The sequence below is a fragment of the Mustela lutreola genome, chromosome X, assembly GCF_030435805.1.
Source record: "Mustela lutreola isolate mMusLut2 chromosome X, mMusLut2.pri, whole genome shotgun sequence".
NCBI classification, from domain to species: Eukaryota; Metazoa; Chordata; class Mammalia; order Carnivora; family Mustelidae; genus Mustela; species Mustela lutreola.
In genome coordinates, this window is record NC_081308.1 from 87,092,556 (window position 1) to 87,147,567 (window position 55,012).

The following is a 55,012-nucleotide window of genomic DNA, read 5'->3' on the forward strand; positions in this document are numbered from 1 at the left end:
ATAGAACTGCCCTATGACCCAGCAATTGCACTATTGGGTATTTACCCTAAAGATACAAACGTAGTGATCCAAGGGGGCACGTGCACCCGAATGTTGATAGCAACAATGTCCACAATAGCCAAACTATGGAAAGAACCTAGATGTCCATCAACAGATGAATGGATCCAGAAGATGTGGTATATATACATAATGGAATACTATGCAGCCATCAAAAGAAATGAAATCTTGCCATTTGCGACAACATGGATGGAACTAGAGCGTATCATGCTTAGCGAAATAAGTCAAGCAGAGAAAGACAACTATCATATGATCTCCCTGATATGAGGAAGTGGTGATGCAACATGGGGGCTTAAGTGGGTAGGAGAAGAATCAATGAAACAAGATGGGATTGGGAGGGAGACAAACCATAAGTGACTCTTGATCTCACAAAACAAACTGAGGTTTGCTGGGGGGAGGGGGTTTGGGAGAAGGGGGTGGGATTATGGACATTGAGGAGGGTATGTGCTTTGGTGAGTGCTGTGAAGTGTGTAAACCTGGTGATTCACAGACCTGTACCCCTGGGGATAAAAATATATGTTTATAAAAAATAAAAAATTAATAATTCAAAAAAAATAAAATAAAAGTTGTCCTATTAAGTAGTGGTGGTTGTTCTCTTGTCTTTTTTTATTTTCTTTCGTGGTTGGTTTTCTGGGGGAGGGGCCTGCCACGTGGGTTTTCAATCAATGATGTTCCCTGAGTTAAGTCCTCCAGCCCCCCTCAAGGGGTGGACGCTGGGGAAACCAGTCTTTTCAGGCTTTTGTTCTCTGGAGGTTTTTATGTTCACTTTTTTTTTTCTTTTCTTTTTTTCTTTTCCTTGCCTTGACCACTTTTTATGGTTTTTGTAGGTTTAGAGGAAAGCAAACTGCACACTGACCTGCCTCTGAGAGAGAAGCCTCAGTCTGGCTGCAGATCCCAAATAAATCCCCCCTTGGCTGCTGGCAGGACAGGTTCTGAGTCACGGTCCCTGGTGATGCAGGATATTCTGTTTGTACCCAAAACTACGGCAGTGGCAGCTGTCTGAGCAGCTCCAGACTGCAGAGAGCTTCCAAGCAGCGATTGCACACTGAGATTTTCCCGCTGGCCCAGGCTGGGAGTGCCTGGTCTTTCTGGGTCTAAGAGCGCCAGGCTTGCACATACCTCTCTCAGGGGAGTGTGGGGGGTGCTCCCATTTCAGGCTCTGGTGGAATGGTGAGGGTCTAAGAGCCCGGTGGGAGGGGGAGTGTCTCAGCTCTGTAGCACTTGCCCTCTGGCTCTGGAACATCTGTCTTCTGGCGAGGCTCCCTGTCCCTCACAGGAGCCGGACCGCATCCAATCTTGGGCGTGCTGGCAGCTGAGGACCAAGACCTGATTTCTCTGCTGCACTCTCTCTAGCTCAGTGCCAGGGGAAGCTGTCCTGGGTCCGGGGACTTAAGCCCCTGTCCCTAGTTGCCCCGATTCCCGCAATTTCTCCTCGAAATCCTTTGCTCTCATTGAGTGCTTTCAACCAGACTCCAAGTTAATGCTGGTCCCCAGATGCAGGGCACTCTGGGATTGGGGTATTACTTTCCAATTGGTTGCCTCTGGTGGCTCCCTCCCCCTTTTGTTTATCTTCCGAAATCAGTTTGAATTTCCCACTCCGCTGTACCTGCCCACTGGCATCTTCTGCCTCTGTAGAGATCCAGACCTGTATAATTCTGATCTCAAGCTGTTTACATGGGTGATTGGAATTCTTTGGTAGGTAATCAGCTCACTTTAGGTTACAGGTTGAAAAGGTACCTCCTCCTACTTCCCCGCCATCTTGTCTCTGTATCTCTATTTTTAATTTCTTGAGTAATCTCCACACTGTTCTCCAAAGAGGCTGCACCAACTTGCATTCCCACCAACAGTGTAACAGGGCTCCCCTTTCTCCACATCCCCTCCAACACATGTTGTTTCCTGTCTTGCTAATTTTGGCCATTCTAACTGGTGAAAGGTGATATCTCAATGTGGTTTTAATTTGAATCTCCCTGGTGATTAGTGATGATGAACATTTTTTCATGTCTCTGATAGCCATTTGTATGTCTTCATTGGTGAAGTGTCTATTCATATCTTCTGTCCATTTTTTGATATGATTATCTGTTTTGTGTGTGTTGAGTTTGAGGAGTTCTTTATAGATCCTGGATAACAACCTTTTGTCTATACTGTAACTTGCAAATATCTTCTCCCATTGCGTGGGTTGTCTCTTTGTTTTCTTGACTGTTTCCTTTGCTGTGCAGAAGCTTTTGATTTTGATGAAGTCCCAAAAGTTTATTTTTGCTTTTGTTTCCTTTGCCTTTGGAGACATAACTTGAAAGAAGTTGCTGTGGCTAATATCAAAGAGATTACTTCCTATGTTCTCCTCTGGGATTCTGATGGATTCCTGTCTCACGTTGAGGTCTTTTATCCATTTTGAGTTTATCTTTGTGTACAGTGTAAGAGAATGGTCGAATTTCATTCTTCTACATATAGTTGTCCAGTTTTCCCAGCACCATTTATTGAAGAGACTGTCCTTTTTCCACTGTATATTTTTCCTGTTTTGTTGAAGATTATCTGACCATAGAGTTGAGGGTCCATATCCGGGCTCTCTACTCTGTTCCATTGGTCTATGTGTCTGTTTATATGCCAGTACCATGCTGTCTTGGTGATCAAGATAAAGAGTCATATTGATATGAATACATTAATAGTAGGAGATCTTAACACACCTCTCTCAGAAATAGACAGATCATCGAAGCAGAAAATCAATAAAGAAACAAGGGCATTGAATGACACATTGGAACAGATGGACCTCATAGATATATACAGAACATTCCACCCTAAAACAACAGAATACTCATTCTTCTCAAGTGCACATGGAACCTTCTCAAGAATAGACCACATACTGGGTCACAAATCAGGACTCAACTGATACCAAAAGACAGATTATTCCCTGCATATTACCAGATCACAATGCTTTGAAACTGAAGCTTAATCAAAAGGAAAAGTTCAGAAGGAACTCAAACACCTGGAAGCTAAAGGCCACCTTGCTTAAGTATGCTTGGATCAACCAGGAGACCAAAGAAGAACTGAAACAATTCATGGAAACCAATGAGAATGAAGACACTTCAGTCCAAAACCTATGGGATACAGTAAAGGCAGTCCTAAGGGGGAAATACATAGCCATCCAAGCATCCCTCAAAAAAAATTGAACAATCCAGAACACACTAGCTGTCTCTACACCTTAAAGAACTGGAGAATCAACAACAAATCAAACCAACTCCACACATAAGAAGGGAAATCAAGATTAGAGCTGAGATCAATGAGGTAGAAACCAGAGATACAGTAGAACGTACCAATGAAACTAGAAACAGGGTTTTTGAAAGAATCAATAAGATTGATAAACCATTGGCCACACTAATCCAAAAGAAAAGAGAGAAAGCTCAAATTCATAAAATTATGAATGAAAAGGGAGAGATCACAACGAACACCAAGGAAATAGAAACAATCATCAGAAGTTATTATTAACAGTTATATGCCAATAAGCTAAGCAACCTAGATGAAATGGATGCATTCCTGGAAAACTATAAACTCCCAAAATTGAACCGGGAAGAAATTGACAACCTGAATAGACCGATATCTAGTAACGAGATTGAAGCAGTGATCAAAAACCTCCCAAAAAACAAGAGCCCAGGACCTGACGGATTCCCTGGGGAATTCTACCAAACTTTCAAAGAAGACATAACACCTATTCTCCTGAAGCTGCTTCAAAAAATTGAATCAGAAGGAAAACTTCCAGACTCTTTCTATGAAGCCAGCATTACCCTGATCCCCAAATCAGGCAAAGTCCCTACCAAAAAGGAGAATTTCAGACCAATATCATTGACCAATATGGATGCTAAGATTCTCAACAAGACCTAGCAAACAGGACCCAATAGCACATTAAAATGATTATCCACCATGACCAGGTGGGATTCATCCCTGGGCTACAAGGATGGTTCAACATTCGCAAATGAATCAATGTGATAGAACAAATTAATATGAGAAGAGAGAAGAACCACATGGTCCTCTCAATTGATGCAGAAAAAGCATTTGACAAAATCCAGCACCCGTTCCTGATTAAAAGTTTTTTTTTTCTTTTAAAAGCCCACTTATTCATAATTTGTGTCATGAATTCAGGAGTGACTTAGAGGATGATTTTGGCTCAGTGTTTCTCACAGGTTATACTCAATATGTAAGCCAAACCAGCATGTTATCTAAAGACTTACTTGGAGCCTTGGGATCTGTTCCCAAGATAGCTCATTCACATGGCCGTTAAGTGGAGCCTTCAATTCCTTGCCACATAAGACCTCTCTACAAACTGAGTATCCTTACAGCATGACAGCCAGCTTTCTTTAGGGCAGTGATCTGAGGTGCAAGGAAGACAGAGATAGAGAAAACAAAGAAAGGACAAGATAAGGAAGCCACAGTGACTTTTATGATCCAGTCTCTGAAGTCAATTCTAGTCACTTTTCCAGAATTATCCCCACTTTCTAATACCACAAAATCCAGAGCAAATTCCCACTTCTTTGAATCTTCCACAAAATCACTTAACAGAAGCCCAAATCCTTATTTATTTATTTATTTATTTATTTGAAAAAATTAAATTAATTTATTTATTTTCAGAAAAACAGTATTCATTATTTTTTCACCACACTCAGTGCTCCATGCAATCTGTGCCCTCTATAATACCCACCACCTGGTACCCCAACCTCCCACCCCCCCGTCACTTGAAACCCTTCAGTTGTTTTTCAGAGTCCATAGTCTCTCATGATTCACCTCCCCTTCTAATTTACCCCAACTCCCTTCTCCTCTCTAAGACCCCTTGTCCTCCATGATATTTGTTATGCTCCACAAATAAGTGAAACCATATGATAGATGACTCTCTCTGCTTGACTTATTTCACTCAGCATAATCTCTTCCAGTCCCATCCATGTTGCTACAAAAGTTGGATATTCATCCTTTCTGATGGAGGCATAATTCTCCATAGTGTATACAAAAGCCCAAATTCTATGTCATCACTAATATTCACTTATTGAAACACCCCTCATTGAGTCTCCAATGTGTGCATTCTGCCTCACTGCAATAAGTAAAAAGACCAACTTTGCTTGATTACAGATGTGATTCCAGTGTTCTTTAGGCTAGAGAATGATGATAGCATGATGGTACTCAACTGGTTGGCCACACCAGGGTGACAATACAGTTTCCAAAACCCTCTCACTCCTTGTTTATACATATCTGGTCTCCATACTGATCAAGTCTGTGAGGGACAGAGTCCACTGCAGATGCCTATATCAAGGAATAGTTAGATTGCGTGTGATATGGTAGAACTGATTAGGACAGAAAGCAGCAAATGAAAGCCCTGGCCAGAAGGCTCCAGCAGCAGTTCTTGTGTTCATTTCCCTGATCCCTGACACACTCTCTTTTAGGGATAGGTTGGCACAGAGGCTGGGGCTGTGGAATTCATGTGGGATAAGCTCTGAAAAGAGGGATAGGTTGGCACAGAGGCTGGGGTTGTGGAATTCATGTGGGATAAGCTCTGAAAAGAGGCTTTATTTCCATATGTTCTTCTCTTTTATCTGATCATCAGGCACAAAGGTATCAAGCATTTGGACACCTCCAATGAGGTGCACTTCTTGCATGGGTTGCGGGTGATGGACCCTTCCCTGTCCCCCATCAGGGCCCAAGAACCATTGTGGGGAAGGTGCCCCGGAAATAGCTGTAGGTCTCTAGGAAAGTGGCTTTGGTTATGTCCTTTTCCATTCTTCATCTCCAATTAAATTGTATCTTTCCTAAGAATACCTCTTGTGCCTGTGTGTTACTCTCAGTTTGTAATACTTTGTCCCAGAAATTGTCTCTGAATTGACACCCTTATTCCTGGAATCCCTGACTGTAGTCCCCATCTCCAGCTCTAGTGCATAACTGTGGACTCTACTGATCCACTTGGTTTCTTATAATACTTTGGTCACGCTCTTGATGATCACAGAATTCCCCTCCAGGAACTGACTCTTGTAACCCCACCATTCTGAAACTTCTGTGCTCAAGAAAGCAAATGTTTGGATGTAAATACTTCATCTTCTCCATAGCCATATCCAAAGGCAGAAAAAAACAAACCGAGAAAAAGCAAGATTTTACACTATCCTCCATCCCACCAAAATAAAAAACAGCAACGTGAAGGAGTGTCTGGAAGTTCTTAACACCTTAACCTTCATAGTGATGAAGAAAGGTGATGTAATGGTAGGAAGGAATGCTTTCTGGAAGCTGAGTAAGGCAGTCATAAAGGCATGACCTAAGGTAGAATAATAGCCATGGAATCTCAGGACCCTGCTCATGCACCAGCAGGATGTTATTTTAGACCATAAAATCCACAGAATTGCCTTATCACCAGTGCTCTGTCTGGTATCTGCTCAGCATTTTTAAAAATTTTATTATATTACTTTTAAATTTAATTTTATTTTCTCAGTGTTCCAAGATTCATTGTTTATGCACCACACCCAGTTCTCCATGCAATGCCTGGCCTCCTTTTTACCCACCACCAGGCTCACCCATCACCCCACCCACTCCCCTCCAAAACCCTAGTTTGTTTCTCAGAGTCAACAGTCTCTCATGGTTCGTCTTCCCCTCCAATTTCCCCCAACTCACTTCTCCTCTTCTCCCAACGTCCTCAGTGCTATTCCTTATGCTCCACAAGTAAGCAAAACCATATGATAATTGACTCTCTCTGCTGGACTTATTTCACTCAGCATGATCTCCTCCAGTCCCATCCATGTTGATACAATGGTTGGGTATTCATCCTTTCTTATAGAGGCATAATATTCCTTTGTATATATGGATCATATCTTCTTTATCCATTCGTCTGTTGAAGGGCATCTTGGTTCTTGACAGAGTTTGGAGACTGTAGCCATTGCTGCTATGAACATTGGTGTATAGATTTCCCTTCTTTTTACTGCATCTGTATCTTTGGGGCAAATACCCAGTAGTGCAATTGTGGGGCCATAAGGTAGCTCTATTTTTGATTTCTTAATGAATCTCCACACTGCTTTCCAAACTGGCTACACCAACTTGCATCCCCACCAACAGTGTAAGAGGGTTCCTCTTTCCCCACATCCTCTCCAACACTTTCTTGGAGGTTGGAGTTGTTTGCTGTCTTGTTAATTTTGGCCACTCTAACTGGTGTAAGTTGGTATCTCAATGTGGTTTTAATTTGCATCTCCCTGATGGCTAATGATGATGAAAATTTTTTCATGTGTCTGTTAGCATTTATATGTCTTCTTTGGAGAAGTGTCTGTTCACGTCTTCTGCTGATTTTTTGGATATGATTATCTGTTTTTTTGAGTGTTGAGTTTGAGAAGTTCTTTATAGATCTGGATATTAGCCCTTTTCTGTAGTATCATTGTGAATATCTTCTCCCATTCCATGGGTTGCCTCTTTGTTTTGTTGAATGTTTCCTTTACTGGACAGAAACTTTTGATTTTAATGAAGTCCCAAAAGTTCATTTTTGCTTTTGTTTCCTTAGCCCTTGGAGACATGTCTTGAAGAAGGTGCTGTGGCTGATATTGGTTACTGCCTATGTTCTCCTCTAGGATTTTGATGGATTCCTGCCTCACGTTGAGGTCCTCTATCCATTTCAAGTTTATCTTTGTGTATGGTGTAAGAGAATGGTCACGTTTCATTCTTCTATACATAGCTGTCCAATTTTCCCAGCACCATACATTGAAGAGAGTGTCTTTTGCCCACTGTATATTTTTTCCTGCTTTGTCAAAGATTATTTGACCATAAAGTTGAGGGTCCTTATCCAGGCTCTCTACTCTGTTCCACTGGTCTATGTGTCTGTTTTTGTGCCAGTACCATGCTGTCTTGGTGAGCACAGCTATGTAGTAAAGATTGAAATCAGGTAACGTGATGTCCCCAGTTTTGTTTTTCCTTTTCAACATTTCCTTAGCAAATCAGGGTCTCTTCTGGTTCCATACAAATTTTAGGATTGTTTGTTTCAGCACTTTGAATTTTGTGTTCCATCACAGTGGAATTTTGATCAGGATGGCATTGAAAGTATAGATTGCTCTAGGCAGTACAGACATCTTAGCATTTATTCTTCCAATCCATGAGCATGGAATGCTTTTCCATCTTTTTCTGTCTTCTTCTATATCTTTCATGAGTGTTCCATAGTTCCTTGAGTACAGATCCTTTACCTCTTTGGCTAGGTTTATTCCCAAGTATCATATGGTTCTTGGTGTTACAGTAAATGGAATTGATTCTCTAATTTCCCTTTCTATATTTTCTTTGTCAGTGCATGAGAAAGCAACTGATTCTGTACATTGATTTTGTATCCTGCCACATTACTGAATTGCTGTATGAGTTCTAGTAGTTTGGGGGTAGTCTTTTGGGTCTTCCATATCAAGTATCATGTCATCTGCGAAGAGAGAGTTTGACTTCTTCATTGCCAATTTGAGTACCTTTTATTTCTCTTTGTTGTCTGACTGCCTGTTGTTAGGACTTTTAATACTATGTTGAACAGTGGTGAGGGTGGGCATCCTTGTTGTGTTCCTGATCTCAAAGGGAAAGCTGCCATCTTTTTCCCATTGAGGATGATATTTGCTGTGGTTTTTCATAGATAGATTTTATGAAGTGGAGAAATGTTCCCTCTATCCCTGTACTTTGAAGCATTTTAATCAGGAAGGGATGCTGTATCTTGTCAAATGCTTGTCAATTGAGAGGACCATGTGGTTCTTCTCTCTTCTTGTATTGATTTGTTCTATCACATTGGTTGATTTACGAATGTTGAACCACCCTTGCATCGCAGGGATAAATCCCACCTGGTCATGGTGGATAATCTTTTTAATGTGCTGTTGGATCCTATTAGCTAGGACCTTGTTGAGAATCTTGGCATCCAGATTCATCAGGGCTGTTGGTCTGAAATTCTCCTTTTTGATGTGCTCTTGGCCTGGTTTGGGGATCAGGGTAATGCTGGCTTCATAAAAAGAGCCTGGAAGTTTTCCTTCTGATTCAGTTTTTTTTAAACAGTTTCAGGAGAATAGGTGTTATTTCTTCTTTGAAAGTTTGGCACAGACTGCATGGAGCACTGTTTGTGGTGCAAAAACAATGAATACTGTTACACTGAAAAGAAATTAAAAAAAAAAAAGTTTGGTAGAATTCCCCAGGGAATCCATCAGGTCCCAGGCTCTTGTTTTTTGGGAGGTTTTTGATCACTGCTTCAATCCGTTACTAGATATTGGTCTCTTCAGGTTGTCAGTTTCTCCTTGTTTCAGTCTTGGAAGTTTATAGGTTTCCAGGAATGCATCAGTTTCTTCTAGGTTGCTTAATTTACTGGCGTATAACTGTTGATAATAATTTATGATTGTTTCTTTTTCCTTGGTGTTAGTTGTGATCTCTTCCCTTTCATTCATAATCTTATAAATTTGGGTCTTCTATTCTTTTGGGTTATTTTGGTGAGTGGTTTTTCGACCTTATTGTTTCAAAGAACCAGCTTCTAGTTCTGTTGATATGTTCTACTGTATCTCTAGTTTGTAACTCATTGATCTCTGCCCTAATCTTGAATATTTCACTTGTTTTTCATGGGATTGTCTTAATTTGTTGTTGATTATCCAGTTCTTTAATGTGTAAAGAGAGCTAGTGTAATCTTGATTTTTCAATTTTTTTTCTTTTTGAGTGAGGCTTGGATGTCTATGTATTTCTCCTTTAGGACCACCTTTGCCATATCCCATAGGTTGTGGACTGATATGTCTTCATTCTCATTGGTTTCCATGATTTTTTTAAGTTCTTCTTTGATTTCCTGATTGATCCAAACATTCCTTTTTTTTTTATCCAAAATTCTTAAGCAGGGTGGTCTTTAGCTTCCAAGTGTTTGAATTCCTTCCAAACTTCTTCTTGTGGTTGAGTTCCAGTTTCAAAGCATTGTGTTCTGAGAATATGCAGGGAATTATCTCACTCTTTTGGTATTTGTTGAACACTGATTTGTGACCCAGTATGTGGTCTATTCTGGAGAAAGTTTCATTAGTGCTCAAGAAGAATGAGCATTCTGTTGTTTTAGGGTGGAATGCTCTATATATATTTGTGAGGTCCATCTGGTCCAATGTGTAATTCAAAGCTCTTGTTTCTTTATTGATTTTCTGCTTGGATGATCTATTACTGAGAGTGGCATGTTAAGGTCCCCTACTATTAATGTATTCATATCAATATTACTCTTTATTTTGATTAACAGTTGGCTTATGTAGTTGGCTGCTCCCATATTGGGGGCATAAATATTTACAGTTGTTAGATATTCTTGATGGATAGACCCTTTAAGAATGATATAGTGTCCTTCTGTATCTCTTACTGCAGTCTTTAGTTTATAATCTATCTGATATGAGAATTGCTACCCCAGCTTTCTTTTGAGGCCCGTTGGCACGAAAGATGTCTCCAAAGGCAAAAGAAACAAAAGCAAAAATGAACTTTTGGGACTTCATCAAGATCAAAAGCTTCTGCATAACAAAGGAAGTGGTAAACAAAACAAAGAGGTGACCCACGGAATGGGAGAAGATATTCACAAATGACACTACAGACCAAGGGCTGATATCCAAGATGTATAAAGAACTCCTCAGGGCACCTGGGTGGCTCAGTGGGTTAAACCTCTGCTTTTAGCTCAAGTCATGATCTCACGGTCCCGGGATCAAGCCCCACATTGGACTCTGCTCAGCGGGGACCCTGCTTCCCCCATTCTCTCTGCCTGCCTCTCTGCCTACTTGTGATTTCTCTGTGTCAAATAGATAAATAAAATCTTAAAAAGAGAACTCCTCAAAATCAACACTCAAAAAACAGATAATCACGTCCAAAAAATGGACAGAAGATGTGAAAAGATACTTCTCCAAAGATGACATACAGATGGCTAACAGACATATGAAAAAATGTTCATCATCATTAGCTGTCAGGAAGATGCAAATCAAAACCACATTGAGATACCACCTTACACCAGTTAGAGTGGCCAAAATTAACAAGACAGTAAACAACATGTGTTGGAGAGGATGTGGAGAAAGGGGATCCCTCTTATATTGTTGGTAGGAATGCAAGTTGGTGCAGCCATATTGGAAAGCAGTGTGGAGATTCCTTAAGAAATCAAAAATGGAGCTACCTTATGACCCCACAATTGCACTCCTGGGTATTTGCCCCAAAGATACAGATGCAGTAAAAAGAAGGGTCATCTGTACCCCAATGTTCATAGCAGCAATGGCCACAGTCGCCAAATTCTGGAAAGAGCCAAGATGTCCTTCATCAGACAAATGAACAAAGAATGTGTGGTCCATATATACAATGGAATATTATGCCTCCAACAGAAAGTATGAATATCCAACTTTTGTGTCGATATGGACGGTACTGGAGGAGATCATACTGAGTGAAATAAGTCAAGCAGAAAGAGTCAATTATCATAAGATTTCACTTGCTTGTGGAGCATAAAGAATAACACGGAGGACGTTGGGAGAAGGAGAGGAGAAGTGATTTGGGGGAAATTGGAGGGGAAGATGAACCATGAGAGACTGTTGACTCTGAGAAACAAACAGGGTTTTGGAGGGGAGTGGGTGGGGTGATGGGTCAGCCTTGTGGTGGGTAATAAGGAGGCCAGGTATTGCATGGAGAACTGGGTGTGGTGCATAAACAATGAATCTTGGAACACTGAGAAAATAAAATTCAATTAAAAAATAAAGCAAACAAAAGAAGACAGGCCCTTAAATACAGAGAATAAACAGATGATTGACAGAGGTGATGTGGGAGGGGGACTGAATAAGGAAGAAATTGACAGCCTGGTAAGCATTTAGTAATTGCTCAATGCATGAATGAGCCTTAGCTATCATCCAATCCATTTCCTCTCTATTTGGTGCTAGATTATTTTGCCAGATCCGTCATAACAGAATGCCACAAACTAGGTGACTAAAATACAGAAATTTATTTTTTCATAGTTCTGCAGGCCAGAAGTCCAAGATCAGTGTCAGCAGATTTAGTTTCTTCTGAGACCTCTCTCCTTGACTTGCAGATGGATGCCCTTTGTTGCCTCTTCACATGGTCATCCTTCTTTGCTTATACTTATACATCCCTGGTGTCTCCTCTTTATGTCCTAATCTCCTCTTCATTTAAGGATACCAGTCAAAATGGATTAAGGCACATCCTTAAAGCTTGAGCATATAAATTTGAGGAGAACACAATCCAGTTCATAAAAAGTGCTGCCACTTTTTAGTATAGAGGGTGGAAGGAACTCCTAATGTTCTAGTGGCAGAAGGTTTTCCAGCTTCTAGAAAAGTATCTCCTAGGTCTTTCAAGGCCTTCATCTTTCCCAGACTTCCTCTTTATCAATATGTTGCCCCTATTTACCAAACTTCCCATCTGATAGTTTTTCTGAAATGCCCTTCCATTTTCCTCTTGAAGTCACCTATGCCTTTCCTGGCAATAGGTTTTCTGTCCTCAAACTTCTCCTTCAGCTTATTTGTGGATGCCACTGACCTCTCTGAAGAGAGAGTACATGCTCATACAACTTAGAAAATTGGAAGAGAAATAATGACAAAGCCCACAAACAAGAATGTCTTCTATTTAGTGTTGAATTGTGTCCCTCTCAAAATTTACATGTTGAAGTCTTAACCCCCAGTTCCTCAGAATGTGACCTTATTTGGAAATATAACTATTGCATGTATAGTTAGTTAAGATGAAGTCATAGAGGGAGTAAGATGGATACCTGTCAAATATGATTAGTGTCCTTATAAAAGGGATAAATTTATACAGATATGCATACAGCGAAGATGGCATGAAGAGACAAAAGGAGAGGAGAGCCATCTATAAGCCAAAAAACAAAACAAAACAAAAACAGAGGTCTGGAAAAGATTCTTCCCTCAAAGCCCCCAGAAGGAATGAACTCTGCCAACACCTTGATTTCAGATACCTCACCTCCAGAAATATGAGACAATAAATTTTTTATGTGCATGTCCCAAACCTCCCAAACCTTTCCTCTTGTCTTGTGTTAGTTAGGTTAGGAGTACAGGCTTTGGTAACAGAATGCCTCTGATTCTGGGTTCCTTCACTCACTAGTCATATGATCTTATGCAATTTAACTTCACTCTGTGCCTAAATCCCCATCTGTAAAAAGGGATGTAATATTACCAATCTTGTGGTGTTATTTTAAAGATTAAATGAGGTAATTTAGTTATAGATCATGTAATTGTAGCTCATGTTGTCAGTGTAATTTCTCATCTAGATGATGCTTGTGCTTGCACTCTTTGTAGGATAATGGGTTCAGGATAGACACTGAGAAAGATAAGTAGCTTCTAAATTCCAGATTTTGGGTTGTTATGCTTTCCTCCATATCCAACTTGTGAGGTCATCCTGACTTTAAGACAGGCATTTAAGATGGTCTATCAGCTATCCCTGAAGTTCCCAGAAGTCCAAGGCAATGGTCATCTCTTCAACTGGGAAGTCAAAACAAAATCTCTCAAACCAGTGCTGAAGATTCAAATTCACATGAAGAAATTGGCAATAGGTAGACCGAGTTACCAAGACCTTCTATTACCTCTTTGTCTCTGATTTTTGGGTTTTGAGGTGAGGTTGTATGTGAAGAGAGTCTTCTCACACTTTCAGACAGCATGTTTCTCAGAGAAATTGCCCTCCTACCTACTTATTCTACTGCTGAGGTACTCACCTTGGGAAGATAGCCATCACTCCAGCATAAAGTAGATAGTTGCCAACCATAGTGCTTTGGTCCATTCCCCTGCCTAGACCATCTCAGGGCTAAGCCACCATAAGGCCATAAGGAACATGGTTTACCAAGGAGCAACTGGAAATGTAGATTAGTTACTAGGAATGGGGGCAATAGGAAATTGGGACTGGCTTGTAGTTACAAGCCATTTCTTTTTAAGATGATGGAAGTATTCTTGAATTAAATTGTGGTGATGATTATACAACATAAAAACTAAAAACCTATGAATTTTAAAACAGGGAGTTTTGTGTTATATGAAGTATATCTTAGTAAAAAATATAGCAGAAGGGAGTGACTTGCACAGCAGTGAAAGACTACATCATTTTAGAGAATAGTTAAATTATCATAAATTTTTGGTAGAAATAAAAATATCAAAGGGCACTGTTGATAAGAGTTCAGAAAGCAATAGAGAACATGTTTTTGAAAACTGGAGAAAAGGGTAATCTTGTAAATTGGCAGATAGCTCAACTTATTGTGTCTTACATTTGGGTAGAAAGCAGAACTTGTAAGGGAAGAACTTGATGATCTGAGGAGAATTCCAAGTAAAATGTTAAAAGCGTAGCCTGTTTTCTTCTTGCTGCTTATAGTAAAAAAGAAGGAAGACAGAAATTGAAGAATGTTAAATATAAAAACCCTAGTATTAATGATTTGGGAAATTCTCAGCCTATTCAAATTGTAAATGATGTCAAAACTAAGATATTCATGGGTGCCTGAGTGGGTCAGCTGGTTAAGCATCTGCCTTTGGCTCAAGTCCTGATCTCAGTGTCCTGGGACCGAGCTCTGCATTGAACCCCACATTAATCTCCAAAATGAGCCCCACATTGAGCCTTCTATTGGGCTCCCTTCTCAGTGGAAAGCATGCTTCTCCCTCTCCTTCTGCCCCTCCCCCACCCAGCTTATGCACTCTCTCAAATAAATAAATAAATAAATAAATAAAATCTTTTAAACATTAATAATATAGTAAAATAAGACTAAGAGGTTCACTATGAGGAAAGCATGCTGTAAAGTCAAAGCCATGGGTATAGCTGGACAACCTTTTGCTAGAGCTTTTAAAGGATGAAAATACCAGAATATTTATTCATACAGAGGTCTCTTTAAGGATATTAAACAAGTGACTCATGGAACCAATTAACCATTTCAGCAGAATCCTGTCAGAAACAAGTTTATCCAGGAAAGATTTGTGAAAGATTCTCTGGTCAAATGCAATGAATCCCTGACTTATACAAAGTAAATTCATAGCTTGATCTGAGTGGGATAGAAAAAAAGATCAAATGAAGGAAGTCTGTTGGACTTCCAAATTCTGCAAGCAGGATAGAGACTGATAAAAATACTCAGCTTCAAACATGAACTCTCCTTCAAGAAAAATGGAAGAATGACCTTAAGGACAGAGCTTTGGATATAAAGGGGAAAGAAGCCAGAGCCTTCAGCCACAGAGTTATTCCTAGGCCTTCAAGCCTAATGGAGTTTGCCTGGTTGGATATCAAAATTGCTTGTAGGGAATGCCTCTGTTCATTTTCTCCCATTTGGAATGGGAATGTCTATTAATTATTATCTTATTCCTATTCTACCACTTTAATTCACCAATGCACTGATAGAAATTTTTCCCCAGGGAGGCTCATACCCAGTTTCTCACATCCCTGATTAAATGATTTACATTTGAGATTTTGGACTTTTATCGAAATGTAATGTGTTGGGACTTTGGGGGATATTGGGGTGAGCTGAATGTACTTTGCATGTAGGATAGATATAAATTTTATATCTATAAATGTCAGAAGACAGACTATCATAAGTTGAATAATAGTCTCTAAGGATATCCATGTCTCAGTCCCTGGAACTTGTAAATGTCTTACATAGCAAAGGGACTTTGCAGATGTAAATAAGTTAAGGATATTCAGATGCAGAGATTATTCTGGTGGGATCTAAATGTAATAACAAGTGTCTGTATTAACAGAAAAGGAGAGGGAGATTTGATGCAGAAGGAAAAAAAAAAACAGTGTGATGACTGAAGCAAGATGCTATGTGCCTGATTTTGATGATGGAAAGATGGGTCATAGTTCAAGGACTCCAAGAATGCAGCTCTAGGAGGAAGCCAAGATTGTGGAGGAGTAGGGGAACCCATTTCAACTGGTCCCCTGAATTTAGCTGGGTATCTATCAAGCCATTTTGAACATCCATGAAATCAGCCTGAGATGTAAGAATATATATCTGGATCTCTACAACCAGAAAAGCAACTGCTTTTTGGAAGGTAGGACATGTGGAGTCATGAATCTGTGGGGAGATGTCAGAAGATAAACAAAAGGAGGGAGCCTCCATAAGCTGGCTCTTGGAAAATAATATAACACTGGAGCACAAAATCGGAATCCTTAGAAATCTACTCTAGCAACAGACATCCCTCTCTGAAAGGGGTTCTGGAAATGAAAAGGCAGAATTCTAGGTATGGCATTGTGGTATTGGGAACTGAGGAGTCACAGATCAAACAGGAGTACCTGAACCAGTACAGTTCCTGAGCAGTGGAGCCTGGGAGCAGGTTATGGTAAGCAAGCCCAGGAGGGGACTCTCAGCTCAGGTTGCCATAAACCATGAGCCAGGCTAGTCGGTAATTCCTCTTTTTTTGAGCAGCTTGAAAAAAACTAGAACCTGTTCCCACAAATGGGCAAAAGCTTGCAGAGCAGTAGTGGCCTAGAAAGGATATTAGGACAGCACCCACACATGATCCATGAGCTTTGGGTGCATGCAGGAGCCCAGGACCACTCACAGTTTTAGAATCACAAAGGACAGTGGCACTCATGGGCCCCTGGGACTACCTCTGAGAGGGTTGCAGTGGGTGTGTACCATGGGAGGATGCAGTTAGCAGCATATATAGAAGTGGAGACTATTTGTCCTGAAGGTTTATTTAACAAGGGAAGACTGTAATCTTTCTGCTCTGGGCCAGAGGTTTGGGTGCTGCCATTTTTTCTCTGATCCTCTGAAGAGGTGCAGAAAGTGTCCAGGAAACAAAAGCCACACAGAGGACCAGTTTTCACTGAGACCATCCCTCTGACAGGGGGTGGGACAACTCCACTCAGGCAGGGATACTTGAGAAGCAGCATTGCATACCCCTCCCACAGAAGACAGTCTGGAAGAACAGATACATGACAACCTATGGACCCCATAAGACTATACAATTCCGGGCGCCTGGGTGGCTCAGTGGGTTAAGCCGCTGCCTTCGGCTCAGGTCATGATCTCAGGGTCCTGGGATCGAGTCCCGCATCGGGCTCTCTGCTCAGTGGGGAGCCTGCTTCCTCCTCTCTCTCTCTCTGCCTGCCTCTCTGCCTACTTGTGATCTCCCTCTATCAAATAAATAAATAAAATCTTTAAAAAAAAAAAAAAAAAACCATGGTTCACTTAGAGCTTTAAAAAAAAAAAAAAAAAAAAAAAAACTATACAATTCCAAAGTCAGGGGAAAATAATATATTGAGCTCCAGATGTTGCCTCACAACCATTTGTTTTTCTGATAAAATTCTCCTTTTTTTTCTTTTTCCTACACTTTTTCTCTTTTTTTTCTATTTACCATTTTCTCCTTTCAACTAGATGATTAATATACTAACGTATTTCACTTTTTAAGTTGTATTTTTTCATATCTGCATTTTTATATATATATATGTGTTGTTTTAGTCTTTTTTTCACTCTATTAATTTTATCTATCTATCTATCTATCTATGCATCTATCCAGTTTTCTTGCAATTTTGAGATGTAGAGTATTATAAAACAGAGACCCAAATTCACTGAGGAACAAGTGGAACACCCTGCTTTGTCCACACTGCAAGATTACAGTCCTTCTTCCCCTCCCCCCTTTCTAAAATTTTCTTCTTGTGTATCATTTTGGCTTTGTTTTTCTGTGATGGCTTCTGACCACTCCAGATTTTGCTAAGGTGCATTTTGCTTGGGTTGTGGTTGATATTTTGGATTCTGTTCATTCTCCCACCATTGTTCTTTGGGCAAAATGACAGTGAGGAACTCACACAAAAACAAACAAAAGAAAGTGTTCTCTGCCACAGAGCTAATTGATACAGATAAAAGTAAAATGTTAGAGATAGAATTCAGGATAGCAATCGTAAAGTTAATGGCTAGATTTCAAGAAAGCATAAGTGACAATATAGAATCTCAAAGAGCAGAAATAAGATCTAAGCAGGCCAAATGTAAAAATGCTATGAATGAGATCTGGCCTCAATGGGATACTCTAATAGCTAGGCAATGAGTCAGAAGAGAGAATAAGTGATCTAGAAAATAAGCTGATAGAAAGGATGGAACTTGAGAAAAACAGAGACAGGCAGCTAGTAACCCATGATAAAAGGCTTGGAGAGCTTAATGATGCCATGAAATGTTCCAATGTTAGAATTATTTTGAACCCTGATGGGGATGGAAAGAGAAAAGAGGTTTGAAGATATATTTGAGCAAATTATAGCTGAGACCTTCCAGAAACTTGGGAAGGAAACAAGCATTCATGTCCTAGAGGCAGAGAAGCCCTCCCAAAATCAATAAAAATAAATCAACACCCCAACATATAATAGTGAAGCTTGAAAACCTTATATCCAAAGAAATTATCCTGAGAGTTGGAAGGGAAAGGAGGTTCTTTACATATAGAGGAAAGTACATCAAAAGAACATCAGACACATCCACAGAAACCTGGCGAGCCAGAAAGGCTGGCAAGCCATATTCAGGATACTAAATGAGAAGAACATGCAGCCAATAATTCTTTATCCAGGTAGGCTTTCATTAAGAATGGATGGAAAGATAAAGATCTTCCAGCACAGACAGAAACTAAAGGAATATATGACCACCAAGCCAGCCCTGCCAGAAATATTAAGGGGGATACTGTAAGTGAGGAGAAACCCCAAGAGTAATATAGACCAGAAAGTAACAGAGACAGTATAGGTAATACAATGGTACTAAATTCATTTCTTTCAATAGTTACTCTGAAAGTAAGTGGGTTGAATGCTCCCATCAAAAGACATAGGGTTTCAGATTGGATAAAAAAGCAGGACCAAACAACATGCTGGCTACAAGAAACTCATTTTGAACCTAAACATGCCTCCAGATTAAAAGTGAGGGGATGGAGAACCATTTACTATGCTAATGTACCTCAAAAAGAAAGCTGGGGTAGAAATTCTAATATCAAATAAACTAGATATTAAACAAAAGACTGAGTAAGAGATGTAGAGGGACACTATGTCATACTTAAAGGGTCTTTCCAGCAAGAAGATCTAACAATTATAAATTTCTATGCTCCCAACACCAGAGCGACCAATTATATAAAACCAATTAATGACCAAGATAGAGTAACATATTGATAATAATAAAGAGTAAGAGACTTCAACACTCCACTCACAGCAACAGACAGATTATCTAAGCAAATGATCAATAAAGAAACAAGAGCTTTGAAGGATACATTGGACCAGATGGACTTCCTAGATACATGCAAAGAATTCCATCTTAAAGCAACAAAATACACATGAAACTTTCTCTGGAATAGATCACATACTGGGTCATAAATGAGGTCTCAACTAATACCAAAAGACTGAGATTATCCCCTGCTTATTTTCAGACCACAATGTTTTGAAATTGGAACTCAATCACAAGAAGAAATTTGGAAAAAACACAAACTCTTGGAGGTTAAAGAGCATTCTGCTGAAGGAAGAAAGAGTCAATCAGGAAATTAAAGAATTCAAACAATTCATGCAAACCAATGAAAATGAAAACACATTGATTCAAAACCTATGGGATACTGAAAAAGTGGTCCTAAGAGGGAAGTACATAGCCATCCAAGCCTTGCTCAGAAAATTAGAAAAATCCCAAATGCACAAGCTAACCATACATCTGAAGGACCTGGAGAAAGAACAACAAATAAAGCCTAAACCAAGAAGGAGAAGAGAATTAAAGATCAGATTGGAAGTCAATAAAATAGAAACCAAAAAACAGTAAACAGATCAATGAAACTAGAAATTTGTTCTTTGAAAGAAATTAATATTGATAAACCACTAGCCAGACTTACCCAAAAGAAAAGAGATAGGACCCAAATTAGTAAAATCATGAATGAAAGGGTAGAGATCACAACCAATACCAAGTAAATACAAATAATACCAAAGAAATAAAGACAATTATTAGAACTTATTACCAGCAGTTACATGCCAACAAACTAGGCAATCAGGAAGAAATAGATGCATTCCTGGAAACTTATAAACTACCAAGACTGAAACAGGAAGAAATAGATAATCTGAACAAACCAATAACCCGCAAATAAATTGAAGCAGTAATCAAAAACCTCCCAAAAAAACAGGAGTCCAGAGCCAGACGGCTTCCCATGGAAATTCTATGAAACATTTAAAGAAGAAATAATACTTATTCTACTGAAACTGTTTAAAAAAAATAGAAATGGAAGGAAAACTTCCAACTTGTTCTATGAGGCCAGCATTTCCCTAATCTTAAAACCAGATATCCCATCAAAAAGGAGAATTACAGACTAATATCCCTGATGAACATGGATGCCAAAATACTCAACAAGATCATAGCCAATAGGATCCAACAGTACATTAAAAGGATTATTCACCATGACCAGGTGGGATTTATTCATGGGATGCCAGGGTGGTTCAACATTGACAAATCAATGTGATGGATTACATTAACAAAAGAAGAGACAAGAAACAAGATCCTCTCTATTGATGCATTAAAAAAAAAAAAACATTTGACAAAATACAGCAACCTTTCTTGATTAAAACTCTTCAAAGTTTAGGGATAAAAGAAACATACCTCAGTATCATAAAATCTATGAAAAGCCCACAGTTAATATCATTCTAAATGAGGAAAACTGAGAGCTTTTCCCTTTTTCACTTACAAAAGAAATTGAGAAAGACACAAATTGATGGAAAAATAATTCATGTGCATGGATTGGAAGAATAAACACTGTGAAAACGTCTGGAGAAATCTACACTTTCAGTACCATTCTTATAAAAATATCATCCACATTTTTCACAGAGCTGGAACAAACAATCCTAAAATTTTTATGGAAACAGAAAAGCCCCAAATCGCCAGGGGAATGTTGAAAAAGAAAACCAAAGCTGGGGACATCACGATGCCTGACTTAGAGCCATATTACAAAGCTGTGATTATCAAGACAGTGTGATATTGGCACAAAAACACATAGATCAGTGGAACAGAAGAGACTCCAAAAATGGACCCTCAACTCTATGATCAAATAGTGACTCTTAATCTAACAAAATAAACTGAGGGTTGCTGGGGGGAGGGGGTTTGGGAGAAGGGGGTGGTATTATGGACATTGGGGAGGGTATGTGTTTTGGTGAGTGCTGTGAAGTGTGTAAACCTGGTGATTCACAGACCTGTACCCCTGGGGATAAAAATATATGTTTATAAAAAATAAAAAATTATATTAAAAAAAATCTTTGACAAAGCAGGAAAGAATGTCTGAGTTTGTGGTAATTTGTTAGCAGCCACAAAAAATAATATCAGAACCTTTAGAGATCATCTAGTGCAGTGGTTTTCAAACAATCCTCAAAACTACTTTTTTTTTCCAGCTCTGCTTCTATTCAAGGTGCCTACTTTTTATTTTATTCATGGCCTTCTGGAAATATTTTTTTTAATTTTTTTAATGACCATGTAGGATTAAATAATACAATCACTGATTTAGTCCAATACACAACTTTATAGATGAAGCAAAAGCAAAAGCCCAGAAAATTTAAAAGATTTTCTCTTATTCATTCAGTCAGAGCAGACAAACAAACAAACAAAAACAAAACAAGTTCTAACTCCTAATTAGAATCTCTTGTGTTACACTGCACGAGTACTAGAAAAATAAGCTGGAGACAAACTGTAAAGGAATAAACTGTGTATGTAGAGAGGTCAGAAGAGCCCCTGGCACTTAGGTGCTCATAAATGTTACATGTTATTATAATATGTACTTGCATTTGCATAGAATTTTTCTGGAAGAAGACACAAGAAGTCTTGATTTCCTTTAGCTAGGAGGAATGAGACACAGGGGTGGGAGAGAAATTGACTTTTCACTATGTCTTTTTTTAAGAATGTGCATGTACTACTATATATATATATATATATATATATATATATATATATATAAACAGTGAGAAGGATTGAATGGAAATATCTTATCTTGTTTAGTATTAAGGTTCCTTTCTCCTCCATGTGTACATCGAAAACAGAACCTCTAAAAAATTAGTTTTCTGGAATTGAAATTAGAAAGCATAAAACAAAGCTTCATTTCAGTCTAATGTCTATATCCACCAAGTACCTACCCATCTCTATAAAGATCCTTTCAGAGAACATTTTTCTAAGATAATCAGGTTTCCAAGATAAAGATTTTTAAAAATATTTTATTTATTTATGAGAGCTTGAGCAAGGGGAGAGGAGGGAGGAGGGACAAGCAGACACCTTGTTGAGCAGGGAGCATAACACATGGGTTGGGAGAGTGGATCCCAGGACCCTGAGATCATGACCTGAGCCAAAGTCAGATGCTAAACCAACTGAGCCACCCAGGTGCCCCCAAATTAAGATTTTTTTAAATTGTATAAATATTGGTAAATCAAATTTGAAAATCCAACTAGACAAAGTTCACTACCTGGCATTACATATACCACACTCACCAGCATTTGTCACTTTTCTGAGACTGAGTCACAAGATTAGAATTCCTGAATAATCCATTCCTCAGCTCCTCTGTTTCCTATATCCATCCAAAGTAAAAATATCACTCCATTAACCTAGCTGTATTACCCATCTGGAATCCACCTCTGGAGAAATTGCCTAGGGACTAAAGGAACTCACATTCCATCTGTTCTGTTTTTTTGAGTTAAGTAAATTATCCTCAGTTCTTTCCATCCCATGAAACAGTGAGGGCATTTTTTATTACCAGTTATAATGTCCCATAAGTAAATTTTTATTTTTCCCTGTCCATTCCAAACAAGTCAAAATCCAAAGTGAATTTTTTCCTTAATCTCCTAGATTGCTGTTGGTCTGTTGCAGTTGGCCTAAGAATGATAGGATGAATCTCTATAATCTCAGAAAACAAGCCCATGTCCTTGTGGACCTAGAACAATTGTCATGTGTGATTCCAGCTGAGATGATAATCATAGCCTTGTAGTTAGAGTTCCAGGCTGCAAATGAGAAGTGTGGTGACTGCTTCCACACTTGAATACCCACACCACCTCTGTCAAGAATAATGGGGTGTCCTAAGCCTAGAGATGTGGAAATAAGAAATAAAATAAGCTGTAGAGAAGTTCCAGAGATGAACCTGAGGCAAGTCAGTCACTGACCAAATGCTTAGATTTGGTGTTACTATAGGAGACTCCAAACCTCACCCTCAGGATCAGTTGAGATACATAAGTCCTGTAGAGGCTGAGAACTGTCCTCAACTGAATGCTTGTTAGCAGACAATATCAACTTACATCTAGTCCCCAGTTTTCATACTGCTTCATGCCACACTCCAGTACAGGAAATGGGGGCTCTTACTATTGCTACATAATTTAAAATGATAGGGAAATTTGAACTGGAAATGGAGTTCTATGCCTTCTCTTGTTCTGTAGCTCAGTAAATTTCTGATTTTCTGAGCCTATATATTCATACTCTAGATAATTCCAGTCCACAAAGAGTTTTCATAGCCCTCAAGGAAATTATTTTCTATTATGGAAAATAATGTCAGCACCTGGTGCCCTGATGATTGCTCAACCATCAGCATACTGAAGAATTATCAGTCAGTAAAAGGAAAACTGAGGGTCTGCTGCCTTATCAGATAATTAGAATATAAGAATACAGAATCTAGATTCAGTTGCAGCACAAAAGGAAATGATGTTTTCTTGCAGCTTGGAAGTTTATTAATAAAGGAGGTTGAACCAGTCGGTGTTACTTTCTTGAACCCTTCATCTCTGTGTCCTGGATGTAGTGAGGAAGAGGTCTAGCTGCTCTCCTCGCCACAGGTGATGTCATCCCAGGAACATGCTTAGCCCTCTCTCCTGGGTCCCTGTTGCCATAGCTTGGGTACAGCATTATCAGACAGACTCCATTTCTGTTTCTTGTGCCTGGGCTGGAAAGATGATATTTCTTAGGATTCCAGCATAGTAGGGGCTAAATACCTGTTGATTGTGATGCATCAAATTGAAAAACTTCCAGCCTAGTTCAGCCAGTTCTCCTTCAATGAGACTAAGGCCTCCAGGGAAGTCTCGCAGAGACTCCTGCATGCCACGAACCAAACAACATTTGAGAAACAAACGGATTCGCTGATCTGTGAGCAAGGAAAAGGGGGGAGATCAAAGAGGTTTCAGGAGACATTCACAATGCTCTTGTGCTCTCTGCTCATGAAAGTTAACTAAGATATTCACTGACCTACCCATTCATTTGGATATACTGTATAAATAAGATTTGTTTGCTTCATTTTGGAGAAGGGGTTGCTATCAAGCTCACAAAACCAATGCATGATCAAAAGATATTCAGCTAGCAAATTTCTGGATGTTTATAAGATTGTGTGGTTTTAAGTGAGCTCCTGGTATGCACTGACCTAACAAGAGGATCTCAGATATTGTACCTGATGTTAAAAGAGCATACATTACAAATAACATGGAGGACATAGGGAGATGGAGAGGAGAAGGGAGTTGAGAGAAATTGGAAGGGGAGATGAACCATGAGAAACTATGAACTCTGAAAAACAATCTAAGGGGTTTGAAGTGGCGGGGGGGTAGGAGGTTGGGGTACCGGGTGGTGGGTATTATAGAGGGCACGGATTGCATGGAGCACTGGGTGTGGTGAAAAAATAATGAATACTATTATGCTGAAAATAAATAAATTTAATTAAAAAAAACAAAATAAAAAAATAAAATAAAATATGCATACCACTAAACTGGAAAAAAAAAGATTTTTTTCTCCTTGTAGCCTAATCACACTACACTTTTTATTCAGTCAAGAATGTATTTGGCAATGCTAGAAAAATAAAAATCCGTGAAACTTCCTTTAAGGAAGATTGAAATTAACTTTCTATTTACTCTATAAGAGAAAATAATCAAAAACTTTCATAAGATTATGCTACCAAATAATTTAGAAAACGTATTACAGAAGTGTTTCAAGGAATTAATTTTTTAAATATGCTTTTCTTTTGCATTGTGTTATATTTGTAATCCTTCTTGGTTATATTCTGATGTGATTTCTTTACTCATTCTAAATAAATACTGTATTTCGTAGAAAAAAAAAACATAAAAACAGGGAGGCAAACCATAAGAGACTCAATGATAGGGAACAAGCTGAGTGTTGCTGAAGGGGAGGTGGGTGAGGGAGTGGAGTAAGTGGGTGATGGGCATTATAGAGGGCACTTGATGTAATGAGCACTGAGTGTTACATGCAACTGATGAATCATTAAATTCTACCCCTGAAATTAACAATTTTTTAAAAAAGACACGTATGAAATATACCTCAATAAATAAAATATATGTGGGGAAAAAAAGGCATACATTGCAACCAGTGCCCTCACATCCAAATCAGACTGTTAAGATGCAAAAGTTAGAAGAAAGCTCACCAAGTTCACTGCTTCCTTTACAGCATGGAATATGTCCTACAACCTAAGTCAGTATCAGTTCCTTGGAGGGGAGTAGAAGCCCACACAATAACTTTTAAAGCAAATTGTTTTCCATCATATATCTTGGATTATAGCTAGAAAATGACCAGGGATGACTTGGTAGGGTTGGGAGGACAGTATTTCACACCTGCAAAGTACATATCTTAGCTGCAGGTCCACCTTAAACCCATACATTCACTCTTCAAACTGAAAGAGATCCATTTCAATCCTGTATATTATAGATGAGAAAACTAAAGCCCAAAGACTTTCCCAATAATCATGCTTGTCAGTAACTGGCTTCCAAGGTTAAGTCTACCTCCTCATCCTAAACATTCTTGACACCCCTCCCTATCACTACTATGGGACCCTTACCAATGATGTTACGAACACAGTTCTCTTTCTTGGCAATATTCTGGAGTTGGCCTTTAAGAGATGATGTGTTTTCACTGCTCAGGGCAGTAAGGTCCATGTCTTTGAGTCCTTGCTGGATTTCCCAGGACAGTTGTTCACTCACACTCACCATAGTCTCTTGAGGCCTAGATAATGGACATAAAGCAGAATAACCCTGGCATAGGGTCAAAGCCCAGAGAGCCCCTAACAGAAGGTTGGTCCACTCTAAGCCCCCACCACTAGTAGACAGTAAGAACCCATGTACAGATTAAAAACCTTCATTGTTCCTCTCAAGGTGACAACAAATTCACAAATATAGCACTATTTTAGATTTCAAAAAGAAACAAGATAAATTGGAAAATGGTTCCGGTCTATGATTGAACCCACTCAGTATACATTAGTTCCTTAAATATTTTTTTAATTAATTTATTTATTTTCAGCATAACAGTATTCATTATTTTTTTCTCCACACCCAGTGCTCCATGCAATCCAGGAGATTTTCTTGGTGGATTTTCCATAGTTGTGTTTTTCCTATTTCATCAGTTAAATTATAAATAAGTTAAGAGACCTAAACTTCTGATTTCTCTTTTTATTTTGGTTGTGGTACCCTACATGCAGTGATGATAAATCAATATTAATGATCAATTGATAAACTTATGGATATACATACGCAAACCCAGTGTCACCCATTCAAATATGTAATGACTCATTTTTAGAAAACATGATAATGAATGCTGTGTAGTAAACTAGCCTCCACTCTCTCCTCTTGAGAATTTATTTTTCTCTATCCCAAGCCTCAATATGACTTATCAAAAGGCACCAACAATAATTGCAGGTGGTTCCCAGGGTCCTTTTTGTGATGACAAATAACCAATAATTACATTATCTGCCTATGTCCCAAAAACCATATATTATTTTCAACTCTAAAAAAATATCTGTCTATGAAGATTACCTGGAGTTAAATTCTTTTGTCAGGGCCTTGGTTATGCATTTCAGTTTATTCACAAATTCAGGTGAGCTGAATAAAACATTACCAGAGAAACTTCTGGCTACTAGCAAGACTGAGGCCAGGATGGTTAACTGGTGCAGCTGGGACTCCATCTCCTGTAGCCGTATTCTATCCATCAGGAGAGTCTTTTGAAAGAGGGAAGACTAGGTCAAGAGAGGAGGGTTCTAGTAGAGACATTAAATACAAAACAAAAAAAGCAATGCTCTAACACACATCCTTACCTCAGGGAAATCATCATTGTCAGGATCCCAGAGAAGAAGATTTAGGTAACCCTGGTATAGCACCATTGTGGGATTGGGGATTTCTGAGTTGTTAGTTGCCCAATTTGGAGGTGAACGATCCAAACTGGAGGAGCTGGGAGAGCCAAGAGAACTTGGAGATGATGTAGTGAGGTCTGTTGCTGCTTTGGTTAGCCATTTCGTGGTGCAATCAAGGAGACCTATGACACAAAAGAGAATATTTAAGGGCTAAAATCTATGGTTTTAAGATATACTCTTGGTCAATAAATATTATTTTGTAGGATCTTCTGTCTTAGAGAAATATTTTTCACTACCTCTTACTCAAAAAAAGAAACTTTTATTCACAATATATATTACCTTCCTCCCACAGCAAGAGTAAAAAAGGAAAATGAAATTAAAATGCCACATCTCTACCCAGAAGGATGGACTGTGAACAGAATATGTGGGGAGTAGGGGAAAGGAAGGTTACAGATACTACTTAGATGTTGGTAAAGTTAAAGGATGTGTTAAAATTAGTGTTAATCCTTGTAGCTTGTGGAAGAGTAGGCTTTCTAAACTACTGGGGAGAGGAATGGAATCTGTCAATGTAACCATAGACAGGGAAAGGTGGGGTGAAAGTAAAAGAAAAACATAGGGAAAAAAAGGTAGCAAGATAAGTTAAATAGGAAGGCGCAGGGGACCAAAGAAGCTAGCCACTGGAAAGTAATACCACAGTGCAAAAGCACCCTGCACTTGGGGACCAGTGATAGCTTGGAGACCCGTGGTTGTGAGATGGGAAGGGACTGATAACAGCACTCAAAAAGAACAAGGGGGCTTAAGGAGCAGACATTGGGACCAGGTAGCTCCAGGCACAGACCTAAGCCCACAGCCCAAGGATCCACTGCAGCAGCCACCTGCCAGCTGGTGCAGACTTGAGTCAGCAGTCTCTGGGACTGGCAGCTCCTGCTGCTACCACCAAGAGGACCTGGCTTGGACTGGAGCCCATGGTTCCAGGAATGGCAATGGCTGGGGCACGGGTTGACTTCACTGGGATCTCTCCCAGTTTTGGTGGCTCTGGGGTATAGAGATAAGCTGGGGCCTTCGTTGACCACTGAGAGGGTCGCTATGGGCACATCACCTGTGGGAGGCTGCAGTATTCAATGGCATTTGCAGAGGGGTGTCTGTGTGTTCTGAAGGATTCAGGGAGGAGCAGACTGTGGCTTCCCTCTGAGTCACTGGTCCAGGTTCGGACAGTTTATTTTGCTCTGACCCTCTGAAAAGGCAAAGGTGAGAAAAGCCACCAGAGAACAAAAGCTTCCAAAAGCCTGGAAAACTGTTTTCCATGGAGCCCAGCCCCTTGGTAAGGGGCAGGGCAACTCAGCCAAAGCAGGGTTAACTGAAAAGCAATGTGGCAGCCCCCTCCCCCCAGGAGACAAGCTGAAAGAACAAGAGGACAACAACCACAGGGTCCTCATAAAACTGTAAAGCACCAACACTAAGGGAAAACAGTATATTAACCTCATTGTTTTGCCTCACAGCCTGTCTATTCCTTAAATACAACTTTTCTCTCTTTTTTAATTCTTTCTCATGTTTCATGTTTTTTTAACCTATTTATCCTTTCAACTAGATGTTTAATATAACATATCCCATAGTAACTTTTTAACTTGAACTTTTTCATACATGTACTTTTTTTCTTTTTATATATATACAGACATTAGCTTCAATGTACTCCTTTTTCCTACTCTCTCTCTCTCTCTCTATATATATATATATATATGCATACACATATACATGCACACATACACATATCAGTTTTAGTTTCCCTGTATCTCTGAGAAGTACAGTTCTCTAACAAAGAGAACAAAATTCACCCAGGAAGAATTGAAATACCCTTCTTGGCCCACATCAGGGATTATAGCCACCTTCCTGTCAACCCCCATTTTTATTTTGGGTTTCTTTGTTTTGTTTTGTTTTTTGCTTGTTTGTTTTGTCAGTCTTTTTGTTTTTGATTTTGTACTTTATAAAGCTTACTCTTAGGTCTCTTCTTGGCTTTTCTTTTCTTTTTGGTGGTGACTTCCAATTGCTCCAAACCTTCCCAGGGTGCACCTTGCCTGGATTGTGGTTGATATTTTTGGTTGTATACCCCTCAAATACAACTCAACAGAATGACTAGGAGGAGGAACTCCCAACAAAGAAAAGACCCAGAGACAATGGTCTCTCCTACAGATTTAATGGATATGGATCTAAGCAAGATGTCAGAAACAGACTTCAGGGTAGCAGTTATGAAGGCAATAGTCAGTCTGGAGAAAACTATTAATGGTAACATAGATTTGCTAAGGGCAGTAATGAGAGTGGATCTGGCAGAACTTAAAAATGCTATCAATGAGATACAATCTAATCTAGATACTCTAGCAGTCAGGGTAAATGAGGCAGAAGAATGAATTAGTGATCTGGAAGACAAACTGATAGAAAAGAAGCAGGAGGAGGCCTGGAGCAAACAGTTCAAAATCCATGAAAACAGAATTAGAGAAATAAATGACGTCATGAAGCATTCCAATGTTGGAATTATTGGGATCCCTGAGGGTGTGGAGAAAGGGAGAAGACTAGAAGATATATTTGAGCAAATCATAGCTGAGAACCTCCCTAATCTGGGGAATGAAACAAGCATTTGTGTCCTAGAGGCAGAGAGAACACACCTAAGATCAAGGAGATAAGATTGACATCCAGGTATGTAATAGTAAAACTCACAAATCTTAGAACCAAGGAAACCATTTTAAGGGCAGTTAGGGGGGAAAGATTCCTTACGTACAGAGGGAGGAATGTCAGAATAATGTCAGACCTGTCTTCAGAGACCTAGTAAACCAGAAAGGCCTGGCAAGACATATCCAGGATACTAAATGAGAAGAATATGGAGCCAAGAATTCTTTATCCAGCAAGGCTGTCATTCAGAATGGATGGGGAGATAAGGAGTTCCCAGGACAAGCAGAGACTGAAATAATATGTGACCACTAAGACAGCCCTGCAAGAAATATTAAGGGGGTTCTATAAAAGGAGAAAGATACCAATAGTGATATAGAACAGAAATAAACAAATACAATCTATAGAGAAAAGGACTGCACAGGCAACATGATGACAATAAAATCATATCTTTTAATAATCACTCTCAACATGAATGGCCTAAACGTTCCCATAAAATGACACAGGGTTAGAGTTGGATAAAAAGACAGGATCCATCCACATGCTGTCTACAAGAGACTCATTTTGAACCTAAAGATGCACCCAGGCTGAAAGTGAAGGGATGGATAACCATCTTTCATACCAACAGACTTCAAAAGAAAGCTGGAGTAGCAATTCTCATATCAGACAAATTAGATTTTAAGCTAAAGACTAATTAGTGATACAGAAGGACACTACATAGTTCTTAAAGGGTCTACCCAACAAGAAGAACTAAGAATTGGAAATATCTATTCCCCCAACATGAAGCAACCAACTACATAAGCCAGCTGTTAACCAAAATAAAGAGACCAATTGATAAGAACACATTAACAGTAGGAGACCTCAACACTCCACTCTCAGCAATACACAGGTATTCTAAGCAGAAAATAAAAAAAGAAACAAGAGCTTTGAATGACACACTGGACCCAGTGGACCTCATAGATATATACAGAACATTCCAGCCTAAAACAACAGAATACTCATTCTTCTCAAGCATGCATGGAACGTTATTCAGAATAGACTGCATACTGGATCACAAATCAGGGCTCGACCAATACCAAAAGGTTGAGATTATTCCCTGCATATTCTCAGACTACAATGTTTTGAAACTGGAACTCAACCACAAGAAGAAGTTTGGAAGGAATTCAAATATTTGGAATCTGAAGAACCATTGTGCTGAAGAATTTTGGGTCAACCAGGAAATCAAAGGCAAACTTAAACAATTTATGGAAACCAATGAGAACAAAGACGCATCAATCCAAAATATATGGTATATGGCAAAGGCGGTCCTAAGGGGGAAATACATAGCCATTGAAGCTTCATTCAAGAAAAAAAAGAAAAATCCCAAATGCATAAGCTATCTTTACATCTTAAAGATCTGGAGAATCAACAACAAATTAAACCTAATCCACAGACAAGAATGGAAATAATTAAGGTTAAAGCAGAGATCAATGAATTAGAAACCAGAAATAACAGTAGGACTCATTAATGGAACTAGAACCTTGTTCTTTGAAAGAATTAATAAGATTAATAAACCACTGGCCAGGCTTATCCAAAAGAAAAGAGAAAGGACCCAAATTAATAAAATTATCAATGAAAAGGGAGAGATCACAACTAATATGAAGGAAATAAGTACAATTATCAGAAATTATTATTAATAGCTATACGACAATAAATTAACCAACCTGGAAGAAATTGATGCATTCTGAGAAACTTATAAACTATGAAGACTGAAATGGGAAAAAATGGAAAACCTGAATAGATCAATAACTAGTGATGATATTGAAGCAGTGATCAAACACCTCCCAAAAAACAAGAGTCCAGGGCCTGTTGGAGTCTCTGAAGAACTCTACCAAACATTCAAAGAAAAAATAATACCTCTTCTCCTGAAGCTGTTTCAAAAAATGGAAATGGAAGGAAAACTTCCAGACTCTTTCTATGAGGCCAGCTTTACATCCATCCCCAAATCAGGCAAAGACCCTATCAAAGAGGAGAATTTCAGACCAATATCCCTGATGAATATGGATGCCAAGATTCTCAACAAGATCCTAGCTAATAGGATCCAACAGCACACTAAAAGGATTATCCACCACAACCAGGTGGCATTTATCCCTGGGATGCAAGGATGGTTTGACATTGGCAAAACAATCAATGTGATGGAACACATAAGTAAGAGAAGAGAGAAGAACCACATGGCCCTCTCAATTGTTGCAGACAAAGCATTTGACAAAATGCAGCATCTTTTTGTAATTAAGCTCTTCAGGGTATAGGGATAGAGGCAACATTCCCCAACTTCATAAAATCCATCTATGGAAAACCAACAGTGAATATCAATCTCAGTGGGGAAAAGCTGTGAGCCTTTCCATTGGGATTAGGAACACAACAGGTATGCCCACTTTCATCACTATTATTCAACATAGTACTAGAAGTCCTAGCAACAACAATCAGACAAGAGAAAGAAATAAAATGTATTCAAATTGGCAAAGAAGAAGTCAAACTCTCTCTCTTTGCAGATGACATGATACTTTATGTGGAAAACCCAAAAGGCACCATCCCCAAATTACTAGAACTCATACAGCAACTCAGTAATGTGGGAGGATACAAAATAAATGCACAGAAGTCAGTTGCTTTCTTATACACAAACAATGTACCTATAGAAAGGGAAATTAGAGAATCTATTCCATTTACAATAGCTCCAAGACCCATAAGATACCTTAGAATAAACCCAACCAAAGAGATAAAGAATCTATACTCAAGGAACTACAAAACACTCATGAAAGAAATTGAAGAAGACACAAAAGATGGAAAAACATTTCATGCTCATGGATTGGAAGGATAAACATTGTTAAAATGTTTATGCTTCCCAGAGCAATCTGCACTTTAAATGCCATCCCAATCAAAGTATCATTGACATTTTTCAAAGTGCTGGAACAAATAATCCTAAAAGTTATATGGAACTGGAAAAGACCCCAATCACTAAGGAAATGTTGGAAATGAAAAAAAAAAAAAAAAAAACCAGGAGGTATCACATTGCCTGATTTCAAGCTATATTACAAAGCTGTGATCACCAAGACAGTGTGGTACTGGCACAAAAACTGACACATAGACCAGTGGAACAGAATGGAGAGCTCAGATATGGACCCTCAACTCTATGGTCAAACAATCTTTGACAAAGCAGTAAAAAAAATATCCAATGGAAAAAAGACAGTTTCTTGCATAAATGGTGCTGGGAAAATAGGACAACTATATACAGTAAAATGAAACTCGACCATTCCCTTATACTGTATACAAAGATAAACTCAAAATGGCTAAAAAACTGCAGTGTGAAACAGTAATCCTTCAAAATCCTAGAGGAGAACATAGGCAGGAACCTCTTCAACACCAGCCACAGAAACTTCTTTCAAGACAGGTCTCCAGAGGCAAAGGAAACAAAAGTGAAAATAAACGTTTGGGGCTTTATCAAGATGAAAAGCTTCTGCACAACAAAGGAAACAGTCAACAAAACAAAGATGCAACCAGCAGAATGGGAGAAGATATTTGCAAGTGATACTACAGACAAAGGGCTGATATCCAAGATCTATAAAGCACTTCTCAAATTCAACACCCAAAAAACAAATAATCAATTCAAAAAATGGAAAGAAGACTTGAGCAGACATTTCTGCAAAGAAGACATAGAAATATCTAACAGACACATGAAAAAGTGTTCATCATCATTAGCCATTAGGGAAATTCAAATCAAAACAACACTAAGATACTACCTTACACCAGTTAGAATGACAAAAATTAACAAGGCAAGAAAAAACAAATGTTGGAGCTGTTGTGGAGAAAGGGGAACACTCTTACACTGTTAGTGGGAATGCAAGTTGATACAGACACTTCAGAAAACAGTGTGGAGGTTCCTCAAAAAGTTTACATTAGAGCTACCCTATGACCCAGCAATTGCACTACTGGGCATTTACCCCAAAGATACAGATGCAGTGGAAATAAGGGCCACATGCACCCCAGTGTTCATAGCGGCAATGTCCACAATAGCCAAACTGTGGAAAGAGCTGAGATGTGCTTCAACAGACAAATGGATAAAGGAAAGGCCCATATACACATGGAATATTACTCAGCCATCAGAAAGGATGAATACCCAACTTTTGCATCAACATGGATGGAACTGGAGGAGATTATGCTAAGTGAAATAAGTCAAGCAGGGAAAGTCAATTATCATATGATTTCACTTATTTGTGGAACATAAGGAATAGCATGGTGGACATTAGGAGAAGGAAGGGAAAAATGATGAGGGGGTGAATCAGAGGGGGAGATGAGCCATGAAAGACTATAGACTCCAGGAAACAAACTGATGGTTTTAAAGGGTATGGGAGGATTGTTTAGCCTGGTTATGGGTATTAAGGATGGCACATATTGTATGGAGCACTGGGTGTTATACACAAACCATGAATCATGGAACACTACATCAAAAACTAATGGTACATATGTAGTGAAATGGTACATAAGTAGTGAAAACAAAAACTAATGGTACATGTGTATGGCCTTCTGTATCCCAATGTTTATAGCAGCAATGGCCACGGTTGCCAAACTATGGAAAGAACCAAGATGCCCTTCAGCGGACGAATGGATAAGGAAGATGTGGTCCATATACACTATGGAGTAGTGTGCCTCCATCAGAAAGGATGAATACCCAGCTTTTGTAGCAACATGGACAGGATTGGAAGAGATTATGCTGAGTGAAATAAGTCAAGCAGAGAAAGTCAATGATCATATGGTTTCACTTATTTGTGGAGCATAACAAATAGCATGGAGGACAAGGGGAGATGGAGAGGAGAAGGGAGTTGAGAGAAATTGGAAGGGGAGGTAAACCATGAGATACTATGGTCTCTGAAAAACAATCTGAGGGTTTTGAAGGGGCGGGGGGTGGGAGGTTGGGGGATCCAGGTGGTGGGTATTGGAGAGGGCACGGATTTGCATGTGGTGCAAAAATTATGAATACTGTTACATTGAAAAAATTAAAAATTAAAAAAAAACTAATGATATACTGTATGGTGACTAGCATAACATAATAAAGGAAAATTAAAAAATATATTTTATCATTGTAAGAAGGCAAACCCAAGGTGAAATCTCCCTCTACCACACTTAAATTTTAAACATACCAGGCTGCTTATCAAGGAGTTCCTGAAATTTAGCTTGTTCATACTGGACAGAATGTTCCTGCAGGTAGGGTCGAAGGCTCTGGATAGTATAGTTCACCATGTCCATTTTCATCAGGCCCAGAACATGGAAGATACCCCTGTCATAAGGAGAAATAAAATATTTACACTATGAAAGGAAATCTATTGTGGAGAGATAGAACTCAAGCAAGATTTCCTAAAATCCCAGCATTTTAGAATTAAAATGGACCTTAAAAACAATAATCCAACTTCAATTTACAAATAAGAACACTGTGGTTAGGGGACAATGGCCACAGAGTGCATTGTTGTCAGGGGTAAGGACAAATATTTCTTCTGTCCTTTTAGTTAGCAGTGTAGAACTCTTTCCAATATTGCCACTATCTTCTCAGAATGAGTATTCAGTGGAAGGAAAATGACCAAAGTCCTAACAACCAACTGTAAGGAGTTGGAATGATGATAATTAAATTTCTATCTAATTGGACATACTATTTACCTTTCTGGGTCTTGATTCTCCCAGCTGTGAAACAAGGATAATCTTCATTGATGTCCCCTCATGGGCTTTAAGTTAAGATACATAAGAAAACATTTGGGAAAAGGCTATTTGAAATCTCTGGAAGAAAGAACTCTCTCTTAGCATCACTTCTTAAAAAAGGTACAAATGATCTGAAGATCACCAAAAAGGCCTTGAGAGTCTATCCTTGGAAAATAAAAGCCAATAGTCTAGGGAGCAAAATAAAAGGTATTAGTCAGGGGTGCCTGGGTGGCTCAGTGGGTTAAGCCTCTGCCTTCGGCTCAGGTCATGATCTCAGGGTCCTAGGATTGAGTTCCGCATCGGGCTCTCTGCTCAGCAGGGAGCCTGATTCTCCCTCTCTCTGCCTGCCTCCCTGCCTACTTGTGATCTCTCTGTGTCAAATAAATAAAATCTTTTAAAAAAGGTATTAGTCAGTTCTTCAGTATAGAAAAGCTAAACAAGGCAGGAGCTATAACACAGTATCAGGGAGGGAGCTTTCTGACATAGTTGTTTAAGGCAGATTTCCGGGACAGTATATTTTGTTTCTCACTTTAGTAACTGCACAGGATCTGTCATGCTTTCTAGTTTCTGCACAGCTTCATCGCGGACTGGTGCACAAAGGAGGGTCATCAAATTGAGAATGTAGTTAGAGAGATGAGGGACATCCAGGGCCCCATGTTCTGCTTCCTGCTTAAGGAGATCCATGTCCAGAGCATCTTCAATCTCATTTCTTAAGCGGTTCTGGTGTGGTAATAGCAGTGATAACAAGATCTGTCCATAGAAGAAAATCAATGGAGCCAAATTGTTTAGAAAGCTAATAACTCTCCAATAAAAAACCTTCTTGAAACAAAGACATCCTAGTCTATGTCTTTTGGAAGTCTTGAAAATAGGTCTCTAAATTTTTTATAGAAAAATATTATTTATTTCTGGGGCACCTGGGTGGCTCAGTGAGTTGGGCCTCTGCCTTTGGCTCAAGTCATGATCTCAGGGTCCTGGGATTGAGTTCCACATCAGGCTCTTTGCTCAGCGGGGAGCCTGCTTCCCTCTCCCTCTCTCTGCCTGCCTCTCTGCTGGCTTGTGATCTCTCTCTCTGCCAAATAAATAAATAAAATCTTTTAAAAAAAGACTACTATCTCTTTCTGTTTGGGGGCCAATTATAGTTCAAGGCTTCACTGGTATCAGTAATAACAACAGTGCTATATAATATTCTGATCATAAGGATATTAAAATATGAATAAAAATAAGTGTGATAAAAATAAGTGCAGGATATAAAATATATAAAATACACACCACCACAAGGTGATTGAAGCACTCTTAATAAGGAATAAAGACATTTTTAGGTTATTTTTACTTCAAAGATCAAAGATTAAAATAAGTAAAGGAACCATTAAAGGTCACTGGAAATAGCCTTTTGACTCAAAAGTATAAGCCTTTTGGCTCAAAAGCCCTTGTGGGCAAGGGATCCTTTACTCATTTATGTGCTTCTTAAAAACAAAACATAGTTAGTGATTAGTGAAAATCTTTTTAACTGAATGACATACTGTGCCATTATAGCAACATACCACCTTTTGAGCTTCATATCATGCAAAGAAAAAAAGCTTCTCTAGATGGTCTAAGTAATGGACCATGTTCAGGGAGGCATTACACAACTTAAGATATTGGTAATCATCAACAATCCAAAGATTTGGTATGTTCAGGAACTTAACATCCACAAATGAGAGGGTTGTTACTCACCTCCTTAACTTCTTTTAAAAGTTCAAGAGCACAGGTGAAGTCAGGGGGAGTACTCAATAGTTGCTCCTTCAGATGGTCCCAAAAAGCATTGTACATTGTCTCCATGAACCTGCCTTCCAAACTGTAAAAAACGTTTAAATGAGCAAATTGCTCTTTACCCAGAGAACTGATCATAATCAGGATAATAATTTCTTAAATCCCAAATAGCATTTAGTATCATGAAAGATCACTGAATTGCCAAGCCAAGAACTATAGTTAGCTCTTGAATGAATAAACTAAATTTAGTGTCAAATGCAAAGATGTTAGCCAAATCCTCTCAGGAGGGTATCTCAAGGTTCCAGAGAAGCTCTCATCCTGCAGTAGGAAGAACCATGAACTAGGTAGGGAGTTAAGCCCTTGAGTTCTAGCCCTGCTTTTGCATCGAACATAAGTGTGTGCCTTAGTTTCTTTTTTCCCAGACAAAAAAAGAATTTATATTATACACTCCCATATACAAAACCTCAAAACAAGCAAAATAATCTGTGGTGTTAATAATCAGAATACTGGTTACCTTTGGAGAGAATGGTTAACTTTCATTGGTAAAGTGCTGTGTGCCTTAGTTTCTATATCCATAGACTTATAGGTTCAACTAGATGTTCTTTTTCTTTCCATTTTGAAATCTAAGAAAAAAAATTCCTCCTTGATTACCCCTTATCATCTCCATTCAAACCTGTTCCTTGTTTGGAACCAGAAAGCTTAATCCTTTTCCCTCAAAAAATACAAAAATGTACATGATCCTGTTAAAACTTTTACAAACAATTACAAAGATAAATGTCAAAAAAAGTCAAAGTTCATCTCCCAACACACCAATCCCATTTGTGAGATAATACATACATAATTGCTGTGTACTGGAGTCCTTCTAACTGCTTTCTCCTGAAACATTTTATCTACTTGGTCACCAAATTCCAGAGATTTTGCTTCCAAAATACCTCTATCTATTGTCATTTCCTACCTGAACTATTGCAGTAGCCTGTTAAATGGTCTTCCTTCCCCAACAAAGTCTTATGCAATGCCACATATTCTTGCTAAAATCAATTATTTTTCTAAGATATACATTTGGTTATGTTGGCATGCTCATTTGAAGTCCTCTCTGGGCTCCCTATCACCAGCAGGATGCATGGTCTCTAAGACCCTTTAGGTGAGGAATATGCTAGGATATTGGTCTTTTGATGGAAACCTCTTTTGGAAAAGCTGTGCCCAGCATGAGTACCTATTAACAACAGGTAAGGGAAAACTAAGAAATGTGAAGATCAAAAGAAACACAGAGCAAAGTGTTTTAGAAATAGAACCCCTAAAGTGGGAAATTAGAAATGCTATACAATTAGGGCACAACAAATTAATTTACCCATTTAACTATTAACAAGCTATTAGAAGTATTTAATTCAGGGGTGCCTGGGTGGCTCAGTGGGTTAGGGCTTCTGCCTTCAGCTTGGTCATGATCTCAGGGTCCTGGGATTGGCCCCACATTGGGCTCTCTGCTCAGCGGGTAGCCTGCTTCCCCACCCCCTCTCTCTATGCCTACCTCTCTGTCTACTTGTGAGCTCTGTCTGTCAAATAAATAAAATATTTTTAAAAAGAAGTATTTAATTCATAAAATTTTATTTATGTCTTGCAACATGAATGTAATTAATAAGAACCAGAATAAAGCCTGATTTTAGACAGGCATTCTTTATCAATGTAGTTCTGATCTTAATTCCCAGAATTTTTATCAAGCTACTTATAAGGCAGAAATGTTCTCTGAAATTTTTTCTCATGAAGAGTTGGCAATACCACTATTAGAAAGGTACTCTTTTCACCAGTACCTCTTTGATCTGCAGACAAAAGAATAACTTTCGTGAGCTATTTCTTCCAAGGCTGTCTAAAAAGATCAAAATTAACTCTATATTTCATTATTAACTGGGATACCAAAATAAACATTCTGACAACATCATCTTTGGTTTAATTCCTGTTTAAATATATTTTTTCTGCTTTGACATGAAACTAATAATTACACTGGTAATTACACTCCTCTGTTTTATTTGTTGGTACCATTTAAGACATAGTCAAAATTAACTGTATTAATAAAAACGCTTCAATCCTGATCAAGAGTCATTTGTGTTATATACTTATAACAGGAGGAGTAAAATAAAAAAAAAAAAAAATAGAAGAGTCCATACCTGTTGGGAGGTAAAATACTCTCTTCCATACAGAAATCTTGGTTTACCATTATTTCATGAGCAATACTAAGTTTAGAAACTTCATTAACTGTCTCTATCAGATCTGTGACAGAAAGTACTTCAGGTCTGCTCTCTGGAAAGAGTACAGCAGTCATTAACAGAGATCCATTACAAGTAAAATTTCTATTTTTTATAGATTCTCTCAGTGAAGTAAGGCCCCTAAGTTTAGATCCATAGAGCAGATCTTACATAGATTCACTCAATCATTCTAGTATTTGAGGTTTTCTGAACTTTTGCCTTTCAATAACATTGGAATTCTCAGAGAAGTCAAGCATGAACAAGTTTATGAAAAGCAAAAAGAGAAACTGATTTCAGAACCCTTTGCTTGAAATGTTAAAATAGTAAGTAAAAAACAGCAAAGAAACACTGGTAAATTATGGTTTATAAAATAAGTAATTGTCTAGGGGCACCAGGGTGGTTTAGTCAGTTAAGCATCTGACTCTTGATCTCAGCTTAGGTCTTGATCTCAGGGGTGTGAGTTCAAGCCCTATATTGGGCCCCATACTGGGCATGGAACCTAGATAAAATAAATAAATACACAATTTTCTAAAAGCTGCACTAAAAGAAATTTAATAAATAAATAAATAAAGTGGGGAGACAAGATGGCTGGGAAGTAGGAGGAGGCGCCATCTCAACCTGTACCCTAAATTGAGCTGATTACCTACCAAAGAACTCCGATCACCCATGAAATCAGGCTGAGATCAGAATTATACATATCTGGATCTCTACAGGGGCAGAAGACGCAAGTGGGCAGGTAAAGCGGAGTGGGAATGTTGGACTGATATCCGAAGATAAACAAAAGGGGGAAGGAGCCACCAGAGGCGACCGATTGGAAAGTAATACCCCAATCCGAGAGTGCCCTGCTTCTGGGAACCAGCATTAACTTGGAAACTGGCTGAAAGTACTCAAAAAGAGCAAAGGATTCTGGGGGAAAATTGTGCAAATTGGGGCAGCTAGCGACAGGGGCTTAAGTCCCCGGACCCAGGACAGCCTCCCCTCCCCTGGCACTGAGCCAGAGAGTGCAGCAGAGAAGCAAAGTCTTGGTCCCTGAGCCACTAGCGCACCCAAGAACAAGTGGGGTCTGGCTCCCATGAAGGGCTGGGACCCTTGCCAGCCTGCAGAACGCAGCACCATACTATCAGAGCCTGAGATGCACACACCCCACACTCTTCCCTGAGAGAGGTGTGTGAAGCCCAGCCCGGTGCTCTTAAACCCGCGCCATACTATCAGAGCCTGAGACATGCATGCCCCACAACCTACCTTAAGAGAGGTGCGCCTAAGCCTGGGGGTCTTAGACCCAAAAAGACCAGGCACTCCCAGCCTGGGCCAGGGGAAAAATCTCAGTGTGTGATTGCTGTTTGGAACCTCTCTGGTGGTCTGGAGCTGCCCAGACAGCCGCCACTGCGGGGGTTTTGGGTAAAAGCAGGAGATCCTGTGTCCCCAGGGACTGCGACTCAGAACCTGTTCTGTCAGCAGCCAAGGGGGAATTTATATGGGCTCTGCAGCACCCACAGGGGAGCAGAATGAGGCTTCTCTCTGAGAGGGAAGTTAGGGTGCAGTTTGCTTTCCTCTAAACCTCGAAAAACTATCAAAAGCTGTCAAGGTGAGAGAAAACAAATGAACAAACATAAAAACCTCCAGACAGCAAAGGCCTGAAAAAACTGGTTTCCTCAGAGCCCACCCCCTCGGGGGTGAGAGGACTTAACTCCAGAAATATCATTGACTGAAAACCCACGTGGCAGGCCCCTCCCCCAGAAAATCAAACAGGAAAGAAAAATAAATAAAAGATGAAAAGAGAACAAGCACCACTACTTCATAGATACAACTTTTATTTTTAACTCATTCCCAATATTCTGGTTCATTTTTTTATATAGATAATTTTTTAACCTATTAACCATCACAGTGAGATGTCCAGTACATCAAATTCCATAATAACCTTCTAACCTGAAATTTTTTATACATACACCTGTGTTCTTCTTTTCCTTCTCTATTTTTAAATTTTTTTAAAATTTTAGTTTAGTTTAGTCTAGTTTATTCCTTTTTATTTTTATTTTCTAATATTCATATGGACGTAAACTTCAAGGTAACTCCCTTTCCTCAATCAATGCTACCCCTATAGGTAAACCAATTTTTAACCCCCCTTTATCTTAGGAAAGTTGAGGCCTTCAAAAAGATATCAAGATACATCCAGGAAGAATCAAAATAACCCCCCTCACCCACACTAAGAATTTATTACCACTCTCCCACCTTTTTCTTCTGCCAGTGTTTCTGTGTTTTTGTGTTTGTCCTGATAGTATAAAAATGTTATACTTGGGGTTCTTTTTGACGAGGTTCTTCCTTTATTTGCATATATATATATATATATATATATATATATATATATAATTTTTCTCTCTTGTCATATACTTTTATCAGTCTTTTTGTTTGTCTTTGTTTGAATACTTCCTAAATCTTACCTTGGGGCCCATTTGGGCTGAACCTTCTCTTTTATCTTCCCTTTCTTTCCTGTCCCTCTCTCTCTCTCTCTTTCTTTCTTTTTCTTTTTTTTTCTCTCGTTTGGGTGGGGAATCGTGATAGCTCAGAAGTGTTCCAGGGTGCAGTTTGACTGCACCACGGTCAATATATCCAGCTACATCCGTTCAGTCATCTCTCACAAAAATGACAAGGAGGAAGAATGCCCAACAGAAGAAAAATACAGAGGATGGGCCTTCTGCAACAGAGCTAATGGATATCGACATAGACAATATGTTGGAAAAGGAATTCAGGCTAACAATTATCTAGGCAATAGCTAGGTTGGAGAAAGCCATGGATGACCAAATGGAATTGATTAGGGCTGAACTGAAATCCAACAAGTATGATGTTCACAAAGTTAGGGCAGAACTGAAAGCCAGCAGGAATGATGTTCAAAAAGCTCTCAGTGAGTTCCAATCTAATCTAAATTCTCTAAAAGCTAGTGTAACTGAGACAGAAGATCAAATTAGTGATCTGGAGGCCAAACAGATAGAGAGAAAGGATCAGGAGGAATCCTGGAACAAACAGCTTAGAAGCCATGAAAACAGAATCAAGGAGATAAATGATGCCATGAAACGTTCCAACGTCAGAATTATTGGAATCCCTGAAGGGGAGGAGGAAGAAAGAAGTCTAGAAGACATAGTGGAACAAGTTGTCCATGAAAATTTTCCCAATCTCACGAATGGAACCAGCATTCATGTACTAGAGGCAGAATGGTTTCCCCCCAAGATTATAGATTCTCGAAAGTCCCTGAGACACATAATAGTAAGAATGAAGAATTATAATTGTAGGCAGACACTCTTGAAAGAAGGTAGGACAAAGAAGGTCCTTATGTACAGAGGAAAGCCCATCAGAATAACCTCAGACATGTCTACAGAGACCTGGCAAGCCAGGAAGGGCTGGAAAGATATATTCAGGGCACTAACGGAAAGAACATGCAGCCTAGAATACTTTATCCTGCAAGACTGACATTCAAAATGGATGGGGAAATCAAGAGTTTCCTAGACTGGCAAGGCTTAAAAGACTATGGAATCACAAAGCCGACACTGCAGGAAATATTAAGGGGGGGTTCTATAAAAGAGGAAAAATCCTAAGAATAGCATTGAACAGAAATATAGAGAAAATCTACAGAAAGAAAGACTTAAAAGGGAACACGATGTCAATAAAAATGTATCTATCAATAATGACTCTCAGAGTGAATGGCCTAAATGCACCCATCAAATGACACAAGGTTGCAGATTCCATAAAATGACAAGACCCATCCATATGTTGTTTTGGAGACCCGTTTTGAACCTACAGATACACCCAGACTGAAACTGAAGGGATGGAAAAGCATCTTTCATGCCAATGGGCCTCAAAAGAAGACTGGGGTAGCAATTCTCAAATCAGATAAATTAGATTTTAAACTAAAGACTGTAGTCAGAGATATAGAAGGACACTACATAATTCTTAAAGGGACTATCCACAAAGATGATCTAGCAATTGTAAATATCTATGCCCCCACTATGGGAGCAGCCAATTACATAAGAAAACTGTTAATCAAGATAAAGAGTCATATTGATATGAATACATTAATAGTAGGAGATCTTAACATGACCCTCTCAGAAATAGACAGATCATCGAAGCAGAAAATCAATAAAGAAACAAGAGCATTGAATGACACATTGGACCAGATGGAACTCATAGATAGATACAGAACATTCCACCCTAAAACCACAGAATACTCATTCTCAAGCGCACATGGAACCTTCTCCAGAATAGACCACATACTGGGTCACAAATCAGGACTCAACCTATACCAAAACACTGAGATTATTCCCTGCATATTACCAGATCACAATGCTTTGAAACTGGAGCTTAATCACAAGGAAAAGTTCATAAGGAACTCAAACACCTGGAAGCTAAAGGTCACCTTGCTTAAGAATGCCTGGATCAACCAGGAGATCAAAGAAGAACTGAAATAATTCATGGAAACCAATGAGAATGAAGACACTTCATTCCAAAACCTATGGGATACAGCAAAGCGAATCCCAAGGGGGAAATACATAGCCATCCAAGGCTCCCTCAAAAAAATTGAAAAATCCAGAACACACCAGCTGTCTCTACACCTTAAGAACTGGAGAATCGACAACAAATCAAACCATTTCTACACGTTAGAAGGGAAATCATCAAGATTAGAGCTGAGATCAATGAGGTAGAAACCAGAGATACAGTAGAACATATCAATGAAACTAGAAGATGATTTTCTGAAAGAATCAATAAGATCGATAAACCATTGGCCACATTAATCCAAAAGTAAAGAGAGAAAGCCCAAATTAATAAAATTATGAATGAAAAGGGAGAGATCACAGCTAACACCAAGGAAGTAGAAACAATCATTAGAAGTTATTATCAACAGTTATATGCCAATAGCTAAGCAACCTAGATGAAATGGATGCATTCCTACAAACTATTATGAACTCCCAAAATTGAACCAGGAAGAAATTGACAAACTGAATGGACTGATATCTAGTAACGAGATTAAAGCAGTGATCAAAAACCTCCTAAAAAACAAGAGCCCAGGACCTGAGGGATTCCCTGGGGAATTCTACCAAACTGTCAAAGAAGAAATAACACTTATTCTCCTGAGGCTATTTCAAAAAATTGAAGCAGAAGGAAAACTTCCAGACTCTTTCTATGAAGCCAGCATTACCCTAATCCCCAAAAACACTACCAGAAAGGAGAATTTCAGATCAATATCACTGATGAATATGGATGCTAAGATTCTCAACAAGATCCTAGCAAACAGGACCCACCAGCACATTAAAAAGATTATCCACCAGGACCCGGTGAGATTCATCCCTGGGCTACAAGGATGGTTCAACATGCGCAAATCTGTCAATGTGATAGAACAGATTAATAAGAGAAGGGAGAAGAACCACATGGTCCTGTCAATTGATGCAGAGAAAGCATTTGACAAAATCCAGCATCCGTTCCTGATTAAAATGCTTCAAAGTATAGGGATAGAGGGAACATTCCTGAACTTCATCAAATCTATCTATGAAAGACCCACAGCAAATATCATCCTCAATGGGAAAAAGCTTGCAGCCTTGCCATTGAGATCAGGAACACTACAAGGATGCCCACTCTCACCACTCTTGTTCAACATAGTATTAGAAGTCCTAGCAACAGCAATAAGACAACAAAGAGAAATAAATGGTATCCAAATTAGCAATGAAGAAGTCAAACTCTCTCTTCGCAGATAACATGATTCTTTATATGAAAAATCCAAAAGACTCCACCCCCAAACTACTAGAACTCATACAGCAATTCAGTAATGTGGCAGGATACAAAGACAACGTACAGAAATCAGTGGCTTTCTTATACACTAACAACGAAAATACAGAAAGGGAGATTAGAGAATCGATTCCATTTACTATAGCACCAAGAACAATAAGATACCTGGGAATAAACCTAACCAAAGAGGTAAAAGAACTGTACTTGAGGAACTACAGAACACGCATGAAAGAAACTGAAAAAGACACCAAAAGATGCGAGACCATTCTATGCTCTTGGATCAGAAGAATAAACATTGTTAAAATGTCTATACTGCCTAGAGCAATCTATAATTTTAATGCCATTCCTATCAAAATTCCACCAGTATTTTTCAAAGAGCTGGAGCAAATACTCCTAAAATTTGTATGGAACCAGAGGAGACCCTGAATCGCTAAGGAAATGTTGAAAAACAAAAATAAAACTGGGGGCATCATGTTACCTGATTTCAAGCTTTACTACAAAGCCGTGATCACCAATACAGCATGGTACTGGAATAAAAACAGACACACAGACCAGTGGAACAGAGTAGAGAGCCCAGATATGGACCCTCAACTCTATGGGCAAATAATCTTTTACAAAATAGGAAAAATTTTAAAAAGACAGTCTCTTCAATAAATGGTGCTAGGAAAACTGGGCAGCTATATGTAGAAGAATGAAACTCGACCATTCTCTTACGCCATACACACTGATAAACTCAAAATGGATAAAAGACCTCAACGTGAGACAGGAATCCATCAGAATCCTAGAGGAGAACATAGGCAATAACCTCCTTGATATCAGCCACATCAACTTCTTTCAAGATATGTCTCCAAAGGCAAAGGAAACAAAAGTGAAAATGAACTTTTGTGACTTCCTCAAGATCAAAAGATTCTGTACAGCAAAGGAAACAGTAAAAAAAAAAAAACAAAAAACAAAAAACAAAAAACAAAAAAACAGAGGCAACCCACGGAATGGGAGAATATATTTGCAAATGACAGTACAGACAAAAGGTTGATACCAGGATCTATAATGAACTCCTCAAACTCAACACACAAAAAATAGATAATCATATCAACAAATGGGCAGAAGATAGGAACAGGCACTTCTCCAATGAAGTCACACAAATGGCTATCAGACACATGAAAAAATCTTCATCATCACTAGCCATCAGGGAGATTCAAATTAAAACCATATTGAGATATCATCTTACACCAGTTAGAATGGCCAAAATTAGCAAGACAGGAAACAACATGTGTTGGAGAGGATGTGGAGAAAGGGGATCCCTCTTACACTGTTGGTGGGAATGCAAGTTGGTGCAGCCACTTTGGAGAACAGTGTGGAGATTTTTCAAGAAATTAAAAATAGAGCTTCGCTCTGACCCTGCAATGGCACTCCTGTATATTTACCCCAAAGATACAGATGTAGTGAAAAGAAGGGCCATCTGTACCCCAATGTTTATAGCAGCAATGGCCATGGTTGCCAAACTGTGGAGAGAACCAAGATGCCCTTCAACGGATGAATGGATAAGGAAGATGTGGTCCATATATACTATGGAGTATTATGCCTCCATCAGAAAGGATGAATACCCAACTTTTGTAGCTACATGGACAGGACTCAAAGAGATTATGCTGAGTGAAATAAGTCAAGCAGAGAGAGTCAATTATCATATGGTTTTACTTATTTTGTGGAACATAACAAATAAAATGGAGGACGTGGGGAGATGGAGAGGAGAATGGAGTTGAGGGAAATTGGAAGGGAAGGTGAACCATGAGAGACTATGGCCTCTGAAAAACAACCTGAGAGTTTTGAAGTGGCGGGGGGTGGGAGGTTGGGGGAACCAGGTGGTGAGTTATAGGGAGGGCACGGATTGCATGGAACACTGGGGGTGGTGCAAAAACAATGAATACTGTTACAGTGAAAAGAAATAAAAAATTTTTAAAAATCTATGAGAGACTATGGACTCTGAAAAACAATCTGAGGGGTTTGAATTGGCAGGTGGGTGGGAGGTTGGGGTACCAGGTTGTGGGTATCATAGAGGGCGCAGAGGCATGGAGCACTGGGTGTGGTGAAAAAATAATGAATACTGTTATGCTGAAATTAAATAAAAAATAAATTTAAAAAGAAGAAAAGGAATCTATATTAAAAAAAAAAACTGCAAACCTGGGGCATCTCGTTGGCTCAGTTGTTAAGTGTATGATTCCTGATTTCAGCTCAGATCATTGTATCAGTGTCGTGAGATAGAGTCCTGCATATGGCTCCACACTGAGCATAGGGTTTGCTTAAGATTTTCTCTCTCCCTCTCCCTTTGTTCCCCCTACTCAATCTCTCTCTCTCTCAAAGAAAAAAAAAAAAGAATTGTAAAACTCATGACAAAGAGATGGTCTACTTATGCCATTTACTGCTTATTTTTATAAATGAATTGCTTTGTTATTTAAATTCAAATAGCAAACATACTTGGTTTCAGATGTAGTGTTCAATAAATCATCAGCTGTGTGTAACAACCAATGCTCATCACATCATGTGCCTTCTTAATGCCCATCACCCAAAACCCCATCCCCCTATGCACCTCCCCTCCAGCAACCCTCAATTTGTTTCTTAGAGTCGAGTCGAAAGTCCCTTATGGTTTGTCTCAGTCTCTGATGACTTCCCATTCAGTTTTCCCTGCATTCCTCTATGATCCTCTGCACGTTTCTTACATTCCACATATAAGTGAAACCATATAATTGTTTTTATCTGACTGAAGTGTTTTGTTCAGTGTATTACCCTCCAGTTTCTACCATATTGATGTAAATGATAAGAGTTCATCCTTTCAGATGATTGAATAATATTATTGTATATATATACACACCACATCTTATTTATCTATTCTATTGATGGACATCTTGGCTCTTTCCATAGTTTGGCTCTTGTGGACATGGATGCTATGAACATTGGGGTGCATGTGCCCCTTAAGATCACTACATTTGTATATTTGAGGTCAATACTGCTCAGTTATAGGGTACCTCTATTTTTAACATCCCAAGAAATCGCCATACTGTTTTCCAGAGTGGCTATATCAGCTTTTATTCCCACCAACACATTCCCACCCTTTCTCCACATTCTCAACAAGATTTGTTGTTTCCTTGTCAATTATAGTCATGCTGACTGCTGTGAGGTGGTATCTCATAACGGTTTTCATTTGTATTTCCCTGATGTCAAGCGATGTGGAGCATTCTTTCATGTGTCTCTTGGTCATTTCTTTGTTTTCTTAGGAAAATGTGTGTTCTTGTTTCTGCTCATTTCTTTTTTTTTAATTTTTTTATTTTTATAAACATATATTTTTATCCCCAGGGGTAAAGGTCTGTGAATCGCAGGTTTACACACTTCACAGCACTCACCAAAGCAAATACCCTCCCCAATGTCCATAACCCCACCCCCCCTTCTCCCAACCTCCCTCCCTCAGCAACCCTCAGTTTGTTTTGTGAGATTAAGAGTCACTTATGGTTTGTCTCCCTCCCAATCCCATCTTGTTTCATTTATTCTTCTAACCACTTAAGCCCCCATGTTGCATCACTACTTCCTCATATCAGGGAGATCATATGATAGTTGTCTTTCTCCGCTTGACTTATTTCACCAAGCATGATACGCTCTAGTTCCATCCATGTTGTTGCAAATGGCAAGATTTCATTTCTTTTGATGGCTGCATAGTATTCCATTGTGTATATATACCACATCTTATTCTTCCATTCATCTGTTGGTGGACATCTAGGTTCTTTCCATAGTTTGGCTATTGTGAACATTGCTGCTATAAACATTCGGGTGCACATGCCCCTTTGAATCACCACGTTTGTATCTTTAGGGTAAATACCCAGTAGTGCAATTGCTGGGTCATAGGGTAGTTCTATTTTCGAAATTTTGAGGAACCTCCATGCTATTTTCCAGAGTGGTTACACCAGCTTGCATTCCCACCAACAGTGTAGGAGAGTTCCCCTTTCTCCGCATCCTCGCCAGCATATGTCATTTCCTGACTTGTTGATTTTAGCCATTCTGACTGGTGTGAGGTGATATCTCATTGTGGTTTTGATTTGTATTTCCCTGATGCTGAGTGATATGGAGCACGTTTTTATGTGTCTGTTGGCCATCTGGAAGTCTTCTTTGCAGAAATGTCTGTTCATGTCCTCTGCACATTTCTTGATTGGATTATTTGTTCTTTGGGTGTTGAGTTTGCTAAATTCTTTATAGATTTTGGACACTAGCCCTTTATCTGATGTGTTGTTTGCAAATATCTTCTCCCATTCTGTCAGTCGTCTTTTGATTTTGTTAACTGTTTCCTTGCTGTGCAAAAGCTTTTGATCTTGATGAAATCCCAATACTTCATTTTTGCCCTTAGTTCCCTTGCCTTTGGCGATGTTCCTAGGAAGATGTTGCTGCAGCTGAGGTCGAAGAGGTTGCTGCCTGTGTTCTCCTCGAGGATTTTGATGGATTCCTTTCGCACATTGAGGTCCTTCATCCATTTTGAGTCTATTTTTGTGTGTGGTGTAAAGAAATGATCCAAGTTCATTTTTCTGCATGGGGCTGTCCAGTTTTCCCAGCACCATTTATTGAAGAGGCTGTCTTTTTTCCATTGGACATTCTTTCCTGCTTTGTCGAAGATTAGTTGACCATAGAGTTGAGGGTCTATTTCTGGGCTCTCTATTCTTTTCCATTGATCTATGTGTCTGTTTTTGTGCCAGTACCATGCTGTCTTGATGATGATAGCTTTGTAATAGAGCTTGAAGTCCAGAATTGTGATGCTACCATCTTTTGCTTTCTTTTTCAATATCCCTTTGGCTATTCGAGGTCTTTTCTGGTTCCATATCAATTTTAGAATTATTTGTTCCATTTCTTTGAAGAAAATGGATGGTACTTTGATAGGAATTGCATTAAATGTGTATATTGCTTTAGGTAGCATAGACATTTTCACAATATTTATTCTTCCAATCCAGGAGCATGGAACATTTTTCCATTTCCTTGAGTCTTCCTCAATTTCTTTCATGAGTACTTTATAGTTTTCTGAGTATAGATTCTTAGCCTCTTTGGTTAGGTTTATTCCTAGGTATCTTATGGTTTTGTGTGCAATTGTAAATGGGATGGACTCCTTAATTTCTCTTTCTTCTGTCTTATTGTTGGTGTAGAGAAATGCAACTGATTTCTGTACATTGATTTAATATCCTGAAATTTTTGAATTCCTGTACAAGTTCTAGCAGTACTGGAGTGGAGTCTTTTGGGTTTTCCACATATAGTATCATATCATCTGAGAAGAGTGATAATTTGACTTCTTCTTTGCTGATTTGGATGCCTTTAATTTCCTTTTGTTGTCTGATTGCTGAGGCTAGGACTTCTAGTACTATGTTGAATAGCACTGGTGATAATGGACATCCCTGCCGTGTTCCTGAACTTAGCAGAAAAGCTTTCAGTTTTCCTCCCTTGAGAATGATATTTGCGGTGGGTTTTTCATAGATGGCTTTAATGATATTGAGGTATGTGCCCTCTATCCCTACACTTTGAAGAGTTTTGATCAGGAAGGGATGCTGTACTTTATCAAATGCTTTTTCAGCATCTATTGAGATATCATATGGTTCTTGTTCTTTCTTTTATTGATGTGTTCTATCACATTAATTGATTTGCGGATGTTGAACCAAACTTGCAGCCCTTGAATACATCCTGCGCGGTCGTGGTGAATAATCCATTTAATGTACTGTTGAATCCTATTGGCTAGTATTTTGGTGAGAATTTTCATATCTGTGTTCATCAAGGATATTGGTCTATAGCTCTCTTTTTTGATGGGATCCTTGTCTGGTTTTGGGATCAAGGTGATGCTGGCCTCATAAAATGCGTTTAGAAGTTTTCCTTCCATTTCTATTTTTTGGAACAGTTTCAGGAGAATAGGAATTAGTTCTTCTTTAAATGTTTGGTAGAATTCCTCCGGAAAGCTGTCTGGCCCTGGGCTTTTGTTTGTTTGGAGATTTTTAATGACTGTTTCAATCTCCTTACTGGTTATGAGTCTGTTCAGGCTTTTTATTTCTTCCTGGTTCAGTTGTAGTAGTTTATATGTTTCTAGGAATGTATCCATTTCTTCCAGATTGTCAAATTTGTTGGCGTAGACTTGCTCATGGTATGTTCTTATAATAGTTTGTATTTCTTTGATGTTAGTTGTGATCTCTCCTCTTTCATTCATGATTTCATTTATTTGGGTCCTTTCTCTTTTCTTTATGATAAGTCTGGCCAAGTGTTTATCAATTTTATTAATTCTTTCAAAGAACCAGATCCTAGTTTCGTTGATTTGTTCTATTGGGGTTTTTTTTTTTGTTGGTTTGTTTGTTTGTTTCAATTTCATTGATTTCTGCTCTGATCTTTATGATTTCTCTGCTCCTGCTGGGCTTAGGGTTTCTTTATTGTTCTTTCTCCAGCTCCTTTAGGTGTAGGGTTAGGTTGTGTACCTAAGACCTTTCTTGTTTCTTGAGAAAGGCTTGTACCACTATATATTTTCCTCTCAGGACTGCCTTTGTTGTGTCCCACAGATTTGGAACCATTGTGTTTTCATTATCATTTGTTTCCATGATTTTTCTTCAATTCTTCTTTAATTTCCCGTTTGACCCATTCATTCTTTAGAAGGATGCTGTTTAGTCTCCATGTATTTGGGTTCTTTCCAAACTTCCTCTTGTGGTTGAGTTCTAGCTTCAGAGAATTGTGGTCTGAAAATATGCAGTGATAGAGTCCAATCTTTTGATACTGGTTGAGTACTGATTTAGGACCGAGGATATGATCTATTCTGGAGAATGTTCCATGAGCACTAGAGAAGAATGTGTATTCTGTTGCTTTGGGATGAAATGTTCTGAATAAAAATGTGATGTCCATCTGGTCCAGTGTGTCCTTTAAGGCCTTTATTTCCTTGTTGATCTTTTGCTTGGATGATCTGTCCATTTCAGTGAGGGGAATGTTAAAGTCCCCTACTATTATTGTATTATTGTTGATGTGTTTCTTTCATTTTGTTATTAATTGGTTTATATAGTTGGCTGCTCACACGTTGGGGGCATAGATATTTAAAATTGTTAGATCTTCTTGTTGGACAGACCCTTTGAGTATGATATAGTGTCCTTCCTCATCTCTTATTATAGTCTTTGGCTTCAAATCTAATTGATCTGATATAAGGATTGCCACTCCTGATTTTTCTGATGTCCATTAGCATGGTGAATTCTTTTCCACCCCCTCACTTTAAATCTGGAGGTGTCTTCGGGCTTAAAATGAGTTTCTTGGAGGCAACATATAGATTTTTTTTTTTTATCCATTCTGATACCCTGTGTCTTTTGATTGGGGCATTTAGCCCATTAACATTCAGGGTAACTATTGAGAGATATGAATCTAGTGCCATTGTATTGCCTGTAAGGTGACTATTACTGTACATGGTCTCTGTTCCTTTCTGATCTACCACTTGTAAGCTCTCTCTTTGCTTACAGGACCCCTTTCAATATTTCCTGTAGAGCTGGTTTGGTGTTTGCAAATTCTTTCAGTTTCTGTTTGTCCTGGAAGCTTTTAATCTCTCCTTCTATTTTCAATGATAGCCTAGCTGGATATAGTATTCTTGGCTGTATGTTTTTCTCGTTGAGTGCTCTGAAAATATCATGCCAGCTCTTTCTGGCCTGCCAGGTCTCTGTGGATAAGTCAGCTGCCAATCTAATATTTTTACCATTGTATGTTACAGACTTCTTTTCCTGGGCTGCTTTCAGGATTTTCTCTTTGTCACTAAGATTTGTAAATTTTACTATTAGGTGAAGGGGTGTGGGCCTATTCTTATTGATTTTGAGGGGCGTTCTCTGAACCTCCTGAATTTTTTTTTTTTTTTTTTTTTTCTGATTACTTTCTTTGTTTTTTTCTTTAAAAAAAGCATTTGCATAAATAATATGTCTAGAGATTCTCATTGCAATGTGTATATAGAAAGATTTTATATAGTAATCCAGACAGATACCCATTTCCATTTACTCTAAGTCCTGTTGCTCTTGCCAGAAAGAACCACTGCTGACAATTTGGACTGTGGCTTCATAGTCCATTCTGTTTGTCCATGTACCTCTCACCCCCATCCTCTCTCCCTTTCTCATCATTTTAAACAATTATATAGGAGAGATTTCTACTATATTGTTTTGCAGAATACTTTTCACTTAACATATCTTGGTGCTTTTTTTGAAAAAAGATTTTATTCATGAGAGAGAGAGCACAAGCAGGGGGAGCGGGAGAGGAAGAGGGGGAAATAAGGCTCCCAGCTGAACAGGGAGCCCAGGGCAGGCGCTTGATCCCAGAACCCTGGGATTATAACCCGAGCCAAAGGCAGATGCCAACCGACTGAACCACCCAGCTGCCTCATATCTTGAGGCTTTTAATATATAAGTATGTATACATTTATAGCTGAATAATTCTGTGGTTCCATAATTTATTCGATACTCTACTGGAAAGATTCATGTTTTCTGAATTTTGTTTATATCATTTTCCCATGGGGGAATGTCTGTTTCTCTATATTGAGCATTTTACACAATGCCATTTTCTCTCCTTTTGTAGCATATTAATTTTTAAAGCCGTTTTTTGGGTGGTTGCTCTGCAGTTTACAATATACATTTATAACTAATCTAGGTCTACTTTAAAATAATACTGTATTGCTTCACAGATAGTACAAGTACCACAAATAAAAAATTCCTAATTCCTCCCTCTCATCCCTATAGCATTGCTGTCATTCATTTCAGGCATACATAATCATGTATAAATACACACACACACATACACACACACACACACTTAAATACATTGTTGCTTTTATTATTTTGAACAAATTACTGTCTGTTGGATCACTTATAAATAAGAAAAATTAAAGTTTAGAGGTGCCTGTGTGGCCCAGTCGGTTAAATGCTTGCCTCCGGCTCAGATCATGCCCTTGGGGTTCTAGGATCAAGCCTCACAGCCAGCTCCCTGCTCAGCTGGGAGTCGGCTTCTCACTCTGCCCCTCCCCCTGCTCCCATATGCCCTCCCTCCCCCTCAAATAAATAAAATAAAATCCTTTTTTTTTTTTTTTTTTTTTTTTTTTTTTTATTTTTTATTTTTTATAAACATATATTTTTTATATACATATATTTTTATCCCCAGGTCTGTGAATCACCAGGTTTACACACTTCACAGCACTCACCAAATCACATACCCTCCCCAATGTCCATAATCCCACCCCCTTCTCCCCAACCCCCTCCCCCCGGCAACCCTCAGTTTGTTTTGTGAGATTAAGAGTCACTTATGGTTTGTCTCCCTCCCAATCCCATCTTGTTTCATTTATTCTTCTACCCACTTAAGCCTCCATGTTGCATCACCACTTCCTCATATCAGGGAGATCATATGATAGTTGTCTTTCTCTGCTTGACTTATTTCGCTAAGCATGATACGCTCTAGTTCCATCCATGTTGTTGCAAATGGCAAGATTTCATTTCTTTTGATGGCTGCATAGTATTCCATTGTGTATATATACCACATCTTCTTGATCCATTCATCTGTTGATGGACATCTAGGTTCTTTCCATAGTTTGGCTATTGTGGACATTGCTGCTATAAACATTCGGGTGCATGTGTCCCTTTGGATCACTACATTTGTATCTTTAGGGTAAATACCCAATAGTGCAATTGCTGGGTCATAGGGCAGTTCTATTTTCAACATTTTGAGGAACCTCCATGCTGTTTTCCAGAGTGGCTGCACCAGCTTGCATTCCCACCAACAGTGTAGGAGGGTTCCCCTTTCTCCGCATCCTCGCCAGCATCTGTCATTTCCTGACTTGTT

At 38.9% G+C, this 55,012-nt stretch overlaps 1 protein-coding gene across 2 annotated transcripts; it reads right to left on the reverse strand.

Moving 5' to 3' along the window:
- Nucleotides 1-23,634: 23,634 nt before the first annotated feature.
- LOC131821425 (T-complex protein 11 X-linked protein 2-like) lies at nucleotides 23,635-39,460 on the reverse strand. Of its 2 annotated transcripts, none has more exons than XM_059157522.1 (8): nucleotides 39,326-39,460; nucleotides 37,131-37,251; nucleotides 35,947-36,167; nucleotides 34,868-35,004; nucleotides 27,000-27,217; nucleotides 26,722-26,903; nucleotides 25,752-25,915; nucleotides 23,635-24,059 (listed from the first exon to the last, which is right to left on the reverse strand). In XM_059157522.1, exons 1-8 carry the CDS (start codon nucleotides 39,373-39,375, stop codon nucleotides 23,827-23,829), a joined length of 1,326 nt encoding a protein of 441 aa, XP_059013505.1. In that variant the 5' UTR covers nucleotides 39,376-39,460; the 3' UTR covers nucleotides 23,635-23,826. The 2 variants fall into 2 exon arrangements, with proteins under 2 accessions (XP_059013505.1, XP_059013504.1); XM_059157521.1 differs by having other exon boundaries at nucleotides 26,722-26,921.
- Nucleotides 39,461-55,012: the final 15,552 nt, after the last annotated feature.

What these genes read in the sequence shown, in the direction of transcription:
- LOC131821425 (XM_059157521.1), bottom strand. Translation starts at nt 39,375, where the DNA reads ATGGTAAACCAAGATTTCTGTATGGAAGAGAGTATTTTACCTCCCAAC. An exon ending in GATCCTGTGCAGTTACTAAA is followed by an intron (nt 35,005 to 35,946) that starts GTGAGAAACAAA and finishes TCCTTATGACAG; the next exon opens with GGGTATCTTCCATGTTCTGG. An exon ending in ACTCCTTGATAAGCAGCCTG is followed by an intron (nt 27,218 to 34,867) that starts GTATGTTTAAAA and finishes TTTGTGTCATAG; the next exon opens with GTCTCCTTGATTGCACCACG.